This window comes from Glossina fuscipes, unplaced genomic scaffold (assembly GCF_014805625.2).
Source record: "Glossina fuscipes isolate IAEA_lab_2018 unplaced genomic scaffold, Yale_Gfus_2 0, whole genome shotgun sequence".
NCBI lineage: Eukaryota > Metazoa > Arthropoda > Insecta > Diptera > Glossinidae > Glossina > Glossina fuscipes.
This window is the reverse complement of record NW_023998414.1, coordinates 43,122,748-43,194,836: the sequence shown is the minus strand read 5'-3', so window position 1 is coordinate 43,194,836 and position 72,089 is coordinate 43,122,748. Positions and strand designations below refer to the sequence as shown.

General features: G+C 34.0%; 6 protein-coding genes across 12 annotated transcripts in view; 4 read left to right on the top strand and 2 right to left on the bottom strand.

Annotated features, from left to right (window-relative positions):
• Positions 1–21,179: 21,179 nt before the first annotated feature.
• LOC119632040 (atypical kinase COQ8B, mitochondrial) lies at positions 21,180–23,628 on the bottom strand. Its single transcript, XM_038024728.1, has 4 exons — positions 22,070–23,628; positions 21,802–21,994; positions 21,572–21,742; positions 21,180–21,503 (listed from the first exon to the last, which is right to left on the bottom strand). The coding sequence occupies exons 1-4, from the start codon at positions 23,539–23,541 to the stop codon at positions 21,315–21,317; spliced, it is 2,025 nt and encodes a 674-aa protein (XP_037880656.1). The 5' UTR covers positions 23,542–23,628; the 3' UTR covers positions 21,180–21,314.
• A 115-nt stretch (positions 23,629–23,743) lies between these two features.
• LOC119632073 (FAD synthase-like) lies at positions 23,744–28,437 on the bottom strand. Of its 4 annotated transcripts, none has more exons than XM_038024787.1 (4): positions 28,295–28,437; positions 24,752–25,410; positions 24,305–24,655; positions 23,744–24,226 (listed from the first exon to the last, which is right to left on the bottom strand). In XM_038024787.1, exons 2-4 carry the CDS (start codon positions 25,385–25,387, stop codon positions 23,960–23,962), a joined length of 1,254 nt encoding a protein of 417 aa, XP_037880715.1. In that variant the 5' UTR covers positions 25,388–25,410; positions 28,295–28,437; the 3' UTR covers positions 23,744–23,959. The 4 variants fall into 4 exon arrangements, with proteins under 4 accessions (XP_037880715.1, XP_037880725.1, XP_037880706.1 ...); XM_038024797.1 differs by lacking the exon at positions 28,295–28,437 and adding an exon at positions 26,450–27,030; XM_038024778.1 differs by lacking the exon at positions 28,295–28,437 and adding an exon at positions 25,856–26,393.
• Positions 28,438–28,871: 434 nt separating this feature from the next.
• LOC119634437 (extensin-like) lies at positions 28,872–31,951 on the top strand. The gene is made up of 2 exons (XM_038028620.1): positions 28,872–28,913; positions 31,403–31,951. Exons 1-2 carry the CDS (start codon positions 28,872–28,874, stop codon positions 31,949–31,951), a joined length of 591 nt encoding a protein of 196 aa, XP_037884548.1.
• Positions 31,952–33,630: 1,679 nt separating this feature from the next.
• LOC119632090 (probable ATP-dependent RNA helicase ddx17) lies at positions 33,631–35,036 on the top strand. The gene is made up of 2 exons (XM_038024817.1): positions 33,631–33,747; positions 33,829–35,036. The coding sequence occupies exons 1-2, from the start codon at positions 33,736–33,738 to the stop codon at positions 34,951–34,953; spliced, it is 1,137 nt and encodes a 378-aa protein (XP_037880745.1). The 5' UTR covers positions 33,631–33,735; the 3' UTR covers positions 34,954–35,036.
• Positions 35,037–36,277: 1,241 nt separating this feature from the next.
• On the top strand, positions 36,278–43,501 carry LOC119634436. The gene is made up of 2 exons (XM_038028604.1): positions 36,278–36,285; positions 42,652–43,501. The coding sequence occupies exons 1-2, from the start codon at positions 36,278–36,280 to the stop codon at positions 43,499–43,501; spliced, it is 858 nt and encodes a 285-aa protein (XP_037884532.1).
• Positions 43,502–49,752: 6,251 nt separating this feature from the next.
• Positions 49,753–72,089, top strand: part of LOC119632049 (nuclear transcription factor Y subunit beta) — a 22,690-nt gene continuing 353 nt past the window's right edge. The window contains exons 1-3 of one of the 4 annotated variants that reach the window (XM_038024750.1): positions 49,753–49,895; positions 70,776–71,107; positions 71,204–72,089. The exon at positions 71,204–72,089 is cut by the window's right edge and continues 353 nt beyond it. In XM_038024750.1, coding sequence (XP_037880678.1) covers positions 49,872–49,895; positions 70,776–71,107; positions 71,204–72,089 — 1,242 coding nt within the window. In that variant the 5' untranslated portion in view covers positions 49,753–49,871. Of the gene's footprint in view, positions 49,896–53,768; positions 53,854–61,120; positions 61,154–67,285; positions 67,380–70,775; positions 71,108–71,203 lie in introns of those variants that run through there. The other 3 variants (XM_038024767.1, XM_038024759.1, XM_038024740.1) reach the window with 3 other exon arrangements.

Genomic DNA, 72,089 nt, shown 5'->3' with positions numbered 1-72,089 from the left:
AAAGGAAATAAATAAATAAACGCAAAAAAAAAAAAAAAAAAAAATGAATTCGACCATAAGTTTTGCCACAACAACGGGTGGACGGAGACACAGACAGATGACTCGATTTAAAGTTTTATACTGATTACAAGCTCTTAATAATCTGTGTTGCCGATTAAGACTTCCCTATGCATTTGTCTTTTATGAAATATGACTTACTTTTTACACTTTCGTACTCTTATTTGATTTTAACGACATACAGCGAAAGCAGTGTGTTCGCCAGGAGATTTACTATCTAAAGTTTCATTGAAATATTGATCAAAACTATGACAATTAATTTCATATGTCACTACCGGACTAGTCCAAATTATCCAAAAATTCAGATATCTCCATACATCTAGCTTAAGTGAAGACTCGAATAGTTTTCTAACTTGTTTCCCGCCCATCTATTATGAAACATAATGCACGCAAATCAAGGGTTTGTTTTAATAGGTTAGATGCTACGACATCTAAATGATTTAAGGAGAGAAAATTTAAATATTAATCTAATTACTATAACCATAATGATAGAGCAGAATGTAGAGTGGAACATGCACAATAAAGAAATATAAATTTTATTATTATTGTTTGCATTGCGTGTCGAGTGAGATGAAGAAAGCTCTGCCTTCATTATGACGCTTGCCAAGAGAGATATTCACGCTACATTCATTTCTTCAATTGATTTACAATATTCAGACAAGGAGACATACTGATGTCCTACGACGTACTGGATCAATGCAAAATTGTGTTTTTGCGCCTGCGTACTTTTATACAAATGAAGTTTAGTTAACAATGCTTCACACTTCACATAATTCACTTTCGCCTGTCAGCCCAATAATTTACGTGAAAATATATAATATATTTATAGGCATGTTTACAAGGAACGCATCCACGTTGCTAAATGAACGAAACGCCGCCAACAAAAACATTACATACATTATATATAAATGCTTTTACTTATAAGGACAACAATAATAATAAATATATAGAAATAAATATGTATATAAATAAGTTGAAAAATCAATTTTCACTATTGCTTTCCACATACTGCGCTTAGATTGATATCTAGAGTGGGAATGTGGCGAGCGAAACTTGCAAAGGTAAACCTTACCTTAACAAAATGAAAATCAAAATTAAACATATTTTAATTTTAGATAATTAAAGTCATTCATATTAGTTCAGTATTAAGTTCGCGAAAGACAAAAAAGAGAACATATTGGCATCTACATACGCACATATGTTTGAATACTAATCTCCACTCTGTCCACCTTATCAGGAAACGGTTGCGAAGACAGAAAGAAAAAAAATCATGTTTATAAAGAAATATATAAATACGTAACACATCTATATAAAGAATCGCTTATGTATACAATATATATATATATACAACAACGTCAATCCTAACGTTGTTGGCGACAATGACGAGAGCGTCCACATCGAACATCGAAATGCAGAAAAAATACGAATGTTGAGCGTATTCGCATAAATCTACCTGTGCAGTAGTAGAAAGTGGATTTTGACAGAAAAGCAAAACCACAATAATAATAATAAAAATAAAAGTGAAGATAGCAAAAAAAAAAGAAAAAAAAAGAAAAGAAGTTCTTACATGCTTTCTTTCTTCATCTTTGTCATTTATACTATACATGCGTACATATGCTAATGCATCGTCTTAGCGTTTATCTAAAAAGCAGAGTATTTCTGTTTCACTTGGTCGCCCATACCTCCAATCCGCCCGTATATGCATATGATTATTATGACAAATCTTAAGCAACTCAAATGACATGTTTGTGCTGATGCAATATAGATAAGTAAGTGCGTGTGTGTGTGTGTGTATTTGCATGTACATGCATGTACAATGTATGCTGTAAATCGTGCTGTTAGTCAGCAAAGGATTTTTTGAATGTTTTTATTTTTGCTCTTTTTTCCTTTTTATTGCTGTTGGTGTTTTTTGCATGTATTGTCGTCACGAAAACTTTACATAACTTGAAATCAGTAAGAATTTATAAATATTTAAAATTATATCTAAGCACGATTTTGCTGTTTTTGTTTTTATTTTTGATTTTTTTTTTTTTTTTTTTTTTTTTTTTTTTGTAATATCGTTGTTGCTATTGGGTTTTTTAGTTGGAAGTGTTGGCGTGTTGTCACGCTGGCTGCGTGCGCTTTTATATCCTTTTTGATCTCATTTGCAAATCAAAGGCATTATAACGAATCAACGGTATTAAATAAAGGATTTTTATTGTTGTGAATTTTTCAGAAATATTTTTATATGAATACAAATTTTTTTTGCTTTTTTCTCTTTCGCCCTTTCATCATTTGAAAATTTAATAACACTTCCAGGTCTCACAATCGTTATCATGTTGTTGGCTGGTGTGGTATTTATTTAAAAAACAGGTTTAATTTTCACTCACAAAAAAAGCGATGAATTTCATTGGTGTCAATAATAAAAAAAAAAAAAAAAAAAAAAAAAAAGGATTATAAAAAACAAAGAATCAGAAGAAAGAAATAATAAATGCCTTTTGAATGCTCATCTTTTGTTAACTATTTTAATACTTCGTGTACTGCGGACCTCTAGACGATGCAGCGACCGAAAGAAAACGCAACAAGAACAATAACGGTTACCATTGCACACAAAAACACACACTAACAGATGACGATGACGACGACGGCGACGACGACGACGTCAACAACTACACCCATCGTCGTCATCCAACTACATCATATTGTGGCACCGTCAACATTATTATTACCATCACTACTACTGTTATTAGCACTATTTGTGTATAAGTACGATAGAAAGTAAGAAAGAAAACACTAAAACAGAGCGACGTTAACGTATCACGGCGAGGACACGAATGCAACGAATTCGAAAATTTCTATAGATAGAAGCAGCAGCACCCAACCCTCACAAATCAGACCTACAAACAACTTACAAAAGAGGGCCAACGATTCGTTCGTGTGATGTTATGGTGGAAGGTAGATCCTGTGGCGTTATATGTGATTACTGTCAACTCACGTACACATAAACACACATATATATATATATATATATATATATATATACATGCATACATACATACATACACATACATACGTACGTACATACATACATACATATATGCATACATACGTACACGTACAAACACACACGTATACATGTACTGTATTCAAACATACAGCGTATACATAATAAACTCTGAATAAAAGTGCAAAAAAACTTCAAACAGATATCAATCTCTCTCACATTTCTTCAGCGAATTATTTTTGGACAAAAATTTTTGCATTTTTAATTCAGACGAATTTTCACAAAATAAATTTGTTAAGAGTTTGCCTTTGCTTTTAGCCAATATACAGATATTTATATCAATCCTAGCGAGACCTCTGTTTAAAGATTTTCTTTCTCTCTCTGCCTTTCTGTGGAAATTTAAACACTTTTTCTTTTTTTCTTTTATTGATTTTCTGTAATTTTCGCTTCAAGGAATGGGAAAAATTTATTTGCCATTTGTGTTTCATTGATTAAGAATAAATCACTTTTTCTTCTTAGTTTTCTTTGTTTCTTTGGTTTTTGTTTCTTTTATTCTTTTTCATTTTTATTTTTTTGGTTTTTTAAATTAATAAATTCTTCGTTAGGGGAACAAAAAGAAAAAAAAAAAGACGAAGACAATTCCCTTGAAAATCCTTCTATTATAGTATTCACTTGAAAAATTGGAAAGAAAACACTTAGTATGTCTGTGTGTGGCTACTGATGGCTGCCCAGGCAGTGATGGTGCTTCTAGGATAATATACTGGCTTTAGAAAATTTCTCTTATAAATTTATTTATATATTTTGCGCTGATGATTTACCCGAAATCCGTTCGTCTCTGTGGTTCGCTTAAACTGATGTTCGTAGTTCAGTTTGGCCTCTGACAAAGTCATAGCTTCGTTAAGTTACTATCCACGAATCTATATTGGATTTGTCGTGTCTGAACGAATCATGTTGGCGCCTTAATACACCTTCCTACCCCTGCACATCTCCTCTAATATCTATCTCAACTTTTAGCTACTACTCGGTCATTAGGACATTAGTTCGCACACATGCACACACACACACACACACACACACACACACACACACGCAGAGACACACTCAAAAAAAAGTACAACACACGCGCTTTGAAAACGCGTGCGCTCGTTATATTTAGCTCGTTTTAAATAAAAGGAAAATTCGTTCAAATATTTTGACAGTTAGTTGCCAAATAAAATATAACAAAATGTGCAATAAAAGCTTTCCTTCTTCTATTTCAAAATAGAAAATTAAGTTAAAGAGTTTTTGGTCTTTGTCTACTTGTCTTCGCAAACGGGAGTAAATGGCAGATTATTTATATAAAAATTTTTGGCTTCAAACAAAACCAACTTTCAAGTTTATTCAGAACACATCGCTTTCAATCGAATTTCTGCTATTCTTTTCTTTTCTTTTTTTTTCCTTTTCATTCATTCATCATCCCTTAGTCAACCATCTTCTTTCTGTTCTTTTTTTTGTTTTTTTGTTTTTTTTTGTTTTTCTTGATTTGTTTGTTTATTTGGTGCTAGTTGTGCTGACATCATCAATGGCTAACAACGGTGTAATTGGATTGAGATATAAGGAGTGAGGGCTTACGTATAACCATATCGAAGTGCATATGTCTGTTGAAAGCTTTATACGCCATCAATTTCTATTTTATTATTCTTTCGCATTTCGTTGGCTTTTTGCATTTCTTATATATTTTCACACATAATTTTCATTTCGAGTTTCTATCAAGTTATTCTTAATATTAAAATAACATTTTATTATTGACTTATTAGAGTTTCAATGATGTGCTGGAGTGGAAAGGGCTGTTGCTGAGATAAAGTCACCCAACACTTGATTGCTCTTTACACAACATATTAAACATTAAAAGCATTAAAGAAATTCAAATCACATGGCAATTCAAAAGGAAACAGTTCACTTAAAATATACTTATATACATATATATGTATATATATATGTATAGTACAGTATATATAGTAAAGTAACATATACGCATTTTAAGTATATTTTCGTATACAAACAATGTGTTCAGCATATTTTCGTTTTAGTTTACTTAAGTATATTTTTTATATTAATGTATTTATATTGAACGGTATTAATTGCGGTACCTATGATTTGTTTGGTCGTGTATCGATTGAAAAAATTATTATGATTTCAGATTGACCTTCTTCAAAATTACCTTTCCACCCAACTAAGTTAACATGATAATAATGATGATGATCGTGACTTGTTTTGAACCGTGAACAGTCAACAAATAGAACAAACTGCTACGCCGAAATGAAATATTTACTTGTCTCACATATTATTATGTAATATGTGTTTCACATTTAATGTGAAACATATAAAATCTGCAAAAAAAAATAACAATTGGCCGGAGTGGGGCCGAGTAGGGGAAGGATCTCGACCAAGAACTCGATGGTCATGGGTTCAAATCTCAAGTACAATATAGTAAGTTTTGGAATTTATTTCTCTCGCTATATTATAATAGACAATGGTTATGATATCATAGTCGGACAAGGTCGACTTTCAAACACAGCATACCATTTCGCGATGAAGAATTTTCTTCATCTATTTTCGTCATAAAATATCAAAAATTATATCTTATTGCCGTACATACGGACATATTTTTACTATTAAAACTTTTATATGGAAGAGATTTGCAAAAATGTTCTTATCCCATCCATCATTCTTCGCATTCATGTCGTGCACCAAAGTATTGTTTTTTTCCAAATTCCAATCTACTTTCAATGCAATTCGTCTGCGGACCGAGAAATGCCATTGAACCAACTTTCATTGAAATATTTCACGAGTTGCGTAGACGGGCAGACATGCTTATAGCATTTTATAGCATTCATGCGCGCGAAAACCTTTATCGAGTTCAGAAAGCGATTCTGAATCGATTCGGATATATGTGCACATATGTGCGTGTGAGCGTGTGTGTACGTATACATATACACATATATACGAGTACGTGTATATGCATATATATATGCGTATTTATATTGTTAAATAATTAATTATATATATACATATGTACGAGTATGTACGTGTGTATATATCCGTACACCTTTTTTTTATTTTGGTAAATAATTAACGCAGTTATTACAATTTGTTAACGACTTCAATGTTACTAATGGGTCTTTAAATATACGATCTGTGCACACGTTTCCGTATTGAAGTTTTCAATTTTTGCTTTCTGATTATATTTACAATAAAAAAAAAACGTCATATACTTATATGGAAAATTTTATTGGCCTTTGTGCTCTGTTATCGGTTCGCTAACCCTAAAAATTAATCTCAAAAATTCCACATCTATAGATTGTATAAGGGCTTGCAAAGATGTATTTGCGCAGTTATTCCCATAGAGCAGATGAAGTTTCCTAATTAAGCGTAAAATTTATTAACACACCAAAGACAGCTTAAACATATATCTCGCTAATGATGAACGGCTGTATGGACGTGAACCATTATCAATACGAGATAATTGATCAAGACAACTAGTTCATTAGGCTTTCACACCGGTTCAACAAATTTTTGAAAAAAATTAAAAGACAAATTTTCATTTTATTAAGAAACACTTTTTCTTTTTTTTTTAATACGATCAATAACTCAGGAGATTTGCGCTATACCTGTAATACGGTCAAATGGTCAGAAAGAATTGGAAAATGGGAAATAGGGAGTGGCCGCAGCTTGGCAAGTGTTGTGAGCATTTATCGATTGAGCGCATAAACCGCATTGAGATTCGAACAAGCAGACCGCTACTTCCTAGTCGCAGCTCTTATCTGCTCGTAAATGTTAACGTTGATCTTTTGTATAAATAGTTTTTGGTATTTTTATACCCTACAGCACTTGTGATACAACGTATATTAAGTTAGCGCGGATGTATGTAACAGAATCATAATCTGAAATGATCTAAGCCTGTCTGTCCGCCTGTCCGTCTGATATGGTGTTTCTATGTATATTTGCGTTCAAGGTACAGCTCGCAATTTTTCAAATATTTTGATGTAATATGGTATAGTGACAGTGTCTGTTGTCTCAAGGACAAACGCTACTGAAAATGATTCGGAGAAGCCAATTTTTTCGAGCACTTTATTTGCATTTGCAATTTCTCGGCTAACTAATGGTATATCGGCATTTTACATTGGAAAGGAAACTTTGGACCGGCTGAGGAAAGTTTTGAACCCCCTCTCATATAACGAAAACTGCAGTTCATACGATGAAAAGGTATCATTTTCAATACTTGATAATGAAAATTATATCACAATAGTAGTTTAACATAAAAAAATTAACCGTACCAAATTTGGACAATCTCGGCCTATTTTTTGGATTCTATTCTAATAAGGATTTTCACGACAGCTGATCCTTTGTAGAGCAGAAAAGTCGAAATTTTAATATGTGGTGACCATAATTGACCCATAATAGTAATTTCATACAAAAATAATACTTGTGTTAGACAATGTTATGTAGGGTATTTAATGGTCGACCTTGCCCAAACTATAATGTTCTTACTTGTTTGTTATTCTGAAGGATTTAGTTTTATATTTGAAAATCTATAAAGAAATATTCATTAAGTTCTATCACAAAGACTATACGCCTTGCACGGAAAGGATGCTTGACGAGGAAAAACTTTTTGCTTCGGTGAGCAATTCATTATTATAGGCAATGAAGTTTAAACTTTAATTAACTAAAATTATGGAGATCGGATCTAACCTCAATATGCATTAATTAACTATTTCAAGAGACTTATAGAGATCTGTAGCTTTCATCTGGCAGTATTACTGGTCGCTAGTCATAAGCAAACACCATGTGTTTTTCTTGCCATCGAATTTCGTATTACGGAACATTACTCACATTAAAACTGCCCAATAGGGAAGCCAAACCTCTGCGGTATTGCTCACAATATCTTTGTTACCGAAACCAAAACTTAGCTTCACCCCATCCCTGTTTATATTACGAAGGTATACAGGGAAAACATGTGTCCAAGCATAATCAATTTTAGTTAGTTAAATATTTCATTTTCCCAAAGTCAACATCTTACGAACATTAATTATGCTAACGGGTTTTCCATATTTAATTGGTACACTCGTCACTTGGCTTATTACTCGGTATCAACTTCGGTAGGAGAGAATAAAAAGCATGCGGATGATGGCTTAATTTAAAAAAAAAAAAAGAAAAAATTTTCCTCGATAAATCGAGGAATGCATTATAGTGTGCTGGACAAGGCTATTTGAAAATTGCTTATAAAAATGATTCTTCTCGCCTGGCAGCTACACGGCCACTTCTTCTTCATTTCTTTTTTTTTGTTGAGGATGTGTGTAGGGTGTTCAAGATTCGCCTTACGCTGAACGTAGCAGTTTTTGCACTCGTTTTTTTTTTCTTTACTTTGATATTTATTATTAGTATATTTAATTCTATTGATTTTTTTTCTAGCTTCAGTCAATTAAAGCTGAATTTTTCGAACACACAAAACATTGCCGAGTTTACACTTTGGCTTCATGCCCACTATAATAATAGTTTTTCGGAAATAATAACAACAACAAGCACAGGCATTGCAAACACATGTTAATTAATGGTTCAGTTCAATGTAAACGTTTGTTCAACGTACACGTTTGCCGTTGTTTTATTGTTGTCTTTAGTTCTCTTCAATTAACTTTCAAAGCGAATTTATGTAAAGATGCACGCATTAACCTGAGGGCAATAGAACGGAATTGCATCACTCCCGTAATATGTCAGTATGTCAGACATTTGGGAATATCGTGCATACTTGCGGATTTTGTTCAGGCGCTTTGTGGTAAACATGGGACACTACAATGGATCCTAAATGTTAGTTTAGCCATTCAAGGCCCATTTTGTGTCCATCATCGAGAATTTGTAGAGATATTCATTTCGTCAAAACATTTGCAATTCCCCGAAAGAAAATTTCCAAGACACTCTGTATGTGTATACATCAAGATCAAATTCTAAAGCAATTTACATATGTCGGTCCGTCCGTATGTCCGCCTGTAACATAAACCATATATTCTTTATAGGCGTAATATGACTACTGCTACTACTACCACTGCTACTACTACTACTACTATTACTACTACTACTACTACTAATATGTGCCGTATATTTTATAAGCTCTTGCTACAAAACTGTATAACCGTTCGTTTTATTGCAGCTTTTCAAAAGGAATATGAAATGTGATGAGAGGAAATAAATAAATATTTGATATATTAAATATTTTTAATATTCTAGCTGCGCGTGCCCTTGTTCGAATTATTGCTTTTAGAAGTGAAATCAAATCGGGTTTCGCATACCAGAAGCACGACTTCTTCCTCCAATTAAAGTAACTGACTAAGTATTATTGAATATGGAAGTATATAAAACAATATTTATATCGTTCCTCCATATTTTTCAACTATTTATAAATATTGAGCGATAACATGAAATGGATATTAGTTTTTTTTTTAAATTCATTTTCTATAGCACACCGTTTAACGTGAAGGTTTACGTTTAAGTGAATACTTTTCTTATTAATATACAGTGCCGAGGGCATACAAATAGCACAAATTGTAAGGAAAACGTCGATACATGTACATGTCCGTCTGTCCGCTTGCGCAAACACTTACCATTTCGTAAAAATTAAAGCATAGCCTATAAATTTGGCAAAAGAGAAAAAACGAACAGTTGGAAGCTGTTGTACACGCATATGGGGAATTTTGTATGCCTTAAATCGGTCGAAGGAACTATTTGCCATTCAGTATAACATGGGCTGAGAATATCTTTGCTTTTAAAAGCAAAAAATGTTCAGATGTTTTTCTCATTCCTCTCAAGCTACAACAGGTACAGCGATCTAATTCAAAATCTCATTCACGAATATTTTGCACATGCTTATACCACGGTACTCGTAGAAGATCGAAAAATCTATCATGTCCATTCAATACTATAGAGGACTGGAAGTTATTTTCTGTCATTCTTTTTTTTTTTTTTGATCGCATTTGCACAAATTTAACTGTGTATTGTGCCGATAGCCACAAACACGATTTTTCTTGGTCAATAGGATTAAAATTGAAACTAATACTGTTTTATGAGTAACATTAACTTTTTAATACACTTTTATTGTGTTTTAGTTGAAAATTATTGAATTGCTCGAGAAATAAGTAAAAAAAATTAATATAAAATTTCGAAATTGATATGAATTATGCAACCTCACTTACTTCAAATTTAACTCATTATCAAAAAATTGATTGACAGAAGTTGCCTGCGGAAACAGAATATCTCTCATGCGTTGCAAAAGGCCGCGAATCGAAATAAACAGGTTCAAAAAATACATCTTTCAAATTACTTTTGACTTATGCTTAACACGAGCGCATAATGTGAAATAAAATTTCTGAACCATAAGAAATCAAATAAATTTTGAACAACTCAAAAGGCTTTGAGAAAAAGTGGTTTTATTTTTTTAGAGCCTTCGATTTTCGTCTCTCGATATAGTTATCATATCTCTCTTTGCCACATAAACTCGTTCATCTCTTCTTTCTTTTTTTTTCGAAACATTTTGTTTGCCGGTGAATTAAACGAACGCCATTCTGATTACAAATGCATCATCTTGTCTTATAACAACAAAGTCAAATTTATTTGGTTTCGAATTGTCTGGTCTCAGATTCCAATAATAAATGCAAGATTAGAGTATGTCAAATAGTTGACGTTTCGCCAAAGAACGTGTGTCAAGTGTGCGTGAGCTGAATAAATTGAAGTGGTTGTGAAATGCTAAAACTCTGCCTGTAAATAAATTCCTTTCGTATGACCTTCCGTAACTAGTCTCTAGTTTTTCTAATTTAAAAATTAGTAAATAAAGTCCTACGCTCTTCACAATCAAGCGGTATACACCGAATATGAGTATCTGATTTTACATTCAGTTAAATTACCTCACTTTGATTTTCAAAGTTTAAAAATTAAAAATAATTTATAATAAAAAATAACAAAGCATTAGTAGTTGATAGAAGGGGGCAAAGTGAAATGTTGTTAATACAGTACAGTACAGTACAGTACAGTATTTAAAATCAATTTGCATCCCAAGTTTGCAAATCACGTTTATATTCGATTGTCGTGAATGATGTGTGAACTATGATGTTCCATTCGCTGTTTGAGTGTTATGCGTTATCTCTGTGAAGGTGTTCGCAAGAAGATAACGGAATTGTAAAAAGACATCTTATCGGTTTTGCAGGACGATAATGCGCCATCTCAGCCTGCATTGGTGTCATTCGTCATTCGAGCATTTCGTTAAAAAATTCAATCAACGTATGTGACTTCTGGCCATTCCCTAAACACAAGCTGAATCTTACAAAGCTTTGAGGGCCATTCCGCAAATCGATTATAAATAACTGTTTCGAAAATTGGAAAAAAAATAATTGGCATAAGTGTATAGTGTATATCCGAGGTCGATGACGTTGAAGGCGATGAAAAAGGTTTTTGAATATTTTAAAAGGGATAAATTTAAATTGGTCTTACCTTTTGAACACAACAATAGTATTATATTGCCTACTCATTTTCATATTACATGGTGGTCGTTAGACATGTTCATACCTACGATTCGATTTTTGTAGCTTTTTCCTTACGCTAAGCTTACGATGAATGTAGAAGCTAAGATCAAGTTTGTCTTTCTTTTCAAGGTCAGAGGTTTACTCGCTGATCAAAAATATCTCTATTTTATAAAGTAACCGATGAATTTGTTTTTTTCTTTTATAAATATTTAATAAATCCTACACACTGCATCTATCTGCACAGTGCATTTTTTCTATATAAATATTTCAAATGATTTATACCTACGATTTAGGATTTTTGGGGGTAAAGAAAACATGCATGCGCTCGTCAGTGTGTGTGTGTGTGTGTGTGTGTGTGTGTGTGTGTGTGTGTGTATGTGTGTGTGCAATATCATACCATGAAGTGAAGTTAAATTGAGCACAAAAAAGCTACGAAAGGAAAGTTAAGTGCATGTAGTGTCACTTCAAAAATTATGAATACCTTCATTATTCATTTCAAGGGTGTGTAGCAATTTATTTCACATATATATACACGTAAGTGCATAAATGAACGCACAAACGGTATACTTTTAGAAGAAAATTGGAAAAATTTCCTGAATAAATTTATTATATCAAGCATTATTTTAATTAAACTAAATATGAGAGAAACCGCCGTAACTGAAATCCCGTGGTAATCACTTTAACAATAAACTAAGGCATTGCTTATAAGCTGAACCGTAAAAAAAACGAAAGAAATTTATATTTCCTTCGGTATCAATATTTTAATACTCACTCAGTATTATTAGTGTTGTGCTAACGCACTAAGGCGCTTTAATCAATTATAATAATTATGCCCTATATTTTAAATAATATATTTAAATTATATATTTACATATGTACGGATGTTAACATATACTTCTCAAATGCCCTTCTCATTCCATTAACAGTCATTAACAGTCATATCACTGTACATTATATATAACGTTGTCGTCTATTATATTATATTAATTTAAGTGTATTTTCATTCGTATATCATTTATATACAATTACCACGTGTTAAATATGGTTTATAAAATCTATATATAGACATATTTTACTTAAATCGATCTCGTATACAAATCTAAATTTTAATTACGTATTATATGACGATATTGGTATGGAATTTTATTGTACAATTCGTTATTGACTTGTAGTTATAGAGACAAATCGTCTTAAATTAAGCATTAATGTAAAATGTTAAAAAGAGATGAATCCGGGCAATGAATAGAAATGAGATGTCAAACCGTCAGAACTCATTCTTGCTTTTAACAAAGTTATTAATACGCAGGAAGTAACTGAAACTTGGAAATATTTTCTTAAATATATTTTCGTGGTTAAAAAATTTTAATTACTGAAATATTTGTCAATATATTTTAATGTCATTTCAGTTTTATTTTTATTAAAAAAAAAGTTTTTAATTTTTTTCTCTCAACGTTTGCCACCATGGCGAAGTGCGTGCTATTCATATGGCCACGGCTGTACTTGTACGCTTTATCACGTTCGTCAAGATGTAATATGAGATTTTTCCCCTTTTTTGGCATAAACAACAGTAGAAAAGCGTTGAATTACATTTTTCGCTTTCTTCGCCAATCATAATATAATGCCATAATCCTAATAATCGAAATAATCGAAATAATTGAAATAATCTTAATAAAAGAGAACAACAAATTGTTGGTCTTTGATGATAAGCTTCGACCACATTAAACAATAACCAGCGTGCAGTGTATTCGTCCTTATAATAAATGAGCAAAAATCGGAGGGAGGCAACCCTTCGCATATGCTATATAAAAAGTTGCAAAGTAGTCAGTTGGTCAAGGGCTGCGTTAAAAAAGGTGAGTCTGCGCCAATTACCCGCCGTTAAGTTGAAAATGACATCATTTTTCTCTATTACTTTCATTAGGTCAGCTTTAGGTTAAGACTTTTTAAGCAGCGTACTTGGACATTAGTTAATAATAGCACGTCTACTGTTTACCTACCCGGTTGTAAGGGGAAAATTAAATAATGTATGTATGTATGTATATATGATTAGTGAGCTTGCCTGCTAGTTAGCTATGGGATGATGCGCTCTCTTGCCATACTTTTCAATCCGTACCGTTGGTGGGTTTATTTATTCCCCAATGGGGAATAATAATAATAAATGTGTATGCGTGTTTTCACTTACGTTGCGCCAGTAATTCCGGGTAAACATTTTCCAATCGACACGAAAACTTTAATAACGTTCTAGATAAAATAAAAAAATAAATAAATAAAAAAAATATGCAATAATTACTTTAAAAAAGGGATCTAAACTTTTTGCTAATTACGAGCGAATTCAAGGATTCTTTTAGCTGATTTTTTTTACATTAACGTTTGGCTAAACCGGGTATATATATAATATATTTTATTATTATACTATAAATGCGGGTACATGTATATAACACACGAGAAATAATGGACCCACCAATGTTCAGATAAATGCTTATAGGACTTGACGTTTGAATAAAATTCAATTCAAATAACATAGGCGTGACCTACATGACGCCTGAACTGAGACATTTAAGGCAAATTTGAAAAATTTGAAATATTTCTTACAAAATATACACACACCCGTTCTAATAGCACAAGTACAAGATCTTCATCTGATTAATATACGTAATTATAATAAATTTTACAATAGTTGTGTGGGCGTGATCGAATTTGATCGGGGAATACAAAGGAAGGAAACTTTTAAATAATGCTTAACGTAGTAGTGGTAGTAGTAGTAGTAGTGAAGAGAATTTTGAGAGGTTACAATCCCTGGAAAGAAAAAATCTTGCATTTTTTTTCTACTAAATGATTTGCAAACGGGTATAAACTCCAAGGTACTCAAATTTCATACACATCACGGAAGCGCGGATATAGAAAACTTTCTCTTATGATTATGAAACGGTTATGTCCGCACGCTCAGAGATCGCTTGCCTAGCATAACTGAAAATATATAGTATTGCAAGCTCTTACTTACTTTTACAAATTTTATATCGCGTGACGATAGATGTAGAAATCATTTACCGGATTTTCAACATATGCTATGGAACTAGACCTGAAATTTTTAAATATTGGCTTTGTTTTACTTTTCATCACAGTTGAGTTGATTTCCATTCTAATCGATGGGACATTTTCAAAGTGTTGTTCCATTTTGCTTTGGGAATTATACGCATATATATATTCTCTTCTACGTTTTATTCATTTATTGTTCTCCTCCTTTATAGATTCGTTGAGATTAAGCGCTGCGTGCTCAGCTCATCGAGTTTAAGATCATAAATCAGTCAAGTTCAACGGCTGTGACGCATTTTTATTGTTCAAAAGTTTTTTGAAGAGGAAGAAAAAAAAATGATTCGTACTATGCGCAAAATTTGTCTGTATTTGATTTTCTCGAATTTTTCTAGACGTCTCAACTTATCAGACTTTAAAATCTAATCATTAATAATGGGTTATATAAAAAATCTTTGCTGTTTTTTTCGCAGTTTCGAGCTCCCTTTTGTAGCCTGATTCCAAACTGTCATGTGATTGATGTTTAGTGGCTTCCTAGACCTGCCAGTCTTGCTCCATCAGTAGCAAAACTTCATCGTCTCTTACGATCAGAGCGAGGTGCATCGTTGACATCGAAATTTCCGGAACGGCATCATGCAAATCACACCTGGAACCTTCGCTCACTCACAGCATCGTCACCGTGCACATCATAAATTTTTCGCCATGTTTTTGCATGTTCTTCTTTCTTTCTTATAGGAAAAAAACATAACATAGCGCGCTATTCTTCAGATATTTCAGTCATTTTCAAAACCGATATAACTTTTCACACGAGGAAAGAATAAAAGAGATATCTTCACAAAAAATACAAGCTGAAATGTGAGCTTTTAAGCACATGTTCGTTGGAGACAATCACGTGAGGGTTGTCAGACTCTAACCAGACTATCTCGCGAAAAAATCCGCAAAGACTTTTTACGTGACCTAATACTATTATACGTTTTATTTGCGTTCTAAAATGCATTGAACTTCTGTTTCTATGAAACTTATCCTGTCATCGATGTACTTTTGCTTCACAAGCGTCAACTCAGGTCCATAATAATCGTTCTGGCAAATGCACCGAAAAACTAAGAGTCATGTCTTATAATCATCGTATATGCGTCATAATGTCCCCTATCTTCAAAGATGTAAGAGATAGAGAGAATGCGACGGCCACTGTGTTCGCCAGAATCTGTTGTGCTATGATATGAATCGAAACTTTCCGTCGAACGATCAACATGCAAGATGATGACGGCGTCTAACCTATAATCTGTTAGGATTTTCAATTCATTTTGGCCAGCGACTTCCGCAGGTAAAAACAATAAGGTAATGCGAAATACTAATGTACGTAACGGATAAATTCAATGAAAGTAACATTTTTCCCTTTAGTAATCAGCGTATGTCGACGCTAATCACGGAGCATTCATGATTGCATTTTTGACTTTCATTAATGTTGTTGTTTAGTTTGAAGAAGTTCAGACACCATTAATTGCAGAGCTTATTGATTGAAAATCCGGCTCAAGGTTTCAAAAATCTTCAAATAGCTTGGCAGTTGACGAATCAACTGTTTCTACATGTTTACATGCGAGGCGAGAAATTCAAAAGAAGTTGACTGAAATTGTCATTTCGAACCGGCAGTTTGAACATGGCAGTTTGCCTGCTTGCCAAAGTAAAAAAAAAGAAGAGATCCGGGAACGTGCTGGCTGACTGACGATGAAAAGTGAATCATGGGTTAGTCCAGGAGAAGTACAATCCGCATCCAGATCGAAGCGGAATATTCATGGTCATCATGTGTTTCTGTGCACATGGTGGGATCAGCTAGGTGTAGTCTATTACGAGTTGCTAAAAGCGAATGAAACTGTTACTGTAGATGTCTACCGACTTCACATCAACAAACTGAACGATGTAATGTTGGGAAAAATAGATCAACAATGGCGGTTAAAATGGCTACCACACGAATTGACTGAAAATGCCATTTAGGCCGTTTTTTGCAGATCGAATAGGAAGTTCTACTCGCCAGACATGGCGCATTCAGAATATCGCCTGTTTAGATCGATGCAGAGTGGCATGGGCTAGCATGCAGCTTCGCAAAGTTGAAGAAGTGCGAAACCAATCTAAGTTCTTTCGGCACGATAGAGTCATGTTTCCAAAAATATGGTAGAATGTTGTAGAAAATGACGGGGAAAATATTGATTAACATATATATTTTACAAATTTTCCCACAATGAATGTAGAGTCCTACGTCGTATATTGAAAATCGACAATTCTCATTTGAAAAGTGATTTTTAAAACTGGAGCCCAAAGGTACAATCGAACCACAAATAAAACCGGCGTCATTTTGATTACGTCAAGAGCGTTATATTAATAGAAAAGCTTTAAATCATTTCAAGGTATATTCAGTCAATCTATATCTGTAATTTATACTTTATATACTCATTGTACTTAGTCGACTTTAGAAAAATTAAGCCTTTGGGGCGTAGCCGCAAATCAATTGAATGCACGCATGCATTTCACGTGGAAAGAAGCTGCAATTTGAATGATAATGAAATAAATAAAAAAAGCTGCGTAAATTATTTAATAATTGATTATTGGTTATGTCTCTACTCCTACGCCTTGAAGTCGAAAGAAAACTGAATTTAACTCAATGCTATTAATATTATTATCGTATGATTATCGTGGGTGAAAATTGCTTCTAAATTAAATGTTAGTTTTTCATAATGTCATTATGACGATGTCATAATTAACATTTTATATCTAACGATCCTTTTTCTAGTTCGATACATGTGTTGGTGGATTACTTGGCAACCGTACGTGATTTGCTTCCTTATATAGCCGTCATATTAAAATGTATATTAAAGGAGTAACGATGTTATTATTCCGCCGTGGTCCGGGCCATTTTTTCAAAGTTATTATTATTAGTTAATGGATTTTAAAAGTTTTAGATGATCTTCCAACAAGTTTTATTTCCATTTTCAATACCAGCCTGCATACAAGAACTTTCAATATATCTGTTAAATTTGAACAGGATATTTTAATATTTGCGACGAGGAGATTGTTAACAACACACAGAGGGGCACCCAAGTCTGGATCGATCCACATTTTTGCCCCTAATCAGGAATAAATCAACTTTATGGCTTGCCTGGGGGCTCCTTCTAAATGTTGCAAACATTGTGGTAAAATGAATACAACCCATCCATCCGCAATGGGTATAAAAAGCGTTACATTTATAATTTAAATTATATATATGTGTTAAGTGCTCCTAGGTACTTGGGAATATACAAGTAACAACAATGTGAATACTAATTATTTCGGGTAACATTCTATTGTGTCTCTTCGTTACAAAACGTTTTTGAAAGGTAGCTAACGAAAGGACGAAGGAATACAAAAAAAGAAGAAAAAAACGGAACCAAATAAGAAAATGATATTCAGTCGTGACCGAATCTTTTATACCCATCCCCGTTAGCCTAAAAAAGACAACAAAATTAAAAGAACTAAATTTTCATACTCTATGGTGTAGGCGCGGCTGATTTTCTCTATTTTCAAAATAAAAATTTTTGTCGCATAGACGTGTGGCCGTTATAGGCGTGCCCCTTGAAAAGTTAGGGAAACTTCTAAATTCTTTTACAAATTTGTAAGCGATATATTTATTTTCGCTACCGCAAATACAACACGGTTCTGCAGGCAGATATATAGACAGTCGAACAGACGATTATGTCCTGGCGCATTCCAAATTGGCAACTGGCGAAGAATGTGTATTTTTTATGGAGTCTTCGAAGCTTGTTTCTGCACTTTTTGTAAACCTACATTTTGATACACTATAGTATTGGATGGCATGAATAGATTTATCTTCCCACTCCTTTTGATAAACCGAAATATCCTCTGTTTACGTGACACAATGGGCATGCCATTTCCTTCGACCGATTTGACCCATTCTCAATACCTAACGAGCCTGTAAGGACTTCTAACGTTTCTATTAAACCTAAAGTCGGTCGCTTAATTTCTGCGGTCAGGAGAATGTTTGCAACAGACATGGCACGGACGGACGGACGGACGGAGCTGTTTAGAATTTCATGCCGATCAAGAATATATACAATTTATGGGGTTTCTAATGCTTCCTTATGACCGTTTCAAACATTTTGACAAAATGCAGGCAACCCTCATCCCTCGGTGATGGCTATAAAAAAGAAGAACAACCAAATTACCTTAATTGTGTATTTTTGTCTTTATATAAAGAGCAGAAAATGATGTATACGAAGTGAGAAAGTAATATCGTAGAGCGAATCTTTACCGTCCACACCACAATTACTCAATGTGTAAAAAGGAAACGCAAAGTATTTTCTCAAAAGTAGGAATATCAGCTAAACGATCAGACATATCTTTGCACTGGCTTTAAGCTTACAGATAACTATAAAATAAATTTGGACTAATATTTAGATCAGGGTCTCTTTTAGATTGCAGTTATCAGCTAGGAAACTGAAATTTTTACCCTCACATTCTTTGATTGAGTAGAAATGTGTATAATATGTTCACATACACACCCACTATGTAGAAAGAACTCAGACAACCTTGAAAAACGCCACGAATTTTATCACATATTTGTCTACAACATTTTTAAAAAAACGTTCGCCAGGACCACCCGCGTGTGTTTTGAAAGGCCTACAGTTCAGACAACGTAATCAACTTACAATCACCTCATGAATGCGGAGAATTATCGCTTGCAATAGCATTCAGTAAGGAGATTTGCCAAGAACACGTAACGGATGCTGCTAGCAACACAACCATAAACGAAATACTATAACTTGTGGCCTATAAAATATGTTAAGGTAATGCGTGGTATAAACATTTTCTAGAGCTATCTAAAGAGCCAATAAACGTTAATAAACTTTCTAATCGACTATCTGATATACCTCAAATGCTTTATAATTTCAAGCTTCCGTTATAAGTGTATGTGTATTATGTTTAATGCAAAGATGATTCATTGCCTTTGAAAAATGTTCCGGAACGATCCACTTTTAAAAGATTTAAATTTTATGTCAAGTCAAGTTTATGCCACCAAATTATTTCAACTTTTGGCAGATTCAAAATAAGTCATAAACTTACCATTAACGTTTGACAATTTAAGATGACTTTCCGCATATTCGATTACGATAGCCGATATCACGAAATTCTTGTATAACAATCAAGAGTTTTGACAATTTATAATACATAGTTGATAACGATTAAAGCTTTGCTTTTGATCGACTTACTACTCATATATCTAGAAATTATAAAGTATTTTTCCGGCTATAAGACGCAGCATTTTACATAGGAAAATGGACTCAAATTTTGGATGCATCTTATGTTCCGAAGGTAACATTAAAATATTTTTTCAATAAATCGTCCCTAAATTTGAGGTACATGAGACACGGCCACAATAATTCAAATGAAAGTAATACGAACGATGACATTAACGACACGAATGGTGGTGCCGAGAATGAAGATGAGCTGAATGAATTGGTAGTACGAGTCATGTTAACAATAAATAAATATTTTAATCCGAAAATAACATTAAAAAACATTTTTCTGAAAATCATCTTTTAAATTTGAAATGCGTCTTATCGTCCGATGCGTCTTATAGTCCGGAAAATACGGTATATAACAGTTTAAGATATTGAAATATATATAAAAGTATTGCCTCATGGCGAAAATCACTTCTCATTTATCCCTTTTTTAATTCTCGTCTATATGATAGAATTCACATATACGCAGAAGCACAAGCCATACATTTAAATCATGTTAGATTTTCTTAGTTTTTATCAGCGTGCGAATATATTCATGTAATATACTAAGCTAAACGAATCCATAAACAATAATCAATTTGTCATACGGACGGTATGAAAGATATTTATTGAAACTAAATAAAAATGTTCCACATTCGTACCCATGTAAATATTTTAAACTAACATTTGACTTTTTTCATAATACAAGGATGATTTGTTTTTGCATATACATGAAGTAATTTTCTTTTGTTTTTTATTGCAATTCACTCAGTTGTCACTCTTTATGCTGAAGAATATTAATGTCAGGTAATTAGCGCTGAACATAGAAAACATATGCAATTTGATTTATTTTTCATTCATACGAAAGGCTTAGTGAATTTTACAGTAACTCTATTCAAGTCTTAATTGAGTGCTTGACCATAGATAGAATCAAAAAGGATTATGCGCTCCACAATTTCAATAATTTGCTAGCAACTTCAGATTCTGAATCTTTTGTATCTACTAATTTACTTGATGTTGCGAGAGTCCATTTTTTTTTTTTTTTTTTTTTTTTGAAGCCAAATAAGGCTTTGTGCTTATTTGAATTATTTTTTATTCTTAAAAGTGCCCACTATTTTCCCACAGATTGTTAGATAGGCAGTTTTAAGAAAAACTTATAATATATTTTCATTTGGTAATACTAGTTCTCTACTAGTACTAGAGAAACTTCCCCTGCTCAACATCACAAATATCCTGAGGTTAAAGTGTGAGAATTCAAAACTGCCAAGGGGCAATGGCTAAGACATAAGACAAAAATTTAGGTAGAAAATATCTTTTACATAACAAAATAAAAACTTTATTACCGCTATTGCAACCTTATCAATTAAAATTCCTCAGTTGAAATCGTTATATATCACTGGCACTTACTTCTTATATATAATCACCTTGTTTTCATTCTTTAAATTTACTTATAACAATTTCATCGTAAAGAGGACGACAATTTAATTTAATGTTTAAGCGAGCGCACAATAGAAATATTCCTGACAATTTGCGATGGATGGAATAAATTTCTTCAGGAGGAGGACATAAACGATGAGCGACCATTGTGGGAACTAAATGTGCAATTCGTTCAGTAATATTCTAAGGGAGAAAAATAAAACAGTGATATCAAAAATGAGTCGTAGTGTTATTTCATGCTTAGCCGTTACCTGACGACCAAAATCGAATTCACTCTCGCAACGAAACATTTCACCCAAGATCATTACAGCGTCTACATGGGCCTCTTCCATTTGTTTACTTTCGTAGCCAGTAAGAAAACCCATCTCGCGGGATATCTTTAAAACATCTTGGCGATCGTTATTTACAGCGCTTATGATAACCTGAAAGTAACTTTCTCAGTACCATTTCATTTCATTGCCTTCCTAGTTTTTCTGCTTACATTTCTATAATTTTTAATAAATTTTTTCGGATAAAATCGAGTGGAACCAAAATCGATAAGCATTAGTCGTTTACTCTTGACGTCATACAAGAAATTTGACCAATTTGGATCAGTTTGCATACATTGCAACTCAAATAATTCGCGTAGACAAAGCTTTAAGATCGACTCCCCAATATGTTTACGATATTCATATCTAAAGTTGAAAAAGCAATGATTAAATTGCGTACACTTACATACAATTTATAAAAGGCTCCCTCTTTTTGCCCACCTTAAGTCGAAACATTTATCCAAAGGCACACCCGGCACCAATTCTGTGGTCAAGACATTAGCTGTCGTCATTTGTTTAATTACTATAGGCACATAATATTCTGAGTAGGCTGCAATCATTTCCTTGAATTTTTCTGTATATTCAGCTTCACGCGTGTAATCTACCTCCCAAGTCAGTTCACGTTTAGCTACCTTAACCACATTATCTATGAAGAAACCATGAGGAAAGACATCCCACACTTTTAGCATACCAACTAAATTATCGATATCGCTTTCTATGCTTTGAGCTACGCCGGGATATTGAATTTTTATAGCTACTTGCATACCGTTTTGAAGGATTGCTCGATGAACTTGGCCTATGGAAGCAGCAGCAAACGGTTTTTCATCGAATTTTTGCAATAAATTACGCCATTCCGCCCCCAACTGGGTGGACATAACACGTTCCACCTGCCAATCAGGCATATAATCGGCGGCCTGGCGGACACGCTCAAATGCTTTTGCTAGCTGAGGAGAAACGACATTCGAATCCTGTAGACTTAAAATTTGACCAATTTTTAGAGCAGCACCTCTCACTTTACACAGGGTATCTACTATGCGTTCAGCATTGGCAGGGCTTAATAAAGCCTCTTTCATATTTTTCGAACCACCTAATCCAAGCGCACCCTTTGTTAACTCATTTATAGTGCCAAAGCCCAAGCCCGCGAACAGGCCGCCGAACGAAGCCATTCTACCCAGACGACTGGCGGGAACACGCCTCTGTTTGGCTACTTTACTTAAAGTAGGCAATTCGATTTGACTGGTTGAGCTTAAGTTTGCTTGAGCGCCAGCAACAAACGACAAAACGTTCTTTACATATTTGGTGTCAGCTCTTAGAGTTTCATCACCTGACTTATTCGTTCTTGCCGCCTCAACTGCCTCTGAATTCCTTACTTGATTTAATGTCTCAAGCGGTTTCTGTAGATTAACTATTTGTTTACTTTTAGTAGCCGTAGTGCGCAAACTTATTTCTCGATCCTTGTGGCGTTTGGATAATATTTCCTCTAGTTCCTCCAAGGTTATTGATGATATATCTAAGTTGGCAGCGTCGACATTTCTATGCAGACTAATATTGTCTGATGCATTCAATACTTTACCGCCTACCTTTATTTCCCTGGGATTATCTACTATTTGACGCATTCTCAATTCCTGACTCACTTTCGCTCCAACCAACTGCCTCAGTCCTTCAGTAACTACATAAGTTCTTTCACCCGTTTCTCCTATTAACTCTTGCAGTTTTTTTAACTCACCCATTGGATTTCCAGTTGCGGTTTGCATATATTCAGATCCCGATTTCAAATTTTTCTCGATTACTTCTCGTAAACTTGAATTAATCCAGATATGCTTGCAGGATTTGCTCCGCTCTTTCAGGACGGCTTCTATAACCATTTCTATACCGCGCAATACACCCAGGACATCTTGTCCTGCACGAGACATTCCCTTTTGTTCACTTAATTATCTTCCCCTCGTTCTAATCGAATTTTCGTTTAACTGCTAAACATGTATAAACGGTTTGGGGAGTAAATGCGTTTTTTAGAGAATTAATATATACAATAAAGTCATTCGACATTACATAAAAACAGGGTTACCATAAAATCTACCAAACAACCGATTGCCCCAATTAAGTTAAAGATGGCATACTATACTTATAGGATAATTTAAAATTTTATTGGCAATTTACAGTTAAAAATTTTTTCTAAAGTAAAGCTATATAAAAAAGTATTTGGTTAGCTAGTTTGTAGTTATTGAAACTTAACTACTATGATTGCTTGTCTTCGTAAGTCTTTATGAAGTGGTTAAAAAGGTGAAGTTTAACTTCGAAGAAGATAGGTAAAGGAAAAGGAAGACGTTTAAACTAAACGCGACCAGCACGTTCCAAATTATCGTTGTCTAAAAGCTCATGTCCAGGGCGATAATCCAAAACACGTCCCGTAGTAGATTCGATTATTCGTAAATAAGGATTGGGTTTGCTGTTCTTCTTGTTACCAATCGAAGTGAAGCCTCTTTGGTACAATATACAATAGGGCACGTTATATACGTACATATACTGCCACACGTCGCGGCACGTCCAGTCAAGAATAGGGTTAATACGCATTAATGGTGGCCAACCGGGATCTGTGGGCTTTAATTATATTAAGTTATTAAAAGTTACCTTAACGACAAGTATCTGCCCTTTTTTCTTTTTTATGAACAAACTTACTTGCATTACTTTTAAATCCTGACAATGGGGATCAGTTCGCCTACTGCCCATAAATATGGCTCTAATTAACGGTTTCTCTTTGCAAATTCCATCTAGCGCTTCTTTAATAGTACCTGGCATTTTAATTAATTCAATATTGTATAACTTCGCACAATCGTTAACAAATTCCTCAACCTCTGGAAAGCCATCTGGATCCGTTATAAATAATGTAGGTATTTTAAGATGTTTGAGACAGTGATTCTTTTGAAAAAACTGATCGAGCATATGCAATATGACAGTACAGTCCTTGCCGCCATTAAAAGCAAGCATCACTTCCTGGGCTTTATACATTTGGAAAGTTTTGCTAAAAAGCTGTATGAAAATCACAATAACGCGTTTATTAATTAATTAATTTTTTTTTTTCAGGTTTCTTTTTAAGATTCGGCATCGAAGGAAGGTTTCACTTACTTCTTTCAAAGGCTCTTCTTTAGCTTCGACTTTGCTTTTAATCTCTTCGAATTTGTAGTATTTTGGTACCAATAATAATTCGGGTTCTGTCTTAGGGCGATGCTCTTGGGGATCTATATCCATCGACATGTCGTGATATATTGTGTCTTTAAGATTTTCGCCTGAGCCAGGTCTAGTTTTCTTATCTTCTTCGACCGCAGATTTTGCTTTACCTTTTGTTATAGTGCAAAGTTTTTTCTCCGGCTCTTCTTTCTTCTTGCGTTTTTCGCGTACTTTTATAATTTCCTTATATTTCGCCTTAAGTTCTTGCCTTTTAACTAGTCGCGCTAATTCGGCGTCCTCGGACTTCTTTTTTGCTCTAGCCTTTGCTTTAGATACTTTTTTCTGCGATTTCTGAATTTTTTTCTCTTCCTTTTCTTTTTTCTCTGGAGGAAGCTCTTCCTCGCCCTCTTTCTTCTCTTCTTTTTTTTCTGGCTTTTTTTGAGGTGGAACCCGTTGTTTTGCTTTTAAAAGTTTAGCATTAGTTTTAGCAGTTTTTCCGAGGTACACTATTGGCTCTGGTGGTGGTTTCGGTTTCGGCTTTGGTTTTGGCTTTGTTTTCTTCTTTGAATCTGATGCTTCTGTTTCCCCTTCCATTATCGAAGTTTGCAATCAAGTACCTTCATTTAAAAAATATACATATCGTTTTGATTAAAATTTCCAGAATTTTAGTAACCTCAATATGTAATTAAATTAATTATCATAAAATTGATTAATATTTCCAACTACACACTCCGTATGTGGTTTTTACGCGAATTAATTAATTAATAAAAGTTAGGTACCATTACACCGAATGCCGGAAAACGATATCATTTATTAACTCAGCGTATCGGTCTATCTACCCATAACGTAAGAAACAAAATTTATTTCAAATTCGAAAAACTGACAATGTTCAAAAACTTTATTATAGGAACTTTTTCATATATATTTTGATTGGACCTGTCAATTGCATTAATCCACAACAATTAAGTTATGGACAATGCGGATATCTCACGATCGTCTTAGGACAAATACAACATCTACAACACACTTTGTTATTGGTTTTCACCGCTGTATTGTACTTACATCATTTCGCTCTCTTCTCCCAATGAAAATCTGTTAGTTTGCTGTTTTAAGAAGGTTTAAGATAGGTGTGTATGTTGTAGATAAATGTGTTATATTTCTGTTAAATATAACTTTTATTGATGTCTTTGAGAAATCATTGCTATGTAGCAATGAACTTTATAACTTAACTGTTCAATTTTGCAATCAAATTTTAACTTTAACTTACTTTCTTCGTAAAAGCAATAAAAAAAAAATATTCTTAATTTTCTTTTTATTTCTTTCTTAGGATTTTCGAAAATTTCTTTGAAAAAATTCCTTCTCGGTCTAGAATTTTGAAATTCTTCTTGAAACGATTGCACAATTTGTTCCTTTAACAAATTATAATTTCAACAAAATAATTTTGCATGTTTTTCCCGAGATTTTAATTTTCAAAAAATTTAATCTATAATGTACGTTTTAGTTCTACTATCTCACTCGTGCGTCAACGCTACTATCTATATTTCTACACTATTCATTTGTCCACTTACAGCAGCTGATATCAATATATTCAATTTATATTAGGTTAGTGTTTCCCAATTTCATTAATTTGTGTAGTTTTAGGGTTTTAACTCTCACCACATTTTAAATGTGCAGTGTTGTAAAACATGGTAGACTCGAGTAAATTTATTGCAATAACAAAACGCACACGGTACTAGCGTTACAGCAACAAAATCACGTTAATCAGTTCTTGTTAGCTCTTTCGATGGCCTTTGAAGACGAAGAACAAGTTAAATAATAATTCGTACAATTTTTGATGGCGTGTTTACACATGTTTGGAATAGGATGGCATTTGTATAACAAAAGGCCAGAAAAACAAGAAAGAAAACAGTAGATTCGTCTTTCTTAAAGATAATGTCATACATCCATGGTAGATTTCTGAAAGTTATCGCTGAACGAAAAAAACCAACATTTGTATCGTTATGAAATTGAAGTATAGAAGTTTTTACAAAAGGAACATTTTAACAATTTTAACGCTTTGATATTTGAAATCAATTTAAATTATTGATTATATAATTACATCCATTTTAATTGACCGTCTCAAATCTTATGGCGGGTAAATCGAAGTCCATGATTTTGATTCGGAGTTTATGCTTTTTACTGAGTTTGTCCATATGTTTGTATTGAACACTTTAAATCTTTGGTAAATACCGAACAATTCGTTGAAGCATTTGTTATTATTATTATTATTATAAATTTTTAGGCAGATAATAAATTCTAAGACTAGAGTCTTAAAGCACTAGCATCTAAGGCTTTCGGCTTTATTAAAAACTCTACCGCACTTGAGATTTGTTGAAGCATTTAATATGTCACAATGGTTAAGCAGAGAAGACCAAAACCACAATAACTGCAGTATTTGACAATACAAATCCCAACCAATCTCCATTAGGTTATGAAAAATATCAAAAAATATCAGTAGACCGTGAATTTTCGCTGGCGGCAAAAATAAATGCTTGATTACTGGCAGGACCCTGAACAGTAAAAGATAAGTGGAATTGTTCACATCAGCCCTTTGTATGTTGAAAATCCGAGTATTTTAATAAAAAACGAGTACATAACTAAAATGTTAGATAAGGACCCAACAGGGGTTAGCTGTCTTCAACAAGGTTTTCCCATAATTTTTTTTATTTTATTAAAAAAGATTCTAGCAATCATTGAACACTTATTAGAAATCAATAAAGAGACTCCAACAAAACTGATTGAAAAGAATCATATAAAAGTCCTTTAAATTAACGCTCTATCACATGATGAAGTTGCACCTAAAGACGTGAAAAATCAGCATACATGGAACTTCCAAAAATTTGTCGCGATATTAAATGTCTAACACGAATTCATATATGGAGAAGAAAAGATGTATGATTTTTATATATTCATGTATATACGATTTTCTTCTTTAAAATAAAAAGAAGCTTTAAAATCGACTAAGGTCGATATTAACCGTCGCAATCGACGCCGCCAAACAACAATTTGCTGAGAATGAGAAGGAATGTAAAAAAATTAAAAAAAATTTAAAAAAATAATTGACCAAAACAAAGAAGAAGAAATGAAGGAAATTAAAGTTGAACTGGACGGCGAATTAGTCAAAAAGAAATCAAAATATTATTGATCGAGAAGACAGGAAACTGAAAAGTAAAATGAAGATAATGCATGATGATGAAAAATCCCTTCAATTAAGTCCCACAATTAAAATGAATACCACAAAATATCCAGATTTTGAAAGATTATCAAGAAACTACGATTTTTTTTTATTTTATTATTACTATTTATTTATTTTTGTTACTATTATTATTATTTTTTTTTTTTTCTGATAGGAATCGCAATTATATATATATGTATATATATATATAGCCTATATATGTCACCAATCATAGGGGACACTATTGTTAAGATATAACATAAATTAATTATTCGAGTTAGATTTACGTTTGTCAAATCATTTGCTTTTGGTCTTTCGCCATTAAACCGCACACACATATTTCAAATGAATCAAATGCATATTGAATACTAATTCATTTGATTCAATTATCTACTGAGCACTTGTTTGACTTTTTGTTTTTTTACTTGTTTTGTTTTTTTACTTTAGAGCATTGCAATAATAATACCACAACTAGACTAAATTCGGAACTGATCTATTTTATATTAATTATTCTTCTTTTTTTATCAGTAACTCATTAGGAGAATTTCGACTCGCAGTAAAATGTCTAACGTATGACTGATAAGAGGAAAGAGTTCTTGTGTTATCTACTGGTGCCTGCATATACTTTTGAGATTAGATGTTTAGGAAAAAGTTAAGGAAGAGGGTGATAAGGCGGGGAGAGGTGTTTGAAATCTATTTTTAGATTTTTATTTTGCAGTGTTACTTTTAACAAAGCAACCATCATATCTTTTATAGGAAATTAAATGTAACTTATATCAGACCTAAGTTGGCCCGGTTACCAAGTAAATTATGTCATTTTGTTTGAAAAAATGCATATATTGGTATTCGAGTCATCTTAGGTTCATGGCTGGCATGGATCTTTATCTAAATGACCCAGTGAACAAGGTAAGAGATTTTTTTTCTTAATATTTAATTTTTTCTCGTAACTTCATCATAAGACATTGTACATAAATAATTCTGCTTCGGTCAGCAATGCAAATTGGCTGAAGCGTGTACAAAAAAAATAAAAAAAATTTTACGAAAATAATAATTTTTTTAAATTATTTGAAATGTATTTAATCTTTAAAGATCCGATATGGGAATGTAAGATGAGATAGGCGCCTTTTTAACCTGTCTTCAAATGAGTCGAAGGACAAAATATATTATTTAAAGAAATTATATAATTTTACTGGCGTCAACACAACCTCCTGCTCGTTTTCCTGTCTTAAGTATCAAAGATATTGAGTCGTTTTAAAAGACTGCGTCAGTCTTTTGAAAATTGAAATTTCTTACTTCTTAACTGATGCGTTGATGATTGCTTTTGCAAATCAATTAAATCGTACTAAGCAAATATATATGTATACAATTAATTGCACAGAGCTAGCAAATCTTATAAAAATATGATTTCAAGCGTAGACGATTTTCACAATTGACTGAGTGAAGGAATCTTAGTTTGCGAAACAACTTTTAAAATTCTTTTAGTTTTTAAGCGATAATAATAAAACTCGGTTACAAATATCTTCCGATGAGTTGCCAGCAGACCAAGCTATCCGCAATTTTTAATTAAATGAAAACAAACAACATTGCAACTTTATGTTGCGCCTGCATAAAACTCAATGCATATGAAGCGATTTGCGTTCTTCGTGTAAATAAACCATTTAAAAAAAATTTTTTTTTTTTAATCTATATGGTAGTTAACCATAGTTTCCAATATTTCGAACATATTAAAGTTGACAATAGAAGTAGAAAGCAAAAGAGACTCTGACTCATGCGAAAAAAGCGCACGCTTAGTGTCTGCGCTATGATATCATTTTGCTCAGTAGAGCCCTTTACTAAATGAACAACAATTTGTTTTGCAAAAGATTTTCGTTTACGCGCAGACGAGGGCAATTACTTCCGCAAAATAGAAATGATTATGATAATAACGAACAGATGGTTAAACCTAGTGGCCCCTATTACATGGCAGACGGCGAGTAGGGAAGCAGGCAAGCAGGCAAGCAGGCAAGCAGGCAAGCAGGCAAGCAAACGGCAGAAGTGAATCAAGCATAAAAAGTGAACGTTTAATGCAGTTAAAAAGCAACGTTCACGTCTTTAAATCGTTTACAGAAAGAGATTATAATCATGTCAATAACAATTTAACACTGCTACCCGTTTCAGCCTAGGGTCGGTCGGTCGGTTGGCTTTCAAGAAAGTTACTTTCATTTAACCATTAGGCAAAAATCAATTTGAAATTAACTTTAAGGAGCCTTCTGGTGATATAACAACAAACAATAATAATAATAAGTTTCGAATTCTTTAATTATCAGTTAAAACCTTTCACTCTTTTTTGAATTATTTGCAAATCATGCGTTGCTGGGCGTTTGTTTTATTTGCTGATCTTTTTTCTTTTCTTTTATTACAATTGTTGTTTGTAATAAAGTGATGTAATTTATATCTTCTTTGATGCCTTAAGCTCTTGAAAGTGAAACTATTGCATTGCGCTTCGGCATTTGTATGTCTGTGTCTGCATGGCGGGAGTTATCAGTTACAAGACTTCACGGGAAATGTATTTCCTCTACAAAGACGATAACATAACATTTTCACTGGATCGTATTTCACAATAAGAGTCAAGGCCCTGTTCAGGTTTCCTAATATTACACATATTAAATGCTGTCAACATTAGATTTAAATTTTGGTATAAAAGTTCCAGCGAATTATAATAAAACTAACAGTTGTAAATTAATTTTAATACAGTTAACTGTGCACAACTGAAAATACTATATTTATATAAGCGAAAAGTGAAATATTTATTGAAATAAAAAAGGATGCGTTTTTTTCGTCTATTGTGGCTGATGTACTTATTGCAATTGCCCTTCAATCTGTGTGCAATAAACTCGTCCTTTAGACATGGTAAACGCGAATTGTCCCTAAGCAATTTTAGGGGCTCGCAACAGGATTTTACTGGCTTATATCAGAACAATCCAAATCAGAATTTTAATGGGCAGCCCCATCTTCCACCGCTACCTTCACCTGCAGCGGCACAGCAGCAGCAATTTCAATATAATCCCCACATCGATACGAATGCAACAAAATATAATAATGCTGCAGGCAATATGTTTCACTTGTTTTATATGCCAGCGTTGCCAAACCAGAATTCAAACTCCAGACAGTCAATAGCTGCGGCAGGAAACTTTCAAAATGATCAATTTAAAGCACATAGGGATCCTCATAATTTAATAAATACTGGTCCTCAAATTTTTCCCCAGCAGCAGCAGCAGCAGCAGCAACACCAACACCAACATCACCACCAGCAACAACAACAACAACAGCAGCAACAACAACAACAACAACAGCAACAATTACAACAACAACAACAACAGAATCATCATCAGCAACAACAACACGATCCGCATCAGCAGCAGCAACTGCATCCGCAATATCAACAGCAAGCGCGTTCTCCTTTAAATTTAGGTTTCCCGCCTGAGCTTGGATATGGCTATCCAATGTTTCAACCGAATCAATATCCTTTGCAACCGCCAACTCATTTCGGTTTTAATCCGTTGCCTTTATATCCGCCCCTGTATCCCGGTCTTGGTCCATTTTTCAATCATTTCCCTCCTCCCCCAACTGGTCCAAATCCTCATCCTCCTCTACCACCACCTATAATACCGATTCCACCAAGACGCACTACACGGATGGAAGCGCCTTTCATGCCATCACAATTTATAGGTTTTGCGCTGAACGATGATCGCCGCCATCCGCCTGATCATGCCAAAGGCAGTCAAACTCCCAGCGACACCCGAACTTCGAATTCTGCCTACGCGATGCCACTTTCTAAGCCAGTTTATGAAACGCAAAGCAATTCACCGAATGGAAACGTAAATGATCCATACCCTCCTAACAATAACAATAATTTAATATATATGTCACCAAATTATACCTACGGCTTATATAAAAACAATTAATCATCCTTTAGTAAAGATAAAGCATTAGTTAAGACATGATATTTATTAAAACGGACATGGAAAAGACATCATACACGCTCACCGTCTGAATTAAGTGAAAGAAAATCAATAAATTTCTTGCTAATTGTTAGCAATTAACACTTGGCTGATATTGAACTTTATTGTGAGGCCTGCGGTGTACATTGTCCCATTAATTTTGGACAAACATCTTTGTAGATAGTCTTTAATCAGTTACATAATGTCTGCTTGCAGGATTCTCATCTATGGCATAAGGATACGCAGTGTTATACAAAAACAGGTTAATTTCTTTCTCGAAAAACACAAAAAACAATCTTAACTCAAATTTTAGGCATTATTTTCATTTTGATGCTATTCTTTAAGAAGCCTTAACAAACTTTTGCCTTTGCTATAGCGCCGATTTACACAAACACACATGCATACATGCATACACATAGAGACACAAGTACTTAATATCCAGTGAAGGTAAACAAATGTTATTCGTACGATTAGTCAATCCTTATAATTGCAAGTATCTGTCCCCCCCCCCCACCTGAATAACCTGAAAAACAAAAATTTCTGGCTTTAACACAAGAGACGAAATGCCGAAAAGAAAAGAAAATAAAATCAAACAAGCAATACACATGCGCGTACGTAAATATTTAAACCACATAAAAATTGAAGTGTACGGTCAGTTTACCGGAGCATAAAATAACATTCAACTCAGTTGAACGCAAACGTAAAGCGCCTACAAACGAATACAGTTTTGGGAGATCACAAGCTCCGCAATTCCAACATTTTTTTTTTAATATCTTGTTGAACAAACGCACGAATATATATATGTACATATGCAAATCAATCCAAATTTATTAAAGTAACATAATCAAAAAACAATTGAGAAATATATATTCGCCTTAGGACGAATCGTAAACACCCCTCGCACATCAAACGGACAAATTAAAATTATACAATATGAACTGCCTTTTAATGCGCGGAAGTAATTGCGTCTTTGTGCGAAGACCACCAACAAGAACCCATAGGCTCGGCATACTCGGCGGCTATGCATTACAATTTTTTTTCTCTACTCTTCGCGTACGCATATACAAGTGATCTTGCGTCTACTCCGCCTGAGATGGCACTCAGCCGATCACGCCTATTTTCTAGCTGAACGCAGAGATATGACCTACTAGTACACACACACACCTTTTTTTCTTTTTGCTTGACCATTTGCCTCCCAGGGAGCTGCCGCCTAAATGAAAAAAGAAAGCACAAAACAATGTGATTTCAAGGGAATATATATTTAATATATTGTAATGAAAGGTAGAGATAGTGGCGATAATACATATAGTGTAAAAAAAAAGAAAAAAAAAAAAAGTGTCAGTGAATATATAAGTTGAGGCAAATTAATACATACGTATATTACCGCAAAAGAGAAAAAGAGCGAAAGTAATGAAAAGCAAGTTCGGTCCAAGCGACGAAGAGAACATAGTTTTAATTTGATTTCTTCACTGCCACCCTTACGAATTGGTTGAACGGTAGACAAATAAAATTGTTGCTTGGTTGATAAGCATGCTTTTGTGTATTATATGAGAGATAAATTCGATTATCGTACGGACTACGGCGTTAAAAGTTGATTTTATGTTCAAAATAGTATAAATTCACGTCATATGGTTACTGTTGTAACATAAATCTATCGACTTTGTAACTGCCAACGTGAAGATTATTTTGAAACGGGATCGATATTGTAATATAAAATTCGGAAACAGGACTACAGGAAGCAGGATATAATGAAAGTTTATGTAAGTTCCGCATTTGAAATTTGAAACGCAATTTTGAACTTTCATCGCCTATAATTATTGATAATTAATTTTTCTTGATAGTTGTACTTTATGTGCGTGATATACTTAAAAACCTTGTTAGGTCAGGCCAAGTTACAGGAAATAATGAAAAACTCTATACTGGACTCTGACAAAATTAGAGAAACTAAACTGAAGCGTGAAGCTATTTTAGATAATGGCGGGAGCTTCTATCACGGACCGTCTTATAAATATCTGCCACCTAGTCCGGCAATAACGGCTTACGATAGTTATCCCAATCACGGTAGCAGTCACGGATCTACAATATCAGGCAATAATTTCGACTATTCTTCTACTTTATCGAACGGTTATCGGGGAAATGGATACGCCAGCGATAATAAATTAAATGGCGTTCATACAGGTAGTTACGGCTACTCAAGCAATATGGCGAATAATGGCCATGATAGGCCAGATTTAGGGTCTCATGGTTACTCTGGATACACATTTGGTGCTCATAAGCCTCATACAATATTTAGCTCGAATTTAAACATTGGTCATATTAACGACGTTAGAGGCTTATCCAGCGGTCCTAGTTATACAAAAGGCTTAAACGGCTATCTCAAAAGTGATTACAATACTAACTATTATGCCAGCAATCCTAAAATAACTGTCACCCATCTCGCCGCTGGCGTTAATCATGTCAATACTCATCCAGTTCCATCATACGCGTCATCAATCAACAGTTACGGTTCGCCTCTAGCGTCAGTCGGTTACTCTTATTCGCCAAGGTATCATGCACAAGCTACGCTACCAAATGAGCCATCTTATGCAATCGGCCATAAAGGTTTAGGTCACTTTGGCGCATTGTCAACTCACAAGTATCAAGCTTTGAATACCCGCATAATAGAATCAGGAAATAAAGCAGAAGTCTCCGATTTCAAAACGTCGTTCACACCGTCCACATTTTTAGGAACGAAATACGAAGATAACGACTATGCTTATGATACAGCTCCGTTCGATCAGCGTTTGTCTTCGGCGACAAAAAGTGATCAACCGTATGAGTATGGCGGACAATCACAAGCTGCTGAGGAGCACAATTATCAATCCAATGAAAAACATGACCCACAATCCACTTATATTGGCGGGCCTTCAGCTCCCAGCGAAGCGTATTTGCCATCCAACGTTAACTACGATACTTCACATCACTAAGCGATCAATGGAATTCCATTAGAATGCATCCCGCTCCGCCATATATTAATCAAAAGCATATATAATTTTAATATTATCTCTTAAGTAGCATTTCATTTTGTTATTTAATTTGTATTATTATATATTTTATTTTTCATTTTTTTTTTCTTCTTTTATTTTTCATTTTTTTTTTAGTTTTAATAAACGATGCAAAGTTTTTCGTCTTTCTTTGAATAAAAAAGACAAGAATAGTTTTGCTTTAAATTCATCTCACAGTCGCAGTGATATCCACTAATCTACTAATCTTACCATATGCGTAATGTGTATAGTAAAACTTTCTCGAACCAAGTTGTTGGCAGTCTCCGAACATGTATAACATTTTGAATTCAACAATTCTTTTTCAGTAGGCAACAACTACAATAACAACAACAACAACAACAACAAGAACAACCACAACGTCATTATATATGCATTAAATAGTCTCTTCGAGAGAAACTGAAAGTGTTTTTTTATTGAAAAAAAAAAAAAAAAAAAAAAAAAAAAAAAAAAATGAATAAATCGAAAAATACTAAAGGGCAAGCAATGAAGATCAATTATTATTATAATTGAAAAAAGAAAAAGAAAATCGGCAAAAATTAGAAAGCAATGATGTGCGTAGGCATTAGTGGATGCGTCCATAAAACTAGTTATTGATTTGACTTCTTTAACAATTTGGTTAACAATTAATAGTTAGTTTTACACCCACGGCCCAGATGAATTTGTTAGATGGGTCGTTCGTTTCATTCACAGAATCCATACTATATTGCATTTATAATGTTGGTCAGTATTTAAGCTCCTCTAATTCCGTGATTTCCTTTGGCTACTTGTCCATTTGTCTATCTGTCTGTTTGCCTGCTTCTGTATGCTGACAGTTATTCAAATTGAAACTGAATTGTCAAACTTAACGAATGAGTGTGTGTTCCTAGTTAGCGATCACAGACTACATCCGAAAATACGCATAGCTCAGGTCCGCGTTCAAAATGGGCGAAAAACGCTACACTTTAATTAATAGCAAAAAATTAATTTAAAGCTGCGATGTGGAGACGGTAGGGTTGGCGGTATTGGGCCTTATCTCTTTAAAAATCCATTCACAATGAACAAAAGATTCGAACTTTTATATGCTTATATAAATATCGATAACTGCTTTTCAAACTGCTACGCCTGAAATTGTAACTATGGTAGTTATATCTCAAAAATGTGCCAAATTTTTTCAATTTCGTAATTTCAAAAATGTATACGTAACTATTGAGTGTAAATGAACATGCGTTCATAAGCATTTCATCCGCATTCAACAAATCAGAACATTATGGTAAGGTAAGGCCGATATTAAATACCCTACATCACATTGTCGAACATGTTTACAAAAATTAAATCTTCTTTCGGTATAAAGGCATATTTTTGATGTGCGTACACATCAAAAATAGCGGCCCCAAACACACAACGGATTCAAAAATAGACATATATGGTCCAAATTTTGTAAAATTCATTCTGGTATAAAATTAATATTATGGATCAATTTTCATCACCACATATTAAAACTTCGACTTTTCTGGTCTACAATGGATCAATTTTCGTGGATAACTTTATTTAGGATCCAAAAAATAGGCCGACATAGTCCAAATTTGGTACAGTTGACTATTTGATGTTAAATTACTAATGCGATATAATTTTCATTATGAAGTAATACCCTTTTGTCGTATGAACTTCAATTTTCGTCACATGGGAGCTGATTCAAAAATTGCCCCAGCCGGTGCCCAAGTAATACTACTGAGTCACTTTTGCTGCGAAATTTTGAAAATTGCAATATTATTCCACATAAGAATATTTCAAAATTTGGCGTTACATGGAGAGTGATCGAAAAAGTGGACCGATCCGAGCCATTTTCAATAGCGTTCATAAGCTATCAAAATATTTGAAAAATTGCAACCCGTAGCTTGAGCGCAAACATACATGAACAGACATCAATCCGACAGACGGACAGACAGGCTTAGGTCAATTCAGATTATGATTCTGAATAGATTGGTATGATAAGAGGTAATTCTGTCTTAAGCCCTTTTGGGTGTTACATAAGACCGCTAACTTAATATACTCTATACCACCACAAGCGGTGTGGGGTATAAAAACATCGTATTTCAATTTGTGAAACTTACATCTTGTATATGAGTCAAAATATTCAAGCGTTAGCGAGAAATTGTGTTTTGATTGAAATCCCGCCGTTTATTGAAAATTAAAAGTAATTTTTTTTTTTATCGCGATTATACTTTTCCTTTTTCTCATCATACGTTTAAAATTCTCTTAAATTGCTTTGCATGACGTTTACCCATTGCGCCGTGATTTAATCAAACACATTTAGAGAGTAAAAGCGCTGAACGCAGCTAAAGAGAACAAATCTACAGAGAGGAAATTATAATTTGAAACAAAAGTTTTTTGAAATTGCTTTGTGTTGAAGTTAAGAAATTCGTCTAAGATTTAACCGCTACATTGTATTTTATTATATTCCCGTCATAGATAGTTACAGCCAGGCTAAATCATTATTGTCATTATCGAAAATATATTATACGATATACGAATGTACCCCAATTGAAATTATATTTATATATATATATATATATAGGGTAAGTCATTATCGTCATTATCGAAAACGTATGTACTATAATTGAAATGATATTTGATGATAATATAATTGAAATTATGTTTTAGCAAATTAAGTAATTAAGTAAAAGCGAAAGTACGTCCAGTGTTTTCACCAAAAATTCAAACATATTTTCCTGATGTATTAACGGAACTTTATTTAACAAAATATGTGCTGCCGATGTGCGGCGATTGATAAACTGTATTTTCACTACTTTGCATTAGCATTGGAGAAGCTCTTGGACTTTTGAGCGCAAAATGAAATCGAGCAATCTTCATTGACCTCTTTTCAAGTCAGGCTTGAATTCTCGATGGACTGCTGCAAAAGCGAAATGACAGCCGTATAGGTCGTCGTAAGGTTCGAGTTGTATAAATAATTCACCGAAACTTCTCTGTCAAGTTGTAACGATTTTTGCCAGACTATTAAAGATGAATATTTGGTCTGAAAATAATTGTGATGGAAGCGCGATGTCTTTCGCAGCAAGCAACTAACTAATCGACTTCAATCCCTATCGTGCCACTGTTAGTTTAACTTTACCCATCTTTCATCACGACCCTTTCATATACTATTGCCGCAAATAAATCACATATCATCGCCCTGCTCGAAAACGAAATTTCCCGGTCCATACATAAACATAATAGTGTTAACAAATCTGATTGGAAAAAGAAAATTTCAAATAACGACCATTCCTGCAATGACCTCCTGCACGATATTATCACATGCGGTGCATATAACGAAATGAAGCAACGAATATGTGACAGAACGAAATATGATTCTTCATCGCCACAAGGATGGAGCTAACTGATCAGACAAAAATAAAAACGTGTGAAATGTTACGATTGTTCTTACACTGGCCACATATCCACATTCAAAATGCGGACAGCAACAACAACGGAAAGAGGCAGGTGGTTTATGTAGTGCAACAATTCATATGAGCAATAATTGTACCAAAAACGTCAAGAGCGAGAACATCGTCCGATAAGAATATATATAGTACTAATGGTTAAAATTAATGAATTACTCAGAAATGCTTTACTTAGCCCTGGTAGTAAAAGCACACTTGCGCAGCAACCCTTAGCCAGCGGTTAGGCTATAATGACAGGGTTTAACAGAATGAGAAAAATATTTTCTAAAATACAACAATAATACATTTATGAGGAAATCCCACAAGAACGGATGGACGGATGGACGGATGGACGGATGGACTGATGGACGGATGGAAGGATGGAAGGATAGACGGATATATGGACATTTACAGTTGTCATACAGAGTTAATTGGTTGATTAATACACCCTTAGGATATAATTTCGAAACCAAAGGTCAACCTGTCAACTACATACCATAATTATTATCCGTATGATTTAACCGCGAATTCTGATAATATAATATTATTGGTTTAACTAAGCAGATAAGGATTTAGTTAATCTTCTGATATCTACAACCGGTAAGGATCCAAATTGCAAGTGAATCCCTAAACCATTGCAAACATGCAAAAGTTTGGCAATCAATAACAGTAAACAACAACAGTTAATTTTTGAATCATTACGACATAGACAAATCGCGTGTATTAAGCAAAGTTGCTCTGATAGACTTTAAAGAGTCCTACATTAAGATTAAGTGATAGACATTGTTTAAGTGCCTGCAAGCCACTTCGAACGGGTTCAATGGCTCATAACTATATTTACATTGACTAAGCTTAATGAAGATGAAGTGCCTAGAGAAGCGATTACGGACATTAAAGTTTATCTCACAAGGTAATCTGGTCGAATTGTGGGTAATAGTACCATTTATTAACTTAGTTAAGAAGAGAATAAATCTATATTTCTCAAGTGTTCGTGAGCATAACAGAAGGAGGCAGAGAGCCTTAAGAATCCTAATTATAAATATTATGTAATGGTGTGTAATTTTATACCTAGAATAGTGTTGTATATGAGATATTCTTGTCTTTTCTTATTTATTTATTTGGTGTTTGCAAAAATTTTGATCAGTGACTTCTGACACAGGTAAAAATGATAACAATATGGAAAATACCAGTGTACAAAATGGTTAAATTCAATGGTTTGGATCTTCCTCTACGGAAAATAATAGCTTTCCATTTCATATTATTGATTTATATAGCGTACGCCGGCGCTAATCACGGCGCGCTTGAAATTCTTCTTCTTGCAAATTCATTGCTTTTGCTGCTTATTTGAAGAAATCTGCTGCCCAAGCCCACCAAACATGTTCAGAGGCTAAGGATGGTGCTGTTCCATCATATTCCAATTGTCAGGTTTGCTCTCAACGGTTTAAAACGGGCGACACGAATTAAATGAAAATGCCATTTTTTGGACCCGTATTGCAAGAGTTGTCCGGGCAGCTCGAATGAGAAGGTCTATCAGCGTACTCACCAGATATGACGGCTGCTTATTAACGCTTGTTCAGATCGGCGCAGCACGGCTGGTCGGCAAAGTTGAGCAAGTGCGAAAATGGATCGGTGGGTAGATGGCTGCCAAACTAATATAAGTGCCTTCGGCATAATATCGCTATGTTGCTAAAAAAAAACATTTCATGATATTGACACAATATTTAAATAATTCGTCTTTATTGCATTTAAATAGTTCATCTTTCGTTCTGAATGCTAAGAAAATTATTGAATTCGGACAAGAAAAAAGGCTTGACAGGCAGACACTCCGTTAAATCGACTCCGCCGAAACGCATATATTTTATGCCATTTTTGACATGGGTTAGTATTATATTGACATTGACGGTGACATTCATTACAGCTTTTAAATTCGTAAATATTAGCTTATGAAGTCATCTTCAAACGCTGTTTAAAGCAAAGTAAGAGGAAGGAGATTTTTCACTCTTCCAAGGAACTAAAAAGTATTTATGCTTCGCGTTATTCCGTCATCTCTCATATTGTTTTCCCAATAAACTCATGTATTATTGAAGTTTTAACAAGAAAAACAAAAGAAAGAATTATTCGTCAAATCTTTTCATATATACATATATTACGCAATTAATTTGACGTCTGTTTGGGCGGAAACTTATGTAAGCTTTCGATAACGGAATATAAAAAGCCTGCCATTACTATTGTATAGTATACTTTTTGGCTTGTGCGAATATAGATCAAATAGCGAGCAGCATAAAAAAGCAACTTCATCGCAACTTTTTTTTTTCCCGATAGCGGCGATCAGCTTTTACTGAAATCAGAAAACTTTTCAAATTTGTAATTTTATTTATTATATATAATGTTTATTGATAAATAATCACATATGTATGTATGCATGCATGTTTGTGTGTGTGTGTGTGTGTGTGTGTGTGTGTGTGTGTGTGTGTGTAGATGGAAACGCATAGTTTTGAAGTTTTAAGCGCAATTTCTGTCAGGCAGACGGAAATAAGTAAATAAACAAGTATTGACGACAGACGTAAGCTTAACGTTTTCTGGATTTTCATTTTGTTCCATATAAAGTTGAACATGAATTGACAATAATGACATGGAAATAGCTTAACAATTACACTCTACTAAGTTTCATCCAACGCGCAAATATGACGAGCATTGAACCGCTGCTTGAATTAAAGGAAACGTATACACCGGTTTAAGACACAAATGCCTTTACCTCAGTGATGTCAAATTGTTATTAAAATAAATTTCTATTCAAGTAAATGCATGCTGTAAGTGATTAAATGGGTAACATTGACCTCTAATTGGTAAATATTTTCATTTTGTTTTTTTTTTTTTTTTTTGCGATACAGACAAGTTTTTTCTTGATCTGCGTTCGAGTTATTCGTTATGTTTTACTGGTTTTATATGCTTTTGAAAAAAAAATTGAAAATAAACTGCTTTCCTCTCCCGATTCAACCATTAATATTAATCGTACACTTTTGATACTATTTGGTTGTGTGGTTAGTTGTATCATTAGTTTTACTCGGAATGGAAAATTAGTTACATGAAGAAAAATTATTATTTTGCGAATATTTGGTGGCAGAAAATTGTTGTGAATACGGCGGGCAACATCGTTATAAAAGCTGCTTGTCAATCGAAACGCTGAGTTAATAAAAAAATTATTTCATGGGTGGAGGAGCAGCCGGGTAAAGCTAATCGTGTGTTTTATTTGAAATAAAAGTAATTTGTGTGACATCAAACAAAATATGTAAGGATCAAAAGCATAGATTGGATGAAAAAAATAATATATCCAGATATGCAAATTTATGTAAAAGAATATGAAAAACGAAAAATAAAATAAAACATTTATAAAATAACAGTTTTCGACGCAAATCTTCTTCTTTTCATTCACAAAAAAAAAGTTTTTTCTTCAACATTTTTTTAAAGCCTATATTAAGGCGCTGCATAATAAAAAGTGTAATTTATTATTATGCTCAGTTTCTTATTGCATTGCATGCTACACCATTTTTGGGTAGCGGCTTGCTTAGCTTACTAGTTTCTAATTCGATTTAAACGAGTCTGTCCGTCTGTCCAAGCCTTTTTGTGTTCACATGTACATGCCACAATTTTCGAGTTCATTTTGATGAAATTCACTAGGCCGACAGATCCCAGTCCAACGATGAAATACGCTGCGATCGGAGAATTTTAAAGACCTATTCCCATACAAAACGTTCTATTTAAAAAAAAAAAAGTCGTTATTTGACGTAAATTTCCCATTTTCCATACTTGTTGTTGTTTAGAAAGATGTCAACGAAAAGGCAATACCTTGGCGTATGGCATATAGAAAGTGGAAAATTTGGATGGAATGACGAGCATATTTTGAAGCAATTCTGCTTATGTAAATGTTCTTAGAAAAACCTTAAAGGTTATATAGCAACAAAGCCCACTTTTTAATATTTTATTTTGATAATTGGTCAGCAAGGATTATTTGACATACGTTGTATCAGCTATATGGACCACGTGCAGGAAAAGTAATCGTTTGTATGTAATGAAGATGAAATTTTTGAAATTTTGTGAATAAGAAAACTGAAGGATTGTATTGGAAAAGCTGTGTAGAGTATTTTTGAGTCGGCCATGTCCGATTATGTCAATTTAACATTATTTTTCTATTTTTTAAACGCAGGTTCTTAAAAAATTGCCGTAAATTTTACTTACATATCTTTGCGTTTATTTCCCTTTCGCTAAAACCGAGTGCAAGTGGCCCCGTCTCAAGTCCAGAAATTTCTGGTAAATCGAATGTTGCAATCAATAATCAAAATCAATTGCAAACGCAAAATCCGTCTAAGTCCTTGAATCAAGACGTACAGTTGCATTCGCTAAATGTCTACGCAACCAATTATGATATGATATCGAATGCGTCACCGGCGAATCCTCAGAATGGCCCGTTTGATACATCCTTTAAGCCGTCATTTAAATTACCGGAAATGGAGCACAATTTTACGCCCTTACAGAATGCTCATCATCATCATCATCCTCATCATCATCAGCCTCAACAACTGAACGTTCCTGTGGCCACTTCTTCGCCAGTATTAATGCAATATTTACCTCATGCAGTTAATGGAGACAATGGTATTCAATATTTGCAGTTGATTCCTACGCGACCCTTAATAGTGCCCATCAGTCCATTTTTAACATCTCAAAATAATTATGCGCCGCCGCCTGCTTTAACCCAAGGTAACAGCAATATAGAATATGCCGCAGCACGATCCCCATCCATTTTGAACGGCATACCAGCTAATATCCCTACACCTACGCCTGTTCCTACACCGATAATTGATGTTCCTCACGCCCCCCAAATGCCATATGGCTTAGCCACATATGCCGCTGCCATTACACCGTACAAACAAACTTATCGCATTAATCGTGAAACTAAAGATAACAATCAACAAACAATTCCGTTCAGTTTAAATCTTAACGAGTACATACCGAACCAGAAAACTACTTACACCATAATAAGTAGAGGAAGACCTTAAGATTATGCCAGACTAGATAAAAGTAATATCTAAGTAAAGTTATTGAAGGCGCTCGTGTTCATCAAGTTCGATCAAAACGAGCTCATCAGAATCACTCGCAGAAATTACTTTAAGCAAAAAATCAAATCAAAAATAATAAATAAATCTGTCATCCATTTCCAAAAGAAGAAAATAAATAAAAAACGAATATGATTTCATTTGCTTGTTTTATACGTCACATACAACATATATTAAAAGTTAGCTTTACTTCCTCTTTTTATCTCTTTCCGTGATTTTTCAACAAAATGACATAACCTAATTAGAAATGAGCAGAACGACGAATAATTATTCAAAGTAAGAGACAGACTGACCGCCAGCAATAGTAAAAATGTTAAATGAATGCGCATAACCGGGCGATTTGAATGTTGCACATAATGTTTGTGTACAGAAAAACAACTCGAACACAAAAGCGCTTACACTTTCACAGATTAACGATGTTTTCCTTTACGAACAAAAAAAGGAACAAAAAACGAAAATATATTTAAGTGAAAATTCGCTACAAGTGCTGAGCGTAGTCATAAAAATAATCATGAAGCAAGGAAAAAGTTTGTGGCATATGTGCTGTAAGTTATCCGATAAATGTATTTCGAGCAACGTGGCCCTAATAGATGGTATCCCGGCCTATGAAGCCATACTATATATAGCACGCGTGAAAGATGACACACGCCCACAGGTAATTAAAATGTAAAAAATTCATTTATTTTGAAATATCTCTACAAGAAGGTAAATGAATCGCTAGTTGCCGCTTAGGAATTCTTGACAAATTTTAACAACATCGGCCCAGACCAGGTGTCGACTTTTATAACGATAAAGCCATATGTAGCCATGACTCGGATGGGAAATTTTTGATGTATTCGCAATTGTTTCGACAAAAGTCGCTGACTGATAGCTAAGTACAGTCAAGTTCAAAAACAGGTCTGTGAACATCACTCGATTCATTTCGGAGATCTCTCGGGAGAGGAGTTCTGCAATGATAGCGCAAACGAGATGACGCACATTTCGACTTAATAAAATTTAGTTAATATCTTTAAACGTGACGAACTTTTTCCTTGATCTCTTATGCAAAAAATCGTCGCTAACAGTGAGATGAGCTGAAGCCGCTGATTACTCTAAAAATTAAAATTCAATATGAATTTACGCAGACCATAATTGAAAGGTGCTACTTGAGAGATTCAGTTCATGTTATGAGTGGCAGGTATACGATAATGATGATGATGATGGTGGTGATGGTGATGATGAATGGCCTGCACATTCAGATTCACTGCAAGCAGTTATATATAAAACTGAATTGTACAAAGAAATGTTTACATCATTTATAATATAATTTTAAAGAAGCTTTCGACACTCTACGTATTAAACATTTTTGTAAAAAGGTTGTGCAAGAAAAACAAAAAAAATTTTTAAAAATAATTAAGACTAAACTGTCGGGAGAGAGGCAATCTGACCCATTTACCCTATCCCACTTTATTGCCATGTATTTGGGCAAAACTAAAATCATTATCTTAAAAACATACAAATACAATTCTCTTCCTCTCCTAACCGGCTCCCTCCAAAGACCCATATGTACTATATCTATTGTGAGAGGGATGTGTGTGTGTGTGTGTGTGTGTGTGTGTGTCAAATTGGCTCATTAAGTAACTTTTAAAGTTTTGCGAACAGCTTGTTGCCCCCAAACTAAAGCCAGGTGCTTGGTTTACTCAAACCATGCCGAAGTTGCGAATGGTTATTGGCAGAGATCTCCTAAATGGTTTTCCCTATTCGATCGCTTACTTGCGAAAAAGACGAGTTGCTTTCATTAGTTGAAACAATGCGAGCAAATAGAAAATTGTAAAAGCCAAGCAGGACAACATGACACAGTTTTCCACACAAATTTATAAAACGATCGGCTATACTCTATATAAATATATTTTATATCCGCATGGCATTGAAGTGCAAAACGGAAGAGAAAATAAAAAATGTTTCTCGAAAACTATTCACGTTTGGAAAATACAATAACAAAGCAGGCATCTGCCACGCATTTGGTTTGTTCACGTATACTATATTATCTTAGATTAGATTAGTAGCAAGCAAAATTTGGGTTTTATATAAAGAGGTAGTAAGTCACTAAGGTAAAAATCTCAAGGTAATTAACTTATTTGATAAATGACTGAAAACTTGAGCGATAACCGAAAGCGGAAAATACTTTCAAGCCTCTATGCACAATATACGGAATATTGGAGAACCGTTGAATTTCGAAGGTGAAATATCAACGCAAAAGAAACAAAAGTAAGATTGTCTGTGTTAAGCATAATAAGACAACTAAGAGAATTATATTCGGTTGTGACCGAGTCTCTTATACCCGTCACCGTTAAAAAAACTACATTTTTATATTCTATACTATTTCTATTTTCTATATTCTAAAAGGTGTATGTGTTACACTTTATGAGTAACAAGCAAGATGAGGAGCAAAAGTGCTCGCACCACTTGTTACACAAGCGTGTGGGCTTTGTAGGTATTGTAGGTAATTTTCAGTTTTTTTTTCCTTCTGCGGATTTGTACGCGTTATCTTTATTTTTATACTTTGCAGAGTATTGCGTTTGCCCAAATCTCTCAGTTTGCGTGGTATTGTAAGCTTATCCCTTGTTCGCATTAGACCCATTTTCAATATCTTCCATCGTGTAAGAACTTTCAATCTTCCTGCCAAATTTGACATATTTTTGCGGGTAAGACAATGTCTGCTACAGACAGATATTACATAGACTGAGAAACGGACAAAAGAATGGACGGATATGCTTAAATCGATTCAAAATTTGACACTGATCAAGAGTGTATATATTTCGGAGGGTTCCTTTTATACCACCCATCCTTCGATGATGGGTATACAAAATGCTCCAAGTCTTTATACGAGTTATTTATGTGATCTCTAAAGACGAAAATAACATAAAATAAAAGTAAGTCTTAACGGAAAAAAAAAAATTTTTTGTATCTTCTCTCACTTATTCAAATATTTTTTGAGTTGAAAAATGTGTACAAAAAAGAAAATAAAAGAACTTTTTAAAATAAAATACATTTTTTTATTATATCGTGCTTTTTCTTGCTTAAATTAAATTGTTGTTTTTTTAATTTGTTTTTATATTTAAAGACGAAATATTTATTTTCTGCATTTTTTCATGGATCTTTTAATATTTTTAGATTAAAAAATTCAAAAAAAATAAATAAAACAATAAAAAAACTAAATAAAAAACAAAATAAAAGCAATTTTTTTTTGCACTTTTCTATAAATTTTAGTATCTTTTTAATGTAAAAAACTCCCCAAAAAAAAAAAACAACTAAAAAAATTAGACTCGGTCGTGACCGAATCTTTTATACCCATCAACGCTACCCTAAAGAAGACAAAAACAAGAAAAGAACCATATTTTCATGCTCCATAATATGGAGTGGGCTCGGCCGATTTTTCCTAATTTCCGAATAAAATTTCTTGTCACATGACGTGTGGGCATTATGGGCGTGTCCCTTCAAAAGTTTTTGGCCACTTCTAAATTCGTTTCGAAAATTTGTCGGCGATATCATCATCTTCGTTAATGGGAGAATGTTTTACACAAATACTACACAGCTGCGCACACAGACCGATGGACAGTTGAACAGACGGACATGTTTAGCTGCATTCCAAATTTGAAACTGGCCAAAAATTTGTATTATAAAAGAACAATTAAATTTTGATAAACTATAGCATTGAGTAGGCGTGATCAATTGTTTCCATTTTTGTAAACATGTTTTCGTGGTGTTGTGGGCGCTTACTTCCAGCGATTGGACCCATTTGCACACACACAAACCTGCCTACACGAACATTCAGTGTTTCTGCCATATTTGTTGTCGATAGATTAATTTTTGCGGCCGGGATGCTGATCAAGAATATAAACGCTTTGTTGGCCCCCTGATGCTTTCCTCATTTTGACAAAATGACTATAATCCTCATCTTTCGGTAATGAGTATTAACAATATATAGTAAAGGAAAACGAAAGTAAGAATACATTTCAGAATAAAAGTACGATTTTTGCACTCTTCTGTAAAAATCTTTTAATATTCTTTGAAATAAAACAAAATAAAATAATTAAACAAATTTTTTTTTTTTTCAATATTTTCAAAAATTATTTTTAAACGAAATCAATTGTTTTTTCTTGCATTTATATGCTTGTATAATGAAGTGTATAAGTGCTATTTATGTAGGTATATGTATGTGCGTATATACTCCATATTATTGTGTCTAAAAAGTAAAGCCAATTTAATTTTTTTTCTCTTTCTTTATCGATTTATTATTCCAAGCATTCGAAGTAGTCCCCAACCGCCTTGCTGACGGATTCAAAGCCAGAGAAAGAAACCTGTTAACATATCATTTTGATTTTTAAACGAGTTTGTCGCGAGTTTGTGTTGTTTTTTCGGTCTTTCTTCACCTTTTTCATGATACTCGTTCGATTGATCGGTTGTTCTTTGCGGTCCGGGCCGTATGCGTAGATCCAAGCCTCACCGCTCGTAATAATGCGTTTTATGACCGATCAGAGAAAATACTTTTTGTGTGAACACAAATGCAAACGCAACTGAAACATTGCCACACTGTAGCACTGTCAGAGCGCTATCAGTTTAGAAAACACAGCATTTCTGATACGCCTGCGAAATGTAACTAGACCTAATTGCCTAAGGGCAATGGGACGTTTAAAGGCATATTCTCGATTGTTACAAGTGCAATAACTAAATTAATATGCACCTGTTCATCGATTGGTATGAAAACATGTACTTAGTTGATTACTCAAATTATAATAGTTTTGTGCATTCAGCGGAGTTTTGATTTAATTATAATTTTTTTTTTTTTTGCTCGTGACGTACTAATAAAGCCGTTGCTGTGCACCTTAATTGTCCTTAATTGTCGTTTACGTGCCGCATAGATACCAATATTGGCTGGCTCTCTTTTATGATTAATGATGTCACTTTTCATGCATGGAACAGACCAATCTGACCAATTGTTATTAAGCGAACGTTAGACGAACGAACGCATGTTAGTCATGTCACACCTTTGTTGCATTTATCACTTTTATCATCATTCTTATATGATATTAAAAATAAATATTCAATTTCTTTTTTCAATTTGTAGATGCACAAGCGTTTGTGGTGACCTTATCGATCGTAGATCGTAGATAGAAAAATAAATTCAAGAGATTTTTTTGCTTACATTATAGGCATAAACTGATTACTAATCGCTATATACATGCGAAAATAAATTGAAACACTTGTGACGATGTGAAGCTTATAATTTAATATTATAACAAATGTAAATTTAAATGCACACGCACGCACACACACACACACACATATATATGTTAAAAGTAAATTGAAAATCCTTTCTAAAATGCACGAAAAACAAGAAAAATACGTAAATAAATAAATAAATAAATAAATAAATGAACAAAATAAACAAAATAAACAAAATAAACAAAATAAAACTGACCGTTTAAAGATGCATGGACATCCATATTGCATTTGTGCATATTCATCAGACGTCATCTCTCGAATGGAGAGTATGGTATGGTATGATATGGTATGGTATGGTATGGAATTGTTTGTTTTTGTTTTTTGCTTATTGTTGACTGTGTGTGGATTGCATTTGAAGCGTTGAAGGTAAACGTGGATCGATATAAAATCGCAAATATCGCAATATAAACCTACTGCTCTGCTAGCCTCGCCGTTAAACATTCGTAACATTAACAAACTGCCTATGTGCTTATCAACCAAGCGGACGAAAACGCTACAAAAATTGAACGCTTTTAAAATGAAAAATTGAAAATTAAATTGTACAAAAATTAATGAAATTAAAAAAAAATTTTGAAAAATTTTGGGAAAAAAATTTTTATTTTTTCTTTTATATCCAATTATACGAAATGGTGAGTTCTTTTATCAACAAAATAATAAAAGAATTTTAATCAAGGAGAGAGAGTTTAACATTAAAATTATTGTAATTGAATTAAAAAATAAACGACAACTTAATATAAAAATAATAATAATAATAATAATAATAATAGTAAATAAACAAAAACAAAGTTTGAAATAACGAAATCATCAAAGAAGTGAATGTTGTTAGATCAGTTTTCAATTCTCTCAGACACACGTACACACTCACACATAAACACATACAATGTAGCCAAACAGAAAAGAACGAAAGCCAAACGAAAAAGAAAAAGAAGAAGATGCAACAAATCGAAAAATAAATTAAACACAAAACGAATCCCCATTAATTGTCAATCGATCTTGTACTCAATCGCGTACACATCCACGTTTCCTTGAAGTGCTTGTGGAATTTGAAATGGATTCTCATTCAGCGAATATGGTAAATGTTACCGTTTAATATCAGTGGTCACTAGAATACATATACTTATACATATACATATACATATACATATATATATGTATATATATATTCAATTGATTTATATATAATAAGAACCGAAAATTTTGTAATTATAGTAAATTTTAGCAGCGACTGGTTTGTGGCATTTTCATCAACTTCTTTGCATCTTGTTTTTTCAAAATTATTATTACTATTATTGTTGCTGTTATTGTTATTGTTGATTGCAATAACTTTACATAAATTTATGAATCGGTTTGTCTTACTGGCCTCTGTATAACAAAATACAATTATGACGTATGACGTATAAGCTTGCATGCTACAAGAGGTGCAAGCGCACATCAGTTTAATGGTTAGTCAATTATTGTTTTTTTTTTTTGTTTTTTTTGTTTTTTTGTTATATATATGTTTTCTTTGGTTTTACCGGAACTTTGCGGTTAAAACCGAATTTACTCAACATATCCATTTCGAACTGAGTTTCCAAGTTCAAATTTTCGCTTACAATTAATTGTTTTTTATTACCAAATTTATTTATATTCATAATTACATTGTCAAGTTGTAAGATGCACGCCCATAACTTTCCAACATATTATACTCGAGGAGCAATTATTTTATAATAATTAAATGAAAAGATTTTCATAAAAAAAAAAAAAAAAAGATTTTAAATTTATAAGATTTGTGCACGGATTCGTTTGAGTCAAGAGGCGAAAAAAGGAAAAGCAAAAGATGAAGTCTAGATCTGTCACTCTTATAACGGAATAATTTAATTCATCTTCAACCCCGTTACGGACTTGGACTTTGCAACCACATTGAACACAAGACCATTGAACTGCTTGCTAAACCAATTCCATTTGCATCCTAAAGGTGTCCGCAGGAAGTAAGATCTATTTCGGTATCGTATTAAAGTCATTAGACTAATCGTCCTATATGAGAACTAAAAATGTGTGCGTATACGCCATCAAAAGTAGGAAAATTGAGTTTTGTCGGAATATTCTGTCCGAACGAGCTTCCGGACAAGCGATTGCATGATAAATGCGGTGACGAATGTACCCTTGCAATGATCAGGCACCCTGCTTACCACGGCGATTAAGAGTCCATCATTTGTAGGTATGTGAGATATATTTACCCAACATTGCAGACGTTCGATTTAAAACTAAAATTGAAACGATCGTATGTGAGCGACACTTTGTTAAGGACGCTTGCAAAAACTAGAAGGCATGATGCTCGTGCATCTCAGACAATTGTCTTTGGTTGTGTTGGTTGAAATCCTTACAAATCTTACATGATATAAGCAGCACAGCATAACTAAACATTGTGCCCAATGTGCTTTTTATATTTTATTCGATCAAAACAATTTATTTTTCTGTATTCAACTTCGGTTATGACACCAGTGAGACTAACATATAACTATAAGTCGTGTGCGTCCACAGAATTCCCGATATCCATTAGCCGTGGAACTCGAGTTTATTGTTAATTATAAATGAAATTTGTTTGCCGTTATTACATTTTAGCTTGTCACGCAAACGGCCAGATAGGCAATTATGTTAAAGTCAAGGTGAGGAATTCTTGCAATTAAATAAAATCGTAGACATTCTTATTACGGTTGAACCAGCTATTAAAGCTATTTATGAAAGTAAGCAAGGAACTTTCACATTTCCTATTCAACGATCCTGAATGAAAATTTGAACAGTCTTAGCTTTGACAGTAGGGTGGCTAGGCTTTGCGATCAACTGAACTCTGTTTTCCAGTTTTGTCTTTTTCGTAAGTGTAATGAATATGTCATAACTCTCTTAGCCTAACTTCACCGTGGTTTATAGATGCACTGAAATAGACGTAGACTCTACCAAAAATGTATTAGCATTTGTCAGAGATCTCCTTCTATTAGCAGGACTTCGTACTCCAACAATATGCGCAAACCGATTTCAAACTTTATGAAGAATTCTACATGCGGGGAGCAAAACGTTAACGACTTTCTTTCGCATACACGATTCACTGATTCACTGAAACACCCATAACTTATTCCTTAGTAAGCAATTTGACAAAATATATTATAAACTTTTAGTCGAAAAATTATTTCTAATCGTTTTTCCCAAGAAAACTTTTCAGTTGGAAGTGATCAATAATAAATCTCACATCTACCGAGATATTATTATTGGATCTAGTGTGCCGCAATTATCTTGGATTAATTCTCTTTTTCCTACACATAAGTGATCTTCCATCTAGGGATTATATATTAGTCCCGTCTCTGCGTCATTTCTGATTCCACTGCTTTGAAGCTATGAAGGGCTTGTGATGACTCCGCAATCTGATCTGTTCTCCTCAAAGAAGTGCAGCGAGATTAATGGCGCGTCATTGAATGTTAGAGAATGATAGGCGACGTCCTGTAGTAGAACACTGCCAACATTTATTGATTCCAGCATTAACGGTTTGAACCTGAAGCGTGTAAGGTCTTTTTGTGACCTCGATATCATGGTCGACAGCAAATCGACATTTAATCGTGAAGTATAATCGGTGGTTAATATAGTTGGGCTAAGAAATTTAACACGAGCCTGCTGTCGGGTAGACTTCAGTTGGACGGACATTTCTTCTCTATGAGAAAATTCACTCCTCTTAATCGAACTGACTCTTGCTGTGACCTTAGTGGCTAAGCTTATAAATAGGGAAGTAAAGTCGTCATTCATGTTGAATGAGCTTGGCTTTATTGTCTCGCTTAGGTAGTTGTTTCCCTTGCGCCTACCTATTGGCTAACTATGAATTGCGTTCTCCTATATAAGGCTTCGGTAAACACTTTAACGAAAATTATCGCTTACTCTCCACTTCGGATAAAAGTGAATATGTGGAGCGTATGTTACTTAATCAATAACATTATCGGCATAAGCTCGGGATATTAATATTTAAAAGTTTTGATTCTTTTTAGATTTTTTCAGTGTTCTCCAAACGCGCCAACAATGTTGGGCGAAAGTTAGGCTTACATATATCAAGTTTGAAATATTTACGCATGAGTTGTAACTTTGGTATAGATTTAGGAAAGCGAATAAGAAAGAATACCGAAACGAAGGACAACCGTGACTCCGGTAGTGTGTCGAAGTGGAAAAGTAATTCCTTTGAAATCAAATCATGTCGTTCCTGAAGGTCTTCTATGATAGCAAGTGCTGCTGATAGGTGGTCAGTAGGGGATAACTGCAGGAAACATTCGATTTTAATTTCGTTTAGATATCCTTCATGAATTTCGAGCCATCTTACGTTGCCCAAAAATGTAATAAAAGCAATCGCTCGTGTGGAATATAGATAACCGAACCACTATGGCAAAAAAATTGCAGACATGAAGCGATAAAGTTTCAAAAATATGTGAAAGGTTCATACGCTCTACAATAATAGTACTTGTAGTAGTAGTAGTAGTAGTAGTAGTAGTAGTAGTAGCAGTAGTAGTAAGCAAATAAAACAAAAGAAAATGAATCAGTCGCAGCTTATCAAGAAAAAAGCAAAAGAAAAGGAAAGAAAAAAAATGAGAAATTTTTTCTGTTTTTAAGATTTTCCCCCTCGACAACATTAATTAAGTTTAGCGCACAAAAACATCGTTACAATTATTCACTAACATCAATCATTTGCTTTTATTACCTCTTACTTGTCGGCAGAATTTCTGTTTCAATTTTGTTGTTGTGGTTGCGGTCATAAACTGTTTTGCATTGGCTTTATATTCGCCGGAAAAGTCATATTTCAATCGAGATGATTTGCTAAATAAAGCGGAGGCCTATCAAACGCTGCAGCATAACAAAGCGAAACGTCTGCCGCCACCTTCCGCGAACGTGTCGGGCCAGGACAGATATTCAGTGGACCAAAAACAATATAATTTAGAGCAACGGCACTCCGAATTAGTAGCGCAATTGGAAAGTCAACATCAAGAGTTTGAAGGCTTAGCCAAACTTTTGCGCAATCAAAGGTAAGCTTAAACGTATCGGGGGATAGCAAGAGCCATCATACGCGAGCGTATAATATATGTGTTTATAGTATGTGCTATCTACTAACAAAAGCTTTTTAAAAAAATAGTTGTTTAAGCGTTGTGAAGAGCTTTTTTTAAGTTTACTGCTAACAAAATGGATCGTGGATCGTGATTATTTAAATTAAACTTAGTTAATATTTAAACCGAATTTTGAGCAAAAATTCATTGTTGCGTTTTTTATACCACCCACCACCATCCAACGATGGCGGTGTATTCGCTTTTTCATAACATTCGCAATGCGGTAGGGAGAGACACTTCAGAGACCCCACTACGTATATTTATTACTGACGAGTATCAAATTGTGAATCGATTTAATCATGTCCGTGCGCCCATCTGCGTAATGGCTGTTGTAAACACAACACACCCGGCAGGAAAAATTAAATTATTGTCTTCATATTCGGTGAAAATATTAGCAGCCCACAGTTGCCCACACTTAGGTATTGTAAAAAAGGGGCAAATCGATCGGGGGACAAGTCCACGGTAACACAGAAAAGAAACTGCAGAGACTCCGTGAAGTATATAAATACAATCTAAATATGTATGTCCGTCTACGCGATTGCTGTTGTAAAAATGGAGCTATGGTTTTCATATTTGGTGGAAAGCTTAGGAATATTGCAACCGTATAACAAAAAAGAAACGGGAGAGATTCTATAAAGTATAAGAATATAGTTTATTAGTCACTATCAAATTTTGAATTCATACAGGCATGGTTGTCCGTCCGTCAGTCTTCCTTCCCCTCCGTCTGTTTATATGTCGGGAGTAGCTGTTCTCTTGATCGCAAAAATTGAAATGGAAATTGTTACACGCGGCTTGATTCCGAAAATGAACTAAATCGATTGAAAGATACGCCCACAGTACAAAGCACAGTAAAAACGTCTCTGATTTCAAAAGCAAAAGGACAAAAAAAGACATTTTGCTCATTACTCCGAAATATTTGCATTTTGTAGTGCATTATTATTAAGGTGGTGGGTATCCGAAATTCACCTATTAACGAAGATTATTTTCTTATTTGCTTTTTTTAATCGCCGCTCAACGGGAGATATACAGACTAACGAGGTTTTTTAGTGAGTGAGATTAGGAATGAGAGTGCGATTGCTTTATAAAGTCATATAGAAAATGTAAAAAATTTTCGTTAACGAATTGGATCGAAATACGTAAGAACAAGCAGTGCTATTTAACTTTTACACTTGGTTGTATACAAACACAAAATTTTTCTAAAAGCGTGCAAAATAATAATTGTGCAATTTACGCGCTTTTTTCTTCATTTCAAGCTCTAATGAACTTCAAACAAACGCGACATATGTGTCATCACCTAAAAAATTAAATTTTATATCTCATGTCGGCCATAAAGCAGTTAAGTCGTATGTTGCCTTTAATAGTAATAATGAACCATCTAAAGCTTACTTCGCATCAGCGCCAACGAAATTCAGTAGAGCGGCAGACAACAAGCTCTATTTCGTAAACAATGAGATAAGATACGGAATCGAAAATGATTTAGATCCCGATACAAATTATTTTCGAAAGCCAGCTTTAAAATATGGTGAGCCCGGAGGCGCTAGCGCGGACGGCAGTGCTGTTTTATTTTCCAAACAAATCTTATATGCTCCGAAACGTCCCAGAGATGAAACTAAATTACCTTATTCGTACAAATATTTACCCAACCCGCCCTCGTTCATAACCTTTACCACGACGACAGAGAAGCCAGCAAATTACAATATTAAGACATCGCTCTACCATTACAACCATAAACCTTATCATGCGATAGTGAAATCTACGAACAACATAGTACCGGACTTTTTTACATATCGTCACTCGAAATCATTGCTAGATTCTTACATACCCAGCTGGCAAGTCGCCAAAATGTTGCAGCAATATCAGCATCAATTGCAAGCGACCGGCGCACAGACAGCGTTCAATAACAATTTGCACACACTGGCGTTTCTTTTGCCTTTCAAAAATAATCTTAAACCGGGCACAATAAATAAACGAATATACAAGTAGATAGATGTACGAGTAAGCGAATCCTTGCGAACCCCTATCTTTATAAGTCTTTGTTGTTGTTTGATTTAGTCGATAAGAATTTGTGATTTGCAATAAAAGCAAAAAGAAAAAAACGAATAAAAATTCAGAAATCTTCGTTATATGTTAACCAAGAGCGAGCGTTGCGGAGTACGCGATACGTCTCGAGGCAATTAGCTTTCTTTGTATAGAGTCTTACGGCGATAAATAATAATTCAAAAATATTATTTGAAAAAAATATTTAAAACATTTATGTTCACCGATATATCAACTGTCCCGATATGCGCTTTAAGCACTTGACGTTTTCTCGCCAGATTTCTTCCATTCGTTTTGTGTATACTTTCATATAAATTGTTAACAAGTTATTTAAATGGAAAATTTACCAAAAAACAAAGCAAAAAAAAAATAATAATAATAAATAAAATAAAATATAAAACGACATAGTTAAATAATTTATTAAAACATTTATGAGATGAGAGCACGATATGCGTATAAGCATTTAATGTTCTAGGCGAAGCTTGCTTGCTCCCTCATCTCTGAACATTTGATATGTATTATTAAAAATAAATTGAAAAAACAAAAACATATTATTAAAAACATTTTCAAATAAATTATTAAAACATTTTCGAGCATTTACCCCATTTTTCTTTGGAAACTTGCTCGCGTTCTTTAGTAGACTTTTTAGTATTGAAGGTATTGAAAAAATAAATAAATAAAAGAAAGAAAGAAAAGCAAAGAAACCGTATTAATTAAATTATTAAAAGTAGCGTCTTTTTCAAAAGTTTGTTTTCATTCAGCTCAAAGTTTTTAAAAGAATATTAAAGGGAGAGCCGATAGCCTGTGTTGCTAGTGTTCAATGTCTCTTTTTTTTAGTCTAAGAATTCAATTCATTAGTCTAAAATTAAAATAATAATAATAATAATAATAATTAAAAGGACATTAAATAATTGAAAAAAATAATAAAAAAAAAATTTTTTTTTTAATAAATTATTAGAACATATTTAAGCAGTTGGCGTTTTTGGGAAGCGTTTCGCTCATTTCAAATCTTTTAATAAAAATCATTTGATTTTATTAAAAAGTAAGGCAAACCACAAAAAATATTATTAAAAAAGTAAAAAAAATGTATAGAAATTGTCGAAACATTTACATTGAGAGCGATGTAAGAAAAAGCGTTTAGTGTTGCCTTCATTCATCCGCAAGCGTTTAATGTCATTGAAAAAAAAAAAAAAAGAAAGATTGTTGAGAAACAAAATAAATAAATAAATTATTAAAACATTTCATTTGATTTCCGACTCCTTGTACAAACAAATACGGATCTGCGGCCCTCCTTAGATATCATAAAAGCTTGCACGAATTGCTCTGTTTAATATAAGATGACTTCGCTTCGCATCCTTATCTCAGGCGAGTCGCGGGCTGTAGGGAGCATTTCCTTTAAACGGATCGTATCCCGTTTGCGTTTAGTCCGCTAAGTTGAGTCGGTGTTATTTTTGATTTTGCCGATTGCATTGCAATTGTACGATGACTGGACCTGAGCCCAATTCTCACGCTTGTCACGTTTTATGCGCTTTTGCGCAAATATCAGCATAACTCTCATACTAGTGCGGTAGCAATAGAAATGAATTTTCACTTTATTCCGAATGCCAGGCAGCCAGATAAGGTAAGGTGTAATATGCTTCTCACATCTTGTAAATTGTCTTCGCTCTGCTGTGTTAGCGCGCGCAATCAAAAGAAAGATATAATCACTAGACTGCTGCATCACCTTGTCAAACTACAATACAGCATAAACAATCACACAACACCGTGGTTGTACCTATTTGGTATTTGGGTATGTTGAGCAGTGCTTTTTCGATTTCCTAATTACATAAATTGTCTCTCCGTCATCATCATTTCATCTTCAGGCAGCCAGTTTCTTTCTCAGCGAAGCTGGCATGTTGCAGTAATAAATAAATTACAAATTAAATCCTGTAACAGCTTTGTCATAAGCGATAGAGGAGAGCATAAGGCAGAGAATCGTTTGTTGAATCTTTATAATTACTACACTAATCGAATATAAGGGCGATTTTAGCGAATATGCAATATGTGTACACAAAGAGATTTTCCTTTTCTATCCCTCTACACTTCTAATCCGTAGTTTACACTTGTCCCGTTCACCCGTCATGCTAAAGTCAATAAGTGCAAAAATTACAATTCAAACCATATTTTTATTCATTTATTTATTTCTTTATTTTTTCTTAAGGGAGTTATTTGCCTTCTCGCCGATATAAATACTCTTCTCCCTTTTTTCCCTTCCTTTTTTCAGACAGACAAACAAAGCTGAATGAAGTCGAAAAAGAAAAGTCACATTTCGAACAAGTGAAATGTCGTTGTCGCTGTCGTTACCGTTTACGTTGCAGTTAGTTTTTCTTTTTCTTTTTCTTGCATTTTCACGAAATCAGAAATACTTTCAAAATTTTCATGAATCTATTATGCAATTTGAATGAAATTCAAGCATGCTTACGTCATTGCTATTTCTTTACATTTGCAGGATAAAAATGAATATTTCTACAGAAGACGATAACGTTTCATTTACGAGCGAGCATTTTATAATATATAATACAAGTCTCGGGCTTAATTTCTTAAAAGCTCGTACACAACTCGTATTTTCGCATATATTTATAATGATAATTAAATTTATTATCGCTTAATATCTTCTCGCGTAAACATTCAAATAGTATCTTCCTACTCTTACCTTTTCTCTCTCTCTCTCTCTCTTTCTCTCTCTTTCTCTCTCTCATATCTCTTATCACTATATTAACTATAAATGACTCAAGTTTCTTGCTTAAGTCTTTTCCACGGCTTATTCTTGATATTTTTTTAGGCTATCTTTAGCTTAATTTCAAGTTCACTACTCAGCTATTATTGTCGCTTAAATTATTTAAACTCATCGTCAATGTTTGTTTGTTTTTTTTTTTTTTTTTTTTTTTTTAAAAAAAAAAAAAAAAACCTTTTTAAAAAGGTAATTTAATGAACTGGTACGGCTGAAGTTCAGCTAATTTCCCGCCTCAACTTAAATTAGATTTCAAACTAGATTTAGAATTAGATTTAGAATTAAAGTTCGAATTAGATACTTTCAAAATTCGAATTAGATGTATATAGAGATTGATTTTAAGAATTAGATTCACATTTAGAATTAGTTTCAGAATTAGAATTAGAAATATGCTTAGAAATAGATTGAGATTTAGAATTAGACAATTACAATTGCATTTAGATTTCGATGTAGGCTTAATAATTGAACCAGAATTATAAATAGATTGGAATTAAGATTTAAAATTAGAATTAGATTTAGAATTAGTTTCAGAATTAGAATTGAAATTAGTATTAGAAATACATATGGATTGGGATTTAGAACTGCAGTTGGATTTTCGATTGAATTTCACTTTAGATTTCGATTTCGATTTAGACTTAGAATTAGAATTAGAACTAGAATTACAATTGCGTTGAGGTTGAGATTTAGAATTACAATTAGAGTTTGAATTAGTTTCAGAACTAGAACTGAAGTTGGGTTTTCAATTGAAGTGAGCTTTCCATTTACTTTTGAAATTAGAACTGAAAATAGATCTATAATTATGATTACACTTAGAATGAGAATTTGAATTAAATCTTCAATTAGTATTAGAATTATACTTAAATTTACTATCACATTAGCAATTAAAATTATATTAAGCATTAGATATTCAAAATTAAGTAAAATATATACACATAATAATTATAAAATGATTGTGAAATCGAAACTATTGAGAGCTAAATGAGTTAACCAACTTGCTGGCCATTGCCATAATAAACCAAAATTGCTACTGTCCTCACATATTTCCTTGAGTTAATGCTCGTCTCAAGGCGAATATGTATGTAACTTTCATTCATTCATATCTGCGCCCTACATCATTTATGGTAAAAAATATATATATTATGGGGCTTTGTTATTGCCGCGTTAATTAATTCGAAAAATGATTCAGTCCCTGATTCGTGACGTTTGTCCTTCTCCAAATCTTATGACTATTCCCGTATTATTGTGTTTAACCTACAATGCGAAACTCTCGAGACATTTTGAAGAAATGAAAATGGGTCGGACTGTTCTTAGGATCACTTACCACTTAATACTTAATTGAAAAGAAGTCGTTGTATGAAAAAAACTATCATCATTTTTAATATTTGGTTATTCATGCGTAAATTTGGATGACAAGGATCTGCTTTTTAAATGTCCTCCTACGCCTTCATAAGGCAAGAAGATTTAAAATTTTTAAATTTGATATAATTGCACATGTAAAACTATCGCGCTAAGGTTAGATCACTTAAATCGACTTAATGCACTTCTTTCCATGTATGGTTATTAAAGAAAAGATAAGCCTAAGCTATTGTGGCAACGACATTTCATTTTCCCTATTTTCCGAAGAAAATTGATTGAACATAATGTAGTGTGATCTAAAGTGTTGTGTAGTAGTTTACTGTATCCGAAGATTGGACTAAATACGTCCACGTCACAGAGCCTTTCCGTAGAAACAAGAACAAGATATTATTTATGATACAAAAGATAAAGCATTGTACTAAGCAAAATAGCACGTACAGTATTGACGGACCGGCCTCGATTGACTATGCGCGCTTTGACTTGTTTTTGGTTTATTTTTGAAAAAGTCTTTTTCTATCTATCTTTCAATTAAATTAATTTATTTTCATCGATTAACGGCTTCGAATTTACTCAAGGAGTGTTTTTGGTGATGCTCTCTCTCTTTGCAAAATGTTACAAAAACCATAGCCGAAAAGTTGTTGTCGAATTGCAAGAGTTTGTTTGAGCAACTTTAACTATTGCATTAGAGACACCGTATATAAAGAGAGTGCAGCAACAGCGCCATCCACAGTAAAGTGTGAATATGTACAATGCTAAGTAGTGTTGAAGAAATTTTTTAGAAATTTATGCCTGATTTGAAAAATAGTGCGAAGACTCAAGACAACAAACAAAGTGTTTTTGCAACGAAACGAATAAACAATCAAAACTTATGTATATATATGAGTAGCACATAATTAAATTTTGCCATTATATTAATTTGCATTGTATATATAGTTAAAAACTCCTAGAAATAAATATATACAAAAAAAATAAAAAAATAAAAAATAAATAATAAATAAATAAATAAATCAAAAAAAAAAAAATATAAAAATAAAAAAAATGAAATATTCTTTAATTGTGGTAAGAAAACATTTTAAAATAAATATATATATATATATATATATATATATATATATGTAGATGAAAAAACAATTGGAAATATTATGAAAATTTCTTTTAAGCAAAATTTATTTCGATCGACATAAAAAACACGCAATATATTTAAATGTTAAATATCGTATATGAATTGTGGATCCCGGAAATAAAACCTCTCGCGCATGTAACCAGTTCGACCGTATTTGCTCTTTTTAGATAACTATAAACAACGCATTAATCAAAAAAAATAAAAATAAATAAAATAAAGCAAAGTAGAAACGCTTTCAATATATCTGAAACTAGGCAATGAACTAATGCCGGTTTTTCTACTAGAAAGTGAAGAGAAATGCTGTTGTGATCAACACCCTCAACGAGCATCTGATAAGCAGTTAGTTTGCTGTAAAAGGAAACAAGAAAGACTAATAGGGAAATTTCGTACATTATATGGATTTTCAGCTTTTTGGATCAAATCTTCATTGCTCATCGCTTAAATTATTATTACATAAATATATGTAAGACGGCCGTCTCTTCTCAATCAGTCAGGCACCTTTTAAATAGTAAACATATACATGCATTAAAAGTAAATAACGAAGACATTCTGCAATTCCCGCCACGATTCAAATTAACATCTGTAATTGGCTCCTCTCAAAGTGAAGTGACTTTCGTTTCACTTCTAAAGCAATAAGAAACCGCGAAAGGCATCAAGAGATGGCTAGATGGCAAACACTTGCCCTGTCGCCTCTGGCTAAAGAAATTTCTTACATTTGAGGCTGTTCGAAATTTTTCAACTCTAATTTAAGCCCTATTTGAAAATATAAAAGGAAATTTTTCACATGTTTTTTCAGAAGTCCTCTTAACTCTTTAGATTCATTCTCATGACGAAAAGCGGACCTTATATGCGTCCATAGCTGGTTACATTTTCCGGGTTATACAGTACAGGGCAGTACAGACAACTACCGCATACCCGTATAGGATTAGGATAAATATTTTTTTTTAATATAAAATTTTATGTCGTAGAGGTCTGTGGGCGATGTGGACGTGTCCTTCGAAAATTTGGGTCATTTCCATGCATTCCTTTGCAAATTTATAGTCGATATCTTCATTTTTGCGAGCGGGAAATTATATACACAGTTGCGCAGACGAACAGATGGACAGATGAACAGACCGACATGCTTAGGTGCAATCGGAATTCTAAGTTGGTCAAGAATTTACCCACTTTGTGGGGTTTTGCATACATACCAGTCTGAGTGCAAAAGCTTCCCGCTTCTGTCAAGTTTGAAGACAATAGCTTCAGGAGAATGCTTTTAGCAGACATTGCATCGACAGACAGACAGACAGACAGACAGACAGACAGACATACTAAAATCGATTCAAAAATTGATGCTGATCAAGATCTCTGCAGTCATTGAAGCTTCTTTCTGCGACTTGCAAACGTTTCGACATCGGTGATGGATATCAGAAAAAAGAAAACTTCAAATAAATTCAATTTCGCCTTTATGTCGATATCTAGAAAAATAGGTAGGATTTCTTAATAATAATAGCTTGGCGCTATAGCCGAGTATTTCAATCAAAAAATTTCAAATTTTGACCCAAAAATCGTATTCTCTTGGAAATAAATCTTGTTTAAGTAAACTTATTGAAAATATCCATCTCACTATGTCTGCCACTTGTTTGGCTAATCTCAGCTCAAAAATATTGTGAAAATGTCGACTGAAAGTATTGAAGTTTGCAAGAGTTATGTTAAAAGGCTGTTCTTCTTTTTCTTGAAACGTGCCAGGTTCGCGGCACCTGTCAATTCGACAAAATCGAACGTTTTACACTGTAACTGTTTTAAATGGCCATACATGCTTTGTGAAGACATCTGTTAGTGTATTAGTGCGAAGCATTTGTTAAGCCAATAAAAAAGCAATAAAAAATTCCGAAAAATTTAAAGGTTTTTTTTCCTTTCATCGAACTTTAACAAATAAATGTTAATTAAGTTATTAAGATCGAACTCGCATAACGTAACAGAGACGTGAATATTTTTAATTTTTAAAATATTTCTTAAGGGAAAACATTTTATTTGCATTGCAAAAACAGCTGAATAAAAGCAATCGTGGAGACGATGAGAACAAGTTAGGCAGTAGCTTTCCTTGGACGTTCTTAAGCCATATAATAAGCTGCAAACATTTTAGCGCATATTACCGGAAAGCAATCATCTCACAGTTATGCAAAAAAAAAAAAAAAAAAAATATGAAAATTAAACTCGTTCGGATCCGAATCTTTTATACCCATCACTGGTTTAGCCCAAAAAAAGAGATCAAAAAAGAAATGAAAAGACAACACTTTCCTGTTCCATAAGGTGGAGTGGGCGCTGCGTTTTTGTCGTACAGGCATGTGGGCGTTGTAGGCGTGTCCTTTGAAAAGTTTAGATCAATTCCAAATTCTTTCGCTTGTCTTTACTTGTCTGGCAGTATCTCCTACTTTTCACTAACGGCAGAAAGTTTACTACAAATAGTACCAAGTTGCGCATACGGACAGCTGGGCAGACGTATAAGCGGATATGTTTAGGTGCATTCCAAATTCGAAACTGGCCAAGAATTAATATACTTTATTGGGTTTTTGAAGGTTGTTTTTGCGCGTTATAAAGGTATTGGAAAAACAGTTAAACTTTAATACACTATAAAATTGGGTAGGCGCGGTTAATTTTTTCCATTTTTGTGCACAAATACGACAGCATCGCCCATAGAATATACGTTAAAATTTTTGTACATATATCTACTTAGTTTATCAGTGATAAACTAAAAACCAATGTCAGGAATAGATAAAATAGGGTTCTCAGTTTGCATGGTGGTGTGGGAGTGTCCCATGAACGATTTGACCCATTTTCAACCTGCACACAAGAACTTCCAATGTTTCTGTCAAATTTGAAGGCGACAGCTTTATTTTTGCGGCCAGGGGAGTGTTTACAACAGACGTTGCACAGATGGACAGACAAACAGACGGACAGACAAACGTTTTTAAATCCATTTAGAATTTGATGTTGATCTACCGTAAACCACTTTTTGACAAAGCGTCAACCCAGTTACACCACCAAGTCAAAAACTATACTGAACCAAGGAGACATACCTTCTGCTCGAAAATGTTGTTTAATAATAGTCCTTGACATTCATCCCCATCGCTCAGTTCAATGTTGCTCGAAAACTTCGCAATCAACTGCGCAATCCCCATTCGAACACGTTTCACAAGTACAATCTGCATCGATATATATCTGAAAGTCTTCTAATTTTTATGCTAACCATACAGCACTGGCGCGAAAGTTAGATTGACATCACTTATCGGAATTCCATTTTACATCATTTTGTCCCTTATTATCGCTGTAAACGTGTCATGTTCCGCAATCTTACTGTGTCAATGATTGATTAATAAAGAAAATATATCATCCATAATAAATATATTTAAGAAATTGTTTAATTGTATAACGAGAATAGATTCGCGAATGGATTTCTCATTCCATTGGTTCTTACATTCAATATATTATCCCGTCAACTGAAGCGATAAAAGAAGAAGGCTCTTGAAATACATATGTGCTTGCAATAGAAATATTTTATATCTAATGAAATTAAACAAACACACGCCAAACGAGCAGATAATGGGTTTTTCATAAGAAACTCTAAACACCACTGACCCTAAACACCATTTTCGAAATGAGTTACGTCGTTAATTATCGATCGTATCTCACTTGTTGAACAGATTGTCAAGCAACGTATGATAGTACATTTCATCCATCTTTTGGTTCTTAATCTTGTCCAATTGTTTTATTAACCCAATGTTGTCCTTAATTCAACCAAACGAATCTTTCAAGTGGCGACAGAAATAGAATACTTGCTCGCGTAACATTTACCAAAAGACATCATTCAAAGAAGGGAGAAAAAAATTGCAAAAAATCGCGGAAGAAAATGAAAAGCATATTATTTTGAGGCTTTGATAGATCTTGCCGGTTCGCCTATTTTTCAATGGAGTAAAAAAGTTAAAAAGCTATAGTTGAGCAAGATCAGTTATTCAATACTCAGTACAATGGGCGAAAAACTTTCTACTGCTTTTGATAAATAGAAATATTCTCAATTTATGTGGTACTATGTGGACGTGTGCTTCAAACGACGAACGGGCCATTTTCAATACCCGCCTGCGTGCAAGAACTTCCAATGTTTCTGCCAAATGTGAAATCGACTACTTCACCTTTTCGGCCAATAGAGAGTTTACAACAGACATTGCACGGATGAACAATCGGACAGAGTGACATGCTTAAATCGATTTAGAATTTGATGTTAATCAAGAATATATATATCTTATGGGGTATCTGATGCTTCTGTCGGGGTGTTGCAAACGTTTTGACAAAATCAATATAGCCCTCGTCCTTCGATGATGGGTACAAAAATGTACCGAAACAAAACTTCGTTTTTGAAAAATGGAGTAAAAACAAGTACAAGGACATTATAGCTTAGCAAGGGCAGTCATTAGATAACAAAAAGGGCACCTATACCATCGAAATTTTCTATATTCCTTCGATAAGCAATAACGCTATATTTCACGAGTTCTTGTCAAGCAAGACGAAAAAAAAGAAGAATATATTTCACGCGATGGCTTTTCTTTCGACTGTGGCGTTAAATGGGGAGTGACCGTAAGAATGGTTCAAACGTGTCCATTTTTAATAACAAAATTACCTCAGTCCAATAAATTTCATGAAATTTTCAACGAAAAGAATTAAACGGAAATTAATTGGACAGACGGACGGACGTGCTAAAATCGAAATTAAAATATGTTTCTGAATCGCTTAATAATAAATCTGACTAGAGGCTGTGATTATTTCCTTTTTTATTACTCTCTTCTCCCGAAGCAATCTTCCGGCTTCAATTTGATATTGGGAACGGTCCATTGCGGGGCCGTGCTAGTGGGGGCGCAAGAAGAACTGGCTTACTCGCATTGCAAACGGGAGCTTCACAAAAAGAAGGGTAGAGGTTTTAGACGTTCTCAACAGACACGGGGATACGTATCCCAACTTGGCCATCCCAACTTAGGACTAATCATCTTCGGGTCGTTGCGTTGATTGTGCATTTTCTCACTCCACGTCCGATTGCGGACCGTAAGTCGTAAGCCTTCACAGCAGAGTATCCACATGAGAAACTCGAAACATCTAGGCGTTCTAGACGCCTTGACATCTAGACTCGACCACAAGTGCTGAGTGATATAATTACGACCTATAGATTGAACACAAAAATAGGCGAACAGAGTTCAGGGGAACAGACGGATTGGCAGACTTAAATCGATTCAAAGAATGTTGGCATTAGTTGACATAATCAAAGTCGTCCTGTGCGCAGTATACCATTGCACTACAAGCTTTAGATAGTATTTACGTGAATAACCATATTTTCAAAAAAAAAAATAAATAAATAAAAAAAATCAAGAAAAAGACTTGTAAATAAAATCAAAACTGCACAAAAAGCGAAATTTAGGATAAGTTTAGAAATGATTAAAACGTTCTTTTATTAGCATTTTTCTGTATATCTAGTGTAAGCTACCTAACGACTTGTCAATCAGTTTTATATTGACTAGTCAAGGATGAAATTTGTGGATAAGAGATTATGTGCAATGTTATATAGTAAGCACTTAATCTATTATCTTCAAACTTGATCCCTGGCGATCCAATGTTTTTCAAAGAGAAAAACTGTACATTTTCATGCTCGCCCTGAACTTCTACCAATAAGATTGGAGTAATCACCTGTTGTTGACTCTCTGATTATCTTTGAAGAAGAAGAAGAAGAAGAAGAAGAAGTTATTTAAAAAAAGCTAAGAAAAATTGGAAAAATGAATAAGAGTTAATTTCGTAATGAGATATTGAAGCCGAAAATATTTTTTGGATAAACTTCTAGTTATCGACAATCGACAAACATTCCTCGGCCTGTTCGAAAAAAGGTGGGCTAACTTGCAAAAAATGCACAAAAATTGATTATCTCAGCCGAGTGCTTTTATAAGGAATCGCTTTGTCGGGCAGTTCAGCTTACAAAGAAAGATGCAATAACTTCACTAACGATTGCACAACAAAGTTCCTGGGGAATTGTGGAAAATCTCTCTTTTGTTTTCCTTTTTGCATTTTGATAAGGAAAAGTTACGCTCTACTTTTAATACAACAAATCGGATTTCTATGGTCAAATGTAATGGTCGGAGAACAAAGGTACAGCTTATATAACAGGTGTTTGCATTAATTTTGGCCATTTCGTATCTTGAAGAAGGCATTTATTGAGAACAATTTGTACAATACATATTCATCAAAACATTTTCCATCATTTTCTATAACTTGTTTCCATTAGTTTGGCAGCGATCCAATGATCGACCCATTTTCTCGCTTCTTTAACTTGGCGAAGATGCGTGCCAGCCAAGCCATGCTGTATCGATCCGAACAAGTGGTAATCAGGAGGCGGCATGTCTGGCGCTAGTACACTAGGAGTGGCAAAACTTCCCATTCGAGCTATAACAGTGTAGCGTTGACAATACTTGCAACAAGTGGCCAAAATGGCATTTTCAGTCAATTCGTAGGCCAGCCTATTTAGCTAGTCCTGGACTTTTTTGCAACAGTACATCGTTCAACTGGTTCAATTGACGTCAGTGGAGATCTGCAGAACGGCTCGTAGCATATTACACCTTGCTGATTCCACCCTATGCAAAGCAAAACGTTATGGCCTGGAATACTGTGCTTCCGTGTCGATGTAGATGGCACTCCAGGATTAACCCATGATAGAGCCACATTTCATTGCCACTCACAGGAAACTCTTCTTCTTCTTTTTCTAACAAGCAATGAAAGTAATAAATGTCGACGACACCTGTGTACACTGACTAACTGAATGAATAACGTGAGAGAAAGGTGGCAATCGTATAGACTAATATTTCTCATTACTTTGTCGTTTTTACCTGTAAAAGTCGCTGGCGAAAATTAATGCATGCATCTAATATAAAGATGTGATATCTATTTTCTCGACTTTCTAGCAGGTCTTTGGCAAAGAAATATTTCAATCAAAGAGCTTTGCGAAAATCCGCTAGCGCTTGCTTGCATCTATTCATAGGCAAATTTATTTCACTGAATATTTAATTTTTTTTTTTTGTTTTTTCGGTTTATTTTTACAACAATGGAGATGATGGATGATAGTATCGAAAGTCTTCCAGTTTTGGTTTCTCGTTTTTTTTAATTTGTTAAGAGATTAGTTTGTGTGTTTTTTTCCTACCTTTTCTTATAAACAAAGGAAGACTAAGTCTTATTAAAGGAGTTTTTTTTATATTAATTGTACACTATTTTGTGCTCGTACGTAGTGAAATGTTTTCTCGATTGATTGCATGAATAAGATGTGTTGGGCCGCTTCATTGTTATGTGATGTTACAAACAACAACAACAAAAAAAAAACACACGTCTGTCTTTCTGCACCTTTTTGTTGGCACTCGGTTAACTCATTCACGTCAAAACTATCATTATGAAGTAAATGTGTTTGTAAAACATTTATTTTTCATACATTTATGGCTTTTAATAAACGTTGTTGTTTAGTTTAATTGAGTAAAGAGAGAAAATGTAAAAGTTGTTATGTTAATGTTTGAAAATTAATTACATAACCGACTGCATCGTTAGCATACTTAAGTATGAACAAAAAAAAAAAAAAAATAAATAAATAAATAAATAAATATGTTAATTCAATGACAAACAACATAAAAATGGGTTCAAGATTGTATTCAAACCCAGAATATTTTCTCTTTTAATAATCATTTCTTAAATAACTTTACAGATTTCTTTACTCCTAGATAGATGTTTGCAAAAAAAAACGCTAAAAAGAAAAGGGAAAAACTTTGCGAAAGGCATGCAGGAAGCTTTACATTCAAAATACAAATGATTAGCACTCATCCATTAACTTGGACCATTGTAAATGTATTCACGCTCATATGTTTGCTTGTACGTTTTGTTGACTGCTAACACACATTTTTTTTTCTCTTTACCAACATTAGTGTTAATGCATGCAGCTGGAAAGGCAGAAAAAAAAAAAAAAGAAAAAAAACCACTACCCAACAACAAAAGCATACTTGCCATGTGCGATGAAAAAGATATATGTCATCCTGATTAAACAATGCCCATTACATTATTAATGCCAGTTATCCCGTTAGCTAAATATAAGTTCTCCTGTGGCGGTTCACTTCCTGCTTACGATAAATAAAATTAAATAAAATTACACTATGCATGCGTGTGTTTGTATGCATAAAAAGAAAAAAAAAAAAAAAAAAAAACAAAGCTAAAAACAAAGCTTTTTCCAAAAAAAACCCTCTCGAAACTCCGCACTTAGGGGTAATCATTTTCTAACCCCAATTTCTATTACATTTAAACGTTAAGTACGTACCTGCATCAAATTGTTCGTTCGCTATGTTTTCGCAATTGTGAAAGGCGGATCTGTAAGCGCAATATTGAGAGTTGAAAGTTGACGCTCACTGCATTATTAGCATACAAAGTGAAGTCTATCTTAAAGCGCACTATACGTATGGGCCGCTACGGGTCATCACTATTGTCACATATACGAAAGTGTCGTAGGATTGCATAAGCTCGTACTCGATTCAACAATAAACTTCAACAGGTGTTATATTAAAGTAAATATTTATTGCATGTTATTGATTAAGCTTACGGTCTTTATTGTTCTTTACAAATTTCTGCTAACAATCGACAAGTTCGTCAATGTACTTTTGGACAAAAGTTTGGTTTTTTTTTTCAAAAGATTTCATGAGGGTGTCGTTGTCCCGCTTTATCGACATTCAGCCTTGCACCACTTAAAGCACTCCGCAAAGGCCAAAGCAAATGATAAACGAAGAGAGTAATATCTGAAGACGACGGTGGAAGCTAAAGACTTATCGCGTTGCAAGTCTTGCATTGTTACAGGCGTCTGTTGGGCAAAAGTCACGTCACAAGATCATGACCGCAATCGAAATATATTTCTATTGTAGGTGTAGCCCGAAATGAAAACCAATCGCCGCAACGGCATCTGTGATTTCAGTCTCCTTTTTCCGGGTCCTCTAACGTTTAAAAGGTTGATGCATAAATATCACTTCTTACCTCCTGTTACTTACCCATCTAAAAAGCTTTTTGATCACCACTCCCCGATGATACGGTGCCACTCATTTCTTTCACACGAAAAACACGGCCTCCGTTCTTTAAGCTCGTATACATAAACAGTGTAGTCGAAATATCGATTTTCAGCTTCTTAACAGTCTTCTCATCCATTATTCTGCATTATCGTATTGAAGTACTGAGGTTCAAAAAGCAGAATCACGATACAGGTAGACGTCTAAAATGGGTTTTCTGCCTTCCGATTCGCATGTATAGCATTACGTGCCGCAAATGCACCTATTTGTTCGGCTTTCAGAGGAAATTCCCAAGAAAAATATAAATCGTGGGACTTGAAAATCCTTGCAGTATGGTAAAGAAAAAATCCGTGTTTCAGAAGCACGATACATTCTAACATCATCTATGACTATCGAGCACTCATCGATATAATTATCTGTTAGCTTATTATTCATATTAGGGGTAATGTTTCGAATATCATTGCAGAGCTGCTTCTATGTAATGCTGGTAACTGAAATTTATCAAGAAGTCCCAGCAATAGAGGAAGTGAAGATGCACGGATCTAATAAGTTTACAGAAAAGCTCGGAATATATCCTAAAAAGGTGACCGTTTTGAAGAAACGTTTGATAAAGCCCTCGTTAAAAAAAGCCGCCGACATTACCGAGAAATTTAAAAACCTACCCGAAGAAGATTTACTTTTCATTAAAGAATTGGATAAACAATTTCACTTGCATGGTGCGAAAATCAAATTTAAAATCGAGCATGTCAATGTCACTGACCATAAAAGCAGTAAACGTACGATAGAGGGAGACTTGGGGTCAGTATTTGGTGTGAATTTTTCCTTATATATATATTTTTTTTTGTTTTATTTTATATATTTCGGTTCAGTTAAGAGATCTCATGTCGTTTTTAGTTACGGCTATTCACAGCATGGATATGATTACACTCCACCAAAATTCATGTTTTACCCGTACTCGCAAAAAGACATACCACCCGATGCCCCTAGTTATTACATACAGGACGAGAAGAACAGCATTACCATCGAACCGTCGTATTCATATCAATTGAAAACAGAATCGTTTATACAATCGAATCATGCACCTCACATAGATGTGCCGCACGCATCAAATGTTTTGGACGGCGAAGACCCAGTGATTGTGTTGCGTATACCGGGTCCGCCCAAATATGCCAGCCATTTGAAAACCTTACTGCAACAATATTTGGAGATAAGGGCGGCGCAATATTTGCACATTTTGGAGGAAACCGAGCACAGAAAACGGCTACAATTACAGCAACCACAACAACAACAACAACAACAACAACATCATGACGACTATAGCCAAGTAAAAAATCAAGCAGCAGTAGCACAGCAACAAGCAGCTTACGAGCAAAGCCAACAGCATGATCAGGAGGGAGTTGCGACACCAGAAAATATTAATAACTATGAAGGTTATAAATATGATGCAACTCCGAACCAGGGCTATTACGCGCAGCAACCGCCACAACACCATCATCTGTCAAATGTGCGACCATTCTACGCCACACCTGAACAGCAGTTTACACATCCTAAAGTTCATGATAATCGCAATTATCAGCAAGCTTATCTGTTAGCGATAACGACTCAACCTCAATTCGATTACGACAGCGAACAGCAATTTTATATGGTTGAGGAAGGCGTTGGCCAATCAATTTCACATCCATCGTTACCAACAGCCGAAAACAATCCACGTTCCTCGCACACGAAAATCATTTTCACACACAACACCGCGCACGCCAGTGACGATTATAGCCAAAACTAT

Coding starts and splice junctions, on each gene's coding strand:
- LOC119632040 (XM_038024728.1), bottom strand. CDS start 23,541: ATGTCTCGTGCAGGACAAGATGTCCTGGGTGTATTGCGCGGTATAGAA. Junction 21,995..22,069: donor GATAAATGTTTCGACTTAAG/GTGGGCAAAAAG, acceptor TTTCAACTTTAG/ATATGAATATCGTAAACATA. Junction 21,504..21,571: donor AATTCGATTTTGGTCGTCAG/GTAACGGCTAAG, acceptor TTTCTCCCTTAG/AATATTACTGAACGAATTGC.
- LOC119632073 (XM_038024787.1), bottom strand. CDS start 25,387: ATGGAAGGGGAAACAGAAGCATCAGATTCAAAGAAGAAAACAAAGCCA. Junction 24,656..24,751: donor AAGAAGAGCCTTTGAAAGAA/GTAAGTGAAACC, acceptor ATTTTCATACAG/CTTTTTAGCAAAACTTTCCA. Junction 24,227..24,304: donor AGGATTTAAAAGTAATGCAA/GTAAGTTTGTTC, acceptor ATATAATTAAAG/CCCACAGATCCCGGTTGGCC.
- LOC119634437 (XM_038028620.1), top strand. CDS start 28,872: ATGGCTGGCATGGATCTTTATCTAAATGACCCAGTGAACAAG. Junction 28,914..31,402: donor TAAATGACCCAGTGAACAAG/GTAAGAGATTTT, acceptor GATCCGCATCAG/CAGCAGCAACTGCATCCGCA.